The 70,317-nt window shown below is 51.2% G+C and overlaps 1 protein-coding gene across 7 annotated transcripts; it reads left to right on the forward strand.

The window, feature by feature from the left end:
* The first annotated feature begins 13,879 nt into the window (after positions 1-13,879).
* On the forward strand, positions 13,880-58,208 carry RXRG (retinoid X receptor gamma). 7 transcript variants are annotated; one of them, XM_047841531.1, is made up of 11 exons: positions 13,880-14,275; positions 31,393-31,640; positions 41,294-41,438; positions 42,987-43,166; positions 49,082-49,242; positions 49,358-49,487; positions 50,795-50,927; positions 52,343-52,434; positions 53,427-53,570; positions 54,278-54,383; positions 57,914-58,208. In XM_047841531.1, exons 1-11 carry the CDS (start codon positions 14,227-14,229, stop codon positions 58,059-58,061), a joined length of 1,536 nt encoding a protein of 511 aa, XP_047697487.1. In that variant the 5' UTR covers positions 13,880-14,226; the 3' UTR covers positions 58,062-58,208. The 7 variants fall into 7 exon arrangements, with proteins under 7 accessions (XP_047697487.1, XP_047697486.1, XP_047697489.1 ...); XM_047841530.1 differs by lacking the exon at positions 13,880-14,275 and adding an exon at positions 17,212-17,282; XM_047841533.1 differs by lacking the exons at positions 13,880-14,275; positions 57,914-58,208 and adding exons at positions 17,212-17,282; positions 53,852-53,894 and having other exon boundaries at positions 54,278-54,324.
* The last annotated feature ends 12,109 nt before the right edge of the window (positions 58,209-70,317 follow it).

Here is a 70,317-nt window from a genome sequence, read left to right on the forward strand (position 1 = left end):
AAGAACAGATGTTTTCTTTTCTTTATTTAAAAAAAAATGTTTAAATGTTTATAATTTCTTTTTGAGAGAGGGAGAGAGAGAGAGAGAGACAGAGTGTGAGCAGGGAAGGGCAGAGAGAGAGGGTGACACAGAATCTGAAGCAGGCTCCAGGCTCTAAGCTGTCAGCACAGAGCCCGACGCGGGGCTCGAACTCACAAACTGTGAGATCATGACCTGAGCCGAAGTCGGACGCTTGACCGACTGAGCCACCCAGGCGCCCCAGAGGTTCTTGTCTTTAAAAAAAAAAAAACCAGCCCAAAGATCTCACAGCTGGCCGGTGAGAAGCTGGGCCCTGAACCCGAGACGGTAGACTCCTGGGCAGAAGTTGATGTGGATAAAGCACCCAGTCTAGCGTCTGGAACGTACAAGGACTCATTAGGTGTGGATCATCCTTCCTTGCCCCATCTCATGTGCTTTCCCTCTGCCTGGCAGCCTCCTGTGCTCTACGGCGTGTCCCCGGATGGACAGACAGTATTCTAATAGAGTAATGAAGCTTGATGGTATGGAAATCAGCATCGGCCTTGACCTTCTATTCATAGTGTATGAACTCTGACTCTCCCCTTTGGTAGGACTCACCCAGAACACCATCAACCAAGAGGCCACGCCAAACTGAGTTACAAGAGAACTTCTTAAAGTCATTCTTCGGTGAGTACAAATAAAACCCATGTTTCTGATTTTTGTTTTTGTTTTTTTCTTTTGTAAATTCACAACCTGGTTTTACCCAAGTATTTGTACCCGCTCATATCTTGAAACAGCACTGGGGGCTTCCAGGTCAAGGACACAGGGGGATCCTAATCTTCACTAGCAGCAGAAAAAAACTGGAGAGGCTCCAGACACACCCCAGCTAGCAGGGCTCAGACAGGAGAGGCTGCCCCGACTGGCGGGTACCACGTATCCTGCTTGTCCATTCCCTTTGGTGCCTACTCTGTGTCTGCCCATGTTTGCCTTTCCTCCACCCCCATCCCATGTGCATCCCTACCCCCCTTCTCCCAGCTGCAGACTCCCTATTCTTATCAAAAGCTGCTCCTGTTCTCCAGATCATGTAATGCCCGTTACCATGGCACCCGGTACTTCACATTATTAAGACAATCTCTTTATTAGTAAGCCCGCTCCTCCCAGGAAGTCAGGCGCCTCGGAGCCCATTTGATGAGACTATGAACCCGAGTCTCTGGAGGTTTCGGGACTGTCAGGGGGTCAGGACAGACAGGCTCGGAGAGCTCGGGCCTCATGCCCCACTCCTGGATCGCACCTGACTGCTTAGAGAGTGACTGGGACTCTCACAGCCTCCTTCCCTTTCATTGCCTTTTCTTTTCATCATGCACTCATAATAATTATACACGTTATCACACTTCACGTTTTACAAAAGGCTTTCAAATACATCCCTACTTTCCATCTTCACAGTATCCCCGTTGACTAAGAATTTTGTGCTCATTTTAAAGGCTGAGGAAACCGGAAGCTGACATTCAGGGAATCTGACTGTTCGAGGTCATACAGACACTCAGGGGCAAAGCTAGGGCTCAAACCAGACCCTCTGCTGTCTCTACAACCCCTTTTCCTATCCTAGACAGACAGATAGGCACACAGATAGACAAAAAATTCTATGCCAATTGCGTGCTCAGTAATAATTTGTTGATTTATAGACTCAACGTGTCCGCTTTGAATCCAATGTGATGTTACTGACTCACCATTACTGACTTTGGACTGCCTTCCCAGTAGAGGAATAGCTTCAACGACTTTTTTCTTCCTTTCCTTTCCTTTCCTTTCCTTTCCTTTCCTTTCCTTTCCTTTCCTCTTTTCTTTTTTCTTTTCTGCTTTTTTTTCCTTTTGAGCATCTGCTATGAACAAGGCACCACGGGAAGTGGTGGGGTATACAAAGAATGTCCTACATCACCTGTATTCTTAGACACCTGTATTCTTTTTTTTTTTTTAATTTTTTTTTCAACGTTTATTTATTTTTTTTTGGGACAGAGAGAGACAGAGCATGAACGGGGGAGGGGCAGAGAGAGGGAGACACAGAATCGGAAACAGCCTCCAGGCTCTGAGCCATCAGCCCAGAGCCCGATGCGGGGCTCGAACTCACGGACCACGAGATGGTGACCTGGCTGAAGTCGGACGCTTAACCGACTGCGCCACCCAGGCGACCCTAGACACCTGTATTCTTAGACACACCCTATGCTCACAATGCTATAATCTAGCATGGAGTGTGGTAAATGATAGTCATCCATTCGCCAGCTACTCATTGCCTACCAGCCACGTCCCAGGATTCAATGATGGGTAGAAGAGATAAGCTCTCATGAAGCTTTCTGTCCGTGGAGGGAGGCAGGTATTAAGCAAAGAGTTATACAATTGGTTGATTATAATTAGGATATGTGCTGGCGAGGAAGAGTGGATGTGTGGCGAGAGCAAAGAAGCAGAGGTCCGACATTTGCTAGGGTGGGGGGATGGGGGTGTGGCACGGGAAACTTCCTAAGAAGAACACACTGATCCGCTGAGTGGGATGACACATCCCAATGTCCCTCTACCCCCCGCCCCAAGGAAACTGAGGTCCCTGCCTCATCACAATGAGGCCAAGCCCTCAGTAGACACTGAGGAAAGAGCGTGGATTAAAAAGGGCATGCGAGATGGGTTTTAATAACAGCAAGTTCAGTGACATTAGCCTGTGCATAGGCTTCATGTGAAGAAAACCCAAAGGTCACATGGCTGAGCTAGTGGTGGGTCACAACAGAGAGGTGTTCAAAGTTGGGCAGTGGGTGTAGAAGTGCCAAGAGCAGGGAGAGAGAAGGAGATACAGCCACGCGGAGAGGAGGGAGAGGGGGAGAGTGAGAGAGAGAAAGAGAGAGAGATACCTAACTGGGGGAACCAGGAGGAGGTGGCATTTAGGTGCCCAGAGAAGGGCCAGCTAGGATTCAGCCAATGGGGACGAACGGTGGGGAAGGCGGTGTTCCAGAAGGGATGGAGCAGCTCGAGCGAAAGCAGGGAGCAAGGGCGAAGGAGCGAGCAGGGTGGGTTTGGGGAAGAGAACACGGTGCCCTTTTCTGGAGACTAGAATGTGCTGAGTCAAGGCGAGGGCCAAAGGTTTGGAGAGATGGAAGGGGACCCAGTGCAGATACCTCTGTGGGTGGAGGGGGAGCCATTAAGAGTATTTGGCCTGAGGAATCACATCCGAGCCCTATGCATTAGGAGGATTAATCTGCCAGGAGTGCACAAGATGGATGGACGGGAGGGAGGAGGGATGGTAGCTGCTCCTTCTATGCCACTCCCGGTGTCTTCCTGGTCGACCCCTGGCAAACTGATCGATAAATGGAAGTTTTTTGGTTTAAAAAAATTTTTTTAATGTTTTATTTTATGTTTGAGAGAGAGAAAGAGAGAGAGAGAGAGAGAGAGAGAGAGAGAGAGAGAGAGAGAGAGACAGCACAAGCAGGGGAGGGACAGAGAGAGAGGGAGACACAGAATCTGAAGACAGGCTCCAGGCCCTGAGCTATAGCTGTGAGCACAGAGCCTGACGCGGGGCTCAGACCCACCAACCGTGAGATCATGACCTGAGCCGAAGTCAGATGTTTGACTGACTGAGCCACCCAGGTGCCCCTAAATGGAAGTTTGAACACAGTCCTCCGCCTACTTTCCAATGGAAAAAGGCTGATTAATTTTTGGCCCTAATCATGATTGCTTTCTTAAATTACCTGCCATGACTGATCCTTCACTGAAGTATAGAGAGGGTATATCCCTGCCCCTCAAACAGGTGATAAAATAATGGATGTTCGAGAATTACATACAGGATTAATTGAATTTCCTCTCTTCTTACTTTAGCTTTTGGGGGCCTGAAGTCCTTGGGAGCTGTTTTCATCTGCCAGGATGTTGAGGGGAAGTCCTCTCCTCTGCCCCTGCCTTCTCCACCTCTGATTATAGAGTCCTTCCAGTCTTGGCTGGCCAAGCCTTGGCATCCGTGCAGGGTCATGGTGGGGGGGGGGGGCACCATCAGCCTCAGATGCAGGCTTTGATTAGGCGTCAGAAAGGCTCCAATCCTTAAATATCTGTGTCCAGCCTGCTGATGTGTCTGAAATTCCCCCTTAAGAGTCACTGATGTTTGGGCAATTCCAGAAATAACGCTGTACCCTTAACAGCTGCCCATGGGTGACGTCACAGGCAGCCAGAACAGCCTTCCTCTTCCCACATGCCACTGCACCAGGAAACTGCTTCTAGAGCTGCTCTCCCCCGCTGTCCATCAGACTCTGTAGTGGCATCTCTAACTGGACATATTCTGAGACTGCTTTTCGCCAGGCTTTTCCTCTTCACCCAGTCCTGTGCGTGCTGAATGCTTTCAACTATTTCTTGTCTCTTGGGCCTACTTTCTCCCAACTAAATCTTCCCAAAACCCGTAGCTGCAAGCAAGCACCACTTCACCCCTACCTCACCTTCGCACTCAACCCTTTTTCCAGAATCTTCGTCCGACCAGAGTCTGGGCCACCTGCTTGTCAGGGACAGAGGTTTGGATAGTTCAGGAAGTGCATCTTGCACATTAAAAACAAAGGTGGGGGGGCCCCTGGGTGGCTTGATCGGTTAAGCATCAGAGTCCTGATTTCGGCCGGGTCATGATCTCACAGTGCATGAGATCCAGACCCGCGTCGGGCTCCATGCTGACAACTCAGAGCCTGCTTGGGATTCTCTCTCTCCCTCTGTCTCTGCCCCTCCCCAGATCGTGCTCTCTCTCTCAAAATAGACAAATACACACTTAAAAAAAGTAAATATTGTGTTCTCTCTACCACATTTTACCAGGAAGATGAACTTTTAAAAAATTTTTTAAATGTTTGTTTTATTTTTGAGAGATAGAGAGCACACACAAGCAGGGGATGGGCAGAGAGAGAGAGAGAGGGACAGAGGATCCAAAGCAGGCTCCGTGCTGACAGCAGAGGAGCCCAGCACAGGGCTCGTACCCACGAACTGTGAGATCGTGACCTGAGCTGAAGTCGGGTGCTTAACCGACTGAGCCACACAGGTGCCCGTTTTTTTTTTTTCAATGTGTATTTATTTATTTTGAGAGAGAGTGAGAGAGTGAGGTGTGTGTGTGTGTGTGTGTGTGTGTGTGTGTGTGTATGTGTGTGTATATGAGGGAGGGGCAGAGAGAGAGGGAGAGAGAATCCCCAGCAGGATTCATGCTCTCAGCACGGAGCCAAACGCGGGGCTCGACCTCATGAACTGTGGGATCATGACCTGAGCCAAAATCAAGAGTTGGACGCTTAACCAGCTGAGCCACCCAGGTGCCCCGAGAGAACACAATATTTACAGTCAAAAGAATTTTCTAAGCTTGACCCCACTACTTACAATAACCGTGGCTTTAGGAACTCAGGCTGTAAAAAGAGATTAATGTTGGCCTTACAGCGTAACCGGGAGGCGCGGATGAGTAATCTCTAACACCACAACATGGTGCGAACACCCGGTTGAGATTTGGCCTTCTTTAGGTGCCATTCTGTAGGCTGCACATTTCACTGCTTATAGGAATCACCTGCCGAGCTTGTTAGAGATGCTTATGCCCAGGGCCTCTGTAGCTCCAGAGATTCTGATCCAGAAGGTCCAGGCAGGGCCTAGAGATCTCTGGGTTTAACAAGTCCCCCCCAGACGAGTCTCACGCAGATGGTGCCTCGACCCTCTGAGCTACCCCTGCTGCAGGGGGTAGACGCCTCAGATGCCGACTTCCTCCACTGGTTCTCTTCAGTGTCCCATGGTCGATTCTGGCGAAACTGGGTCCGGTATGTCCCCGGAGACTAGGATAATACACTAAATACAGAGCTTTCTCCAACTCTGTCTGCTACTGCTAAACATTGACTTTAAGACTTCCTTGTGCCACACTTTTGCCCTAATCGACTATTTCTCTGCCTTTAGCTAATTCTATTCATTTTTGCTGTCAGGCAGGGTTACCTGAATGCTGCCGGTTAGTGCAGCTCTCACTCCGTTCCTTCGGAAACTAAATGCTTTCCGGCCTTTTGGGATTAGCTGCCTGGAAATAGCATTGGTTATACAGCGTTTGGCTTTTGGCAGTAAGAGAACTATGTCTTGGTGGGACACTAACTCAAAAGGCCTTCCCTGCTGCAGAGAAAATCATGACAGCAAGATAAATTCAACGTCCTTTCTGACTGCAGCCCCCTGTGGATTTGCTCTCCACGATACATCATACCTGCTTATAAATAAGCTATGAAAGCATGTCGTAGACTATCGGGTGTTACACATATGGGAGATTTCATTACCATTGCCTGTATAATTGCAAGACCTTCCTATGCTATAAATGCCTGAGAACAGAACGAGGTCCATTTTGCCTAAGTCCTCCTTTGTGGCATCGCCATGCTCAGTGGATCTTACGAGGGAACAAAATAGCGGTTTTGTTGCCATACAGAGCCCACAGCTGGGGGCTCATAAATGAAAACCCCGTCAAATATAACAGACACTTGCCCTTATGTAAATATAGCTCTACAAGTGGTGGGGCCTTTGGGCTGTGCGAGGGTAATGGTGAGGTTCTGGAAGTCCCTGTCTGCCCCGCCCTGCTCAGCTGCCGGCAATGATAATCTGCCTCCTGCAGTCACTGGAGGGTATATTTAGAGCCTCTTCCCCAAGAGTGAGCGGGATCTGAAAATAGATCGCTTGGCCTGTGTGTGATTGGGTTGCAGCCTCTAAATCGACACCTGAATGTATGTAGCCAGTAACCGGGTCAATCCATGTCTGTTCAACGGAATGCAAGTGCCAGGGGCCCGGTCTTGGGGGCTGGGCTCTGTTCCAGTATTTCTTCTTCCCTCACGGGACTTGAGCAGGCCTTCCTGAGGTCTAGTGCTGACATCCACCTCTTTGGCTGTGACTCCTTGGATCCGGACCCAGTCTGGATTAGAGTGTCCCACATTTGAACTGCTGACCTCTCTCTAGAAGGGACCAGATGTTTCCCTCTGGTCTCCACTCTGTGTGATCACAGTTGTTCTATATCCTGAGAGCCCCCATGTGCTTTGCAGCTGTGGCCGAGTTGTTTATGTGACAAGGGGAGGGTTTTATGACCATAGTTTGACTGGGAACCATTGAAGGGATGGAAGCATCTATGTAACCCATTCTTTCTACCTTGAGAATTTTATGACGATGTTATTTAGTTTGGAGTTAAGGGCAATTAAAAGTTACCCTCAACTTCATAGCTTATAGCTGCATGAGAGCGGGGACGGAGTCTGTCCGGGTCATAGTGGTAATCTTAGCATCTGTTCAACAAGCATTTATGAAGCACTCATTGTGTACAAAGCCAAATGCTAGATTCTTTGATATTATAAAGATGAAGGAGTTGTCCCTATCCTCAAGAAGAAGGTTCCAGTTTAATAAGTAATTATGATACAAAGGGAAATTAAACTAGTGCTGTAATAAATATTTAAGCAAGTGTTTTGGAGAATGGTCGAAGTATTACCTATTTGTACGGGCAGATTGATGGAGGAGGCAGCCGTTATTTTATATTATTTTTTAAAGTTTATTTATTTATTTTGAGAGAGAGAGAGAGAGATGGGAGGTGGGAGAGGAGAGAGAATCCCAAGCAGGCTCCATGCTCAGTGTGGAGCTGGATGCGGGGCTCGATCCCATGACCCCGGGATCACGACCTGAGCCGAAACCAAGAATCAGATGCTCAACTGAGTGAGCCACCCAGGCGCCCCAGGTAGTGCCTTTAATGAATAATATTTTGATGACAGAGGAGGTAGGGTGCGAGCACAATACCAGTAAGCCTCAAGGCAGTATATGCTAAGTCTACACAGCAGACATCCTCAGCCACCACAAATCCTGCTAAGCAAGAGCTTGTGTTCATAAGTTCCAACTGTGTGTACCAGCGAATGGGCAAAGTGGATCTTCCTGGTTTCTCAGAATTTTCCTGGGAAGGGCTTTCTCATTTTTTTTGCTGGTGGGTCCTTCTTAGCTTCCGGTTAAAGGAAAGGTCTCTTTCTTTAAGTAAGTACTTCCCAAACTCATCTAGCTGCACATCAGAATCACTTGGGCTTCTTTAAGCAGTTCGGAAAACTAGACCACAGCCCCAAGCCAATGAAGTAATCTCTGGAGGTGGATAAAAGCTTCTGTAATCTTTTTAAGCCTCCTGGGTAATTCTAATGCCAAGTTTGGGAACAACTCCCTTAGGGCAAATTTTACTCCCCTTGTCTCACTAGTGATTGGAACAATTAGCTACGATACAAACGTGACTGGTTGCAAAGCTATGTATGGATGACACCTTACAGATCCAGCATGGGCCTTTGGACACATTTTAGACCTTATGGAAATGGCTCACTTTTGGGTGATAGCTGAGACAGTTTTCAAGCTGATCAGGCCTCCTTCTGAATCAGGCACCTCATTTCTGTCCTCCGAGACTCTCAGTCACCAAGACAGATGTACGAATGCCACTATCAAGCCTGTCCACACACGGTGTATGGCTCTAGGAGAAGGAGCCCATGCAAATGAAATTTGGGTTGTAAAAACTGTTGGAGCCTAGGAACACTTACCTCCTCATGCCTAGTACCCTGGGAGAGGTCAGCCTAATCAATAAATATTTATTCATTCATCAGTAGTGCAGTTACTGGACTTCTATTATGTGTGAGACTGTGTTGTAAAGGCTGTTGGAGCTACAAAAATGACTCGTGCTCTGATGCCAGTTATAGGGTTTCCTGTCTAGTACGTGGGGTTTTCAGATGCATTCATGATAATCACACAAGAAGGAACATGCTGAGTGACCCAAGAATGGTTCTGACCAAGGGCTGTGGGACTCTAGGAGACGTGGTTCAAATGGAGGGCCACCTAAAATTGCCCGTGAGAATGGCCTTGGGGAATGGTGGTATTCAGACAGAGAACGGAAAGAGGGGAGGCTATTCTGAGCAGAGGGACAGAATGAGCACATCCACAAAGATAGATTACTGGGGTGGCACCACTGGAAAACAGCGAGTTATCTGAATTCGAACAGCATGTGAAGGAGAGACAAAGCCAGGAAGGGAGGTTTCCCGCAGTACACGGTTGGCATGGCATGTTGAACACAGAATCAGGGGCGAGACTTTGCCCCCATGGAACTCTTGGAGGCCAGATCCTCTAAAGGGGAGCCCTGAACATTGTGCTCCCTGGCTGCTTGAATACACTGAGCTCATCCCCTCCTCAAGGCTATTAGGTCTACTGGTATACCCTCCCTCTACCTTTTCCTTTTCCCCCAACTGAACCTTACTCATTCTTTAGATCTGAGTATAACTGTCATTTCCTCAAAGAAGTCTCCCTGACCTTTCAATTTAAATTAGATTTCCCTGCTATAGTCCCTCTTCTCATTCGGTTATTTTCCTTCAAAGCACTTATCATGGCTTATAATGATATATTTGTGTCTGTGACTATTTATTTGATGTCTGTATTCTCCATCAGCCTACATAAGCTCCATGAGGTCAGGGACTTGATATATTTTGTCTCGGAGTGTATCCCCGATGATTGACAGGTACAAAGCTCTCATTAAGTATTGACTAGATGATAATTGAGTGAATGAGTGACAGCGAAGAGAAAAAAACCAATATGTAAGTAAGAAACTCCCACCCCACAACACATAACACAATACAAGAAACACATTGTTATTATTTTTTAATGTTTTTATTTTATTTTTGAGAGAGAGAGAGAGAGAGGCAGAGTGTGAGTGGAGGAGGGGCAGAGAGAGAGGGAGACACAGAATTGGAAGCAGGCTACAGACTCTGAGCTGTCAGCACAGAGCCCGACACGGGGCTCAAATTCAAGAACTTTGAGGTCATGACCTGAGCCGAAGTCGCTGCTCAACTGCCTGAGCCACCCAGGCACCCCTAGAAACACCTTGTTAATAAGGGAAGGATCAAGGTCAAGTGAAAGACACGTTGGCTGGGCGTCAGAATTGGGGGCCTGGTTTTTTATACCCATTTCTGTCACTTCCTGGTTGTGAGACCACATCTGAAATCTGACTTGTGGGAGTAGCTACCTTTCCTTCTCTGACTTCACAACCTTGGACTCCAACGCCTCCTTTATGTAATAGGGTAGCACACTATGCCCTGTTTAACTCTAATATTTGGGGAAACACGTTGAAAGTTTATATGCTATTATGCAGGTGAAGTGCTACATAAATGTAAAAATATTAATCCATATCATCAGCATCGAGCTATTTGCATCTAAATTTTATATCTAATCAACGACTTTGGTTTTTTTATGTGTGTTTACTGCAAAATATTATTTTCCATTGCCATTGGTCAACAGTGTGTGCACGCATGTGGGTACACACACACACACACACACACACACACACACACAAAGAGACCAGTGGAAAAGCTATATCCTTTTATTACAAGGGTGAATATAAGATGTGCTGAGTCTATGTCAAACATACTAGTGAAAACACATGCCCTTTTCATTTACTCAAAGGCGCTAATGGCTTTAATAAACGCAGAACATATCACTTAAGAGGAATAGATAATTAGCCTTGACAAGAAGTGAGCTCAGAATTCTTATGAATGAATTAGCTAATTCCCACTATGGACATCGAGCATTTGCGTTTTCATTTGACATCCTAATGAGAATCCAGTAACAGCTGGAGGCAGTGGAGAGGCTGAAGTCAGTGGCGTTGTCTGGGAAGGGCTTAGGTTAGGCTAATGCTGTTATGTCAGTAATGGTCTCGGACAAGACACAGCGGTGCCAGCAAAAAATGCGGATTAGAAAGAAAAGCCACATTCATATTTCTTGTACTTTAGACAAAGTTTATGGCTTGTTACGGAATGTTAAATCACATGGAAGGCGTCACAAGGAAAACATGCCGGGATATTTTGGTATAAGCAGATCTCGCATTTTTTAATGCAAAAGGACATATTGAGCACCTCCTGTGTTCTAGCAGTTATGTGGGAAAACCATTGTTGTGGCAAGCGGGCGGGGGAAGGGAAGTGGGTCTGGGCAATGGGGCCGTAGTTGGGAGGAACACGCTCAGCTCCCAGGGTGAGCAAACTAGCCAGACCAGAAGGGACCCCTGGAGGAAGGCAAGAAAAAAAAAAACAAGCAAGCAAACAAAATATTACCTCCTCGTATTTGTACAGAACTCTAGAGTGTGAAACAAACACACAAACATCCCAAACCAAACCAAAGCAGAACACATGTACTCCACTTGCCACATTTGGTCACGAGACACAAACCCCAGACACCTCAGTGAGGTGAGTGGTGTGGCCGTTTCCCTGGAGAGGACATGAGCTTGCCCAAGGTCACACCGCTAGAGGCTGGTGGGGCTGGCGGGCCCTGGGCCTTGTGACCACTCTCCCAGGGCACTTTCCTCCAGGTGGAGCTTAAAAGGTAAGGCTTTCGGTCTCTGTTCTGTGAGGAAAAGTGGACAGGAACCTGGCTTAGCAAAAGGGGAAGAAAACAGAGTCTACCTCAAACTGCTGACCGATCATCTTGACGCTGACCTTGAACGAGGCTCTGAAAGCTTTTTAAAGGATGGTTTTTGAGTACTCGGAAGAGCCCTTGCCAGTGCGTCTTCACCAAAAAGCCGATTGGGGCCAGAAAAACGCATTCCTTTCTCGGGCAGGCGCACCTATTTGTAGTTTGTACTTTTGTAAGACGTTTGCTTCAGACACCTCTGCGGAGAAAATGGACCATTATGGGATGCGTGGTGGAATCGTTTGCCTTTAATTTGAAAGTTGAAGGGGATGTTGGAACTCATCTGGCCCTGTTCCATCATTTTGCAAATGATGTAAAAAGAAACAAGGGGTAAAGGGATCTGCTTAACTTGCGGGCACACGAGCGGATACATGAGCGTTAATTGTGTGCCCGGCATATTGGCATATTCTAAGTGATTAACACGTGTGGAGTCAGCAATCCTCATAACAAACCTAGGTGGTCACCGAGGTGCAGGGAGGGCCAGTAACTTGCCAGTATTGTGAGGCTGGGAACGACAGAACTGAGATTTGTACCCAGCAAGGCTGGCTTCTGACTTGCTGTTTTCTCTGCAGACACAGCCTCTTCAGGTCACACAACGAGTGTCGTATGAGCAAAGTGTCGTGGTACTAACAGACGGACTTTCTGGTGATATGCTGTAAGGCGCCCTTGCTATATCCTTTTCATTTCTTGCCCATGAGTTAGACAAAATACGGAAACAGTTCATCAGATCTTCAGAAGTCATGAAACGGGGTGGGGGTGGGGGAGGAATGACAAACACACAGGACGAAAGAAGCAGGACGCCGGAAGATCTGGGGTGATGAATCAACCCAAATGTTTTCGTTTCAGGGGAATATGTGGGATGATATTACAGGTGGGTCCCCAAACCAATCGCCCAAGAATAGGCTGGGGAATGTGTACGAGAGAGAATACAACTGGGTGGATGGGTAACTTGTGAAGTTAGTTCTACGTCGATTAACATGTAGGGCGGCCCAGAAGCTCATACGGGTATAGGCAGAGTCCTCCTGTATTCTGCACTGCCCGTGTCTATGCTGGTTCTCAACCCATGCTCTGAGTCCGGCACCCACCCGAGGGAGCCCCAGGCGCACCGGCCTTCGGTGACGGCCTTCACCTCTCTTCTTCCTTCCCCACCAACTTTTGCTCTGATCCCCATCTTGGCCCTTCTCCTCCCTCTTCTCATCTCTGGGCCTTTACTCTTAAGTTTTTGTTCTGGGTTCTCTTAGCATTTGAATCTTGATTTTTTCCTGTGGGGGCTTGAGTGGGCTCGCATCTCTATGTGCCATGTGGTGCCAGGGGCAAACCTCTCATCGCGTCTCAGCCCCTCAGAGCCCAGCCCATGCCCCTGGCGGTGTGCCGATAGCCCCTCTGCTACCTTGCCGACAGACCCCGAGAGGAGAAGATCTGGATCCTATCTGAGGTATTGTATTCAAGTCTGGCCAACCCCTTCCCCTCCATGAGGGCCTCCATAAATTGGAGTACGTTCCTAGAAAAAGAATAGGTTGTGAATAGGCTGGAATGCGTGGTGATACACGGAGGGGTTGAAAGAGGCAAGAGTGTCTAGAGAAGTCGATTATGGGCACGGGAGATTTATCTGTGAATTTGCAGAAGATGCCGCTGCGAAAGACCCCATGGGCTCCTCTGCTGTGGCTCAGGGATCACCCCTGAGCCTGTTGGCAGAAACTGCAGAGAAAAGGCAGATTTCAGCTCAATAAAAAACTTTCTTACGGTAAGAGCTGTCCAGGAATGGAATGGGATGGTAGTGAGCTCGCCGTTACCAGAGGTGTTCAAGCAGTGGCTTGTCAGGAAAGCTGCGTAACAGATCCAAACAGCAAAGGGATACTTAGGCTCTTTGATTTGTGGCCGCGTCCCTCCCAAGAGTCTCTGGTTCGGTGAGGACTCCGTGGTGCTTTTTGAACAGGTGGCTCGATGACAGTGGTATATAAGGTGATTGCGTCGCTTCAGCGAATGACCGCCACGTCCAGCCAAGGCGCCCTCCCTACTTGCACATTTTCCGTGGGAAACAACTCAGGCTCCCAACTGCACCTGTCACGCTGCCCCCGCTGCAGCCCAGACAAATGTTTCTGGCCACCCCGAAGGGATGCTTTAGCTGACTTTTCCACAGCTGGGGATGCAGTCTGGCCCTTTTCCGATCTCGTGCTTTTGGAAGGGGCTCCTGTTCTCTCTTGGCCCCCACCCCTCCGCCCCTCCCCGGATCAAATACCAAGTGCGCCAGACTGACGGGACAGAAGCCGGAGTGAGAAAAGGCATTTGAATAAAACCCCATTGATTTTTTTTTTTCTTGTGGGTGCGAGTGAAGGAGGAGGCCCCTGAAGAGTTCCCCCCGCCCCGGCCCCTGCCGCCTCCCTCCCCTGACCCCCTGGGGGCGGTCGCACATCGATCTGCTTCCCGGGGATAATAGGAGGCTCCGCGGCCCAGCCCCGTGTGAATCCAAGCAGCAACAGGAGCCCGTGCGCGGCGGGGCGCGGCGGCGGCGCGTTGTGCGTGGTTACTGACAGGCACCAGCTGCCGCGCTATGTGGCCGCTCGGAGCGACAGGCGGATTCCAGACTAATCCCGGAGGGCTGGCCCAGCCCGAGCTGCCCGGGCTGCGAGGAAGCGATGACCACTCCTGTTAGCCCAAGTTGAAGGCAGCCCGGCTGCGCTCGGGAGCCCCGGAGGCCGTGCTCTCCAGAAGAGGCGGGAGAGAGCGAGAGAGTGAGCGAGCGAGCGAGCGAGCGAGAGAGCGAGGAACATGAACTGAAGAGTAACCATGTATGGGAATTATTCTCACTTCATGAAGTTTCCCGCAGGCTTTGGCGGTGAGTACTGCGCTTGGGCTGCCCCCCGGGGCGGGCGGGGGCGGGGGGGACCTGGCCGGACAGACCCCAGGGGATCGGGCCCTGCAGACGAGCGCAGGGTCGCGCATCAGGAGGAGGGCACGTATGTTGATGTGCATTCGTGGTGTGTTTCCCCTGTGAATGTGTCTGGGCGTGCAGGAGGGAGGGAGGGAGAGGGGATGGTCGGAGGTGAGGATCTGGGCAGAGCAGTATGAGTGAGCCGAAGGGAGGGTGTGCGGATATTCTAAGCCACCTGCTTGAGAATCTGTCTGAGACGGCATAAGAGCATTGTTCGAAGCCGGTGTGTTTGTGTCAGTGTGAAAAGTGCAAGAGGCAAAGGGAATTACTATGATGGACCTATTATCCAACTTGTGAGAAAAGCGTGAGCCAAAAGGCTTCACCCATCTAGTAAGGGTCCCTGGGATACTTCGTAACAAGGGTGTGATTGAACAGCAGATCTCCCTGTAATTGGATTTTTGCAAAGAAAACGTAGCACTTTAATTTGCCGCTGTGTTTTCCTTCCTCTGTGGTCTTCCCTTTTGATTTGCTACTAGCCTCGCGCCCCCTCCATGCTGCTGCCCCCAATGCCATTTCCAGGGTCTCCGCTGTGACTTGTACTCTGAGGGTGGGATCTGGGGGTGTGTGTGGGGTGGGGGGAGCTGAAGATCCGAGTTGCCAGCCAGGCAGGGCAGCTTGGTCACACTTCACAGGGGCTGCCTTCACGGGAGTCCCGAGACTCCCTTGATTCAGTGGCAGAAACTGCCCAGCCGCCCCAGCTTTGAATAAATGGAACCACCAGCTGACCAGCTGGCCTGTCACTTGTCAGCTGGTGGCATGTAGCTTGTGTTCTCGGGAGCCGAAGAGAAGCGTTTGCCCTGCGGATGCTGGCAGACAGGACAAAGCAGAAATTCTTGTTAGGTCTTGAAAACTGAAGAGTCCCTGCTCTCCCGACCCCCTGTGTGGACAGACGGGCAAGTCATCTGAGGGCTAGGGAGTAAAGCTTGCCTACATTGCTGAGCAGAACCCTCTGTGAGGCGTGGAGGGGCATTGCAAGGTGGACGGGGTCCCTGCCCCGGCGGTGCCTGGGCCAGGGGGCTTGCTCCTTCATTCAGGGTGTCTGGGGGTAGTTTCTGTGATCCAAGCATGGTATTAGGCTCTAGGAAGACAGATGCGAAGGAGACACGGTAGGCTTATCACACAGGCACATTATAATATTTCGTGCTGTGTGCTCTTTTGGAGGCAGGAGGAAGCTGTTGCTGGGACGCACAGGGTGGGGGGCCACAGAGATGTTCCTGGAAGAGGTGATGTTTAACTTATTGGGGCCAATCTTGTGATATGACCCAGTCAGAGTGGTGGCCAAGGCTGCGGCCGGGACATCTGATCTCCGGTTTATAGTTGGGTCCTGGGTGTGAAGAGCCTTCTCAGCTCCCATCTTGGACCCCTTCACGGCTGAGAAACACTTTTTCCTTTTCCCTCTGAATTCAGTGCTTGTCTGTGAGATTCTCGGGCGCCCCGAGGTCTGTGGGGTCATGGCTTCACGACAGCCACTGAGACGGTGGGAGCGAATGACAGGGTGGAAGGTGGAAAGGTCTAGGGAGTGAGCTAAGAGAAAGGCTGCAGAAAGAAGGTCTATCCCCAACTTCAACAGGGGCTGCCCACTGGAATCTTGGAATGGTAGCCTTCCTAAGGAACCTGGAGAAAGCCTCTGAGACCTCTCATTTTACAAGGTGGAAACTGAGGTCTCCAAAAGGCAGGGAACAGTCTAAGGTTATGTGGGATTGAATGGGAGACAAAAGCCCTGACTCAGACTTACACTAATACTCCTTCAATCTGATATAGTAAAAAAAAAAAAAAAAAAGGCAAGAGAGAGAGAGAGAGCGAGAGAGAACTGAACTTGGTTCACTTACTCGCTGTGTGATATTACACAAGATATTGAACCTCTCTGAGCCTCAGTGCCTTCATCACTAGAATGGAGTTGAGCAGCCCAGCCTCCGAGTATTGTCTGAAGAATTAAATGTGCTCACGCTTGACAAAGCAGTCATAAAGTGTTGTCTATGTATTTGGTACTTAATAAAAATTATTATTTTCATCCCCTGCATTTTGCTCAAGGTAGTCACATACAAACTCACTTAAAGATCAAACATTCCTGTCGAATAATGAATTAGGAATCTGGGCAAATAAAATTAAAACCGCAAGGACCCACACACTTTGCGGGTTCAGATTCTCACCGTGGTGGGAGCTCATTGAGCGTAAGTAGGTTTCAGATAAAAGGAAACACAAGAGTGCAGCCGTGGAGGTTGATAGGATGCGGTAATGGGGGAAGAGGGCAATCGGGTTGCGGAACTGTCTCCCTCTGATGCGACTTTTCCTGGTTCCTGAGGGAGGAGAAGAGTTATTTTGTTTAGGTCTGTTGATGTTTTCCATTTTGTTTGCACGCGCCCGTGGAGAGGCTGCTGAAACGCTGAGCGGAAGCTCAGCCCCCGTTCTGGGGAGGTCTGTCTGAGAACTTGCCCGTGGTGAGGGAGACCCCCCCCACCCCCAGGAACGGGGGAAACTGAGGACTGCGGTGGCTGTCACCTGCACCCTCAACGCGGAGAGCCACCCTGTACACATGCAGTGATTTGGCACACCCCCTGCCTTTTCATGTGTGAGCAAATGGGACCACAGGGGGCTCCTGCGATTTGCGTGAGGCTCTCTGGGGACCCAAAGTCACCCTTGGGAAACAGCACGAGGGTTGACATCTGGGGCCATGCTCACCAGATGTGAGATCATCAGCCCCTCAGCGAACAAGGGACTGGTCAAGCCGGCCTAAGGGTGGCGACTACCTGGGCTGCTGTGACCTCACAGAGGTACCAGCGTCCCTGCTCCCCGCCCTGCCCCGTGATGAGGGCCAGCTGTTCAGTAAGAGATCCGTTTGCCTGGATGGGACAGTCGCTGCCTCTAAGAAGATGGCAAAGCAAAGCCTGTAATTCCCCCATCCAATTGTGCGGTAATCCTCGGGGTGACAAGGAGATGGGGGGCGGGGGGGAGGCTCGCATTTCAGTTACCAAGCACGCTGGCTGTGGCTCTTACTGAGGGCCAGCTACCCTTGTAAGCTTTTGCACTCTGCTTGTTCAGTCCTCACGACAACCTTCTGAGCAGCCCCCATGATTATCATACTCCCATTACAGACGAGGAAACTGAGGCATTGCACGGCGCAGTAAGATTGCTGAAGGTCTTGTAGCTAGAAAATAGCCCTGCCAGGGATTTAATGTTTATTTATTTTTGAGAGCTAGAGACAGCGAGTGGGGGAAGGGAGGAGGGGCTGCTGGGGAGGGAGACACAGAATCCGAAGCAGGCTCCAGGCTCCGAGCTGTCAGCACAGAGTCCGACGCGGGGCTCGAACTCGGGAACGGCGAGATCATGACCTGAGCCGGAGTCGGACGCTTCACCGACTGAGCCACGCAGGCGCCCCCCCTGCCAAGGGATTTGAACCCAGGTGGTCTGGCTCCAGAATCCTTGCTCTGCTGAGCTGCCCCTCACGGGCCACGGACTCGCTCCGGGAAGTTATGGGGCACAGCACCCCCTTGCTGGGGTGAGGAGCCCAGTCCAGCCTCGGCACTGCCCAGTGGTTGCAGACACAGGCCCTGGCCGTTGAGGAATAAGAACCCGGGATAGCTCAGCAGTCACTCAGGAGCGGGGGACCTCTGGAGTATTAACTGGTGCTTCTCCTGGAGGCCGGCTGATTTGCAAGAGTCCCGCCCCGCTGGCCCTGACCCTTTGTGTAGAACACTGGCTTCTTACCCAAGAGTAGCCATAGAGGAGGGGGGTGAGTTGGGCGGACGGGTGTGCACACGCCTATGTGTATGTTTGGGGGGGGGGGCAATAAGAGGATGTGTGTGTGTGTGTGTGTGTGTGTGTGTGTATGTGAGTGTGCGTGCACGGATGCGTGCGCCAGAACATATTTTTCCCTTCCACAAATGCGTGGGTGGTTAATTGGGACCTTACCGTGGACGTAAGTGGTTAGGGTTTATGTAGGAAGGAGTAACTGTTTATGAGATTTAGGAAGGAACATATTTAGTGTAAACTATTTTCTGAAACATTTACAGTCTTACCAGGAGATAGAGAGCTGAATAGCAACCGGGGAAAGAAATTGTGCAAAGAGTTATCTAAATTCTCCACCTCTTCCTTCCCCTCATTATGTAGCTTCTGTATCTACGGAGAACTTTGCCACCACGACTGGGTGGCTGGGTTGCCGGAGGCTTCCAGAGGAAGCTGCTCTTTTCCCTTCTTGTCTGAAAGGAGAAGACCCACAGACCCAGGGAGGGCAGTCGCTTATTTTCTAGGGCGCCTGGCTTTGGGTGGCTCTCAGGAGACTGATCCGGGTCCTGGCTCGGTGAGCTTCAGAAACGAGTGAGAGTAATAGCTCATGTTTGTTAGGCACCTACTATGTGCCGGACCCTCCTACCCCGGGCATTACAAGCACCATCTCATTTAATATTGTCAAGCATCCCTGGAGGTAGGGCACTATTATCGCCATCCCCATTTCACGGATGGGAATGTAGAGCCTCGGGGAGGTTTAGTAAACTGCTCAAGATCAGCTGGCTGATATGGGGCGGACCCAGGATCCAAATCCAGGCAGGTGCCAGGGCTGCTGGGGTCAAGCCCCGTGTTGCGCTTGCTGGGGTGGGGGAGGGGTAGAGTGGAGGGAGGGTGGGGTGGGGAGATGGGAGTCCCAGATCTGCCACCAATGGGTGAATTCTATATGAGAACAACAACTACCATATTCAGATCTTACTCTTTGCCCTTGACAACTTTCTTAGGGATCACAATGTATCTCTTGGACCGTGCATAATTGCAGCAATGAATAAATGATGGGGTGGGGGCAGGGGGACCGGGCACGTGAAGAGACGAAGAAAACAAAAATCCAAAAAATGTTCCAGGTGAGGGGCGCCTGGGTGGCTCAGTCGGTTAAGCGTCCGACTTCGGCTCAGGTCATGATCTCGCGGTTCATGGGTTCAAGCCCCGCGTCGGGCTCTGTGCTGACAGCTTGGAGCCTGGAGACTGCTTCAGATTCTGTGTCTCCCTCTCTCTCTCTCTCCTCCTCCCCTGCTTGCACTCGTGCGTGCTCTCTCTCTCTCTCAGTCTTTCAAAAATAAATAAACCTTGAAAGAAAAAAAGAAAAAAGAAAGTTCTAGGTGGACCCCACTTTATTCTAACATGTAGAACCCAGTTTTACATTCTAGGGTGCGATTCAGCAAACTTGTTCTCTGAAGAGCCAGATTCTAAACCTTTGGGTCTTTGCTGCTCCTGTGGGGGTGTGTGTGGGAGAGCAGCCATAATTAAAGTCGCATAAACGAAGGCACAGGGATGTGCTGTGTCTCAGGATGTTTGCTGACCCCTAGGGGATCCTTCTGGAGAAGTGTTATTACCATTTCTGAATGTTCTCCGGTTTGCAGTGGTTGCGATCGTCAGCTCTGAACAGCCCTTCCCCCAGCCTCCCTGCCACAGAGTGCCATCCTCAGAGCTAGACAGAGGGGCCTGTGGGTCATGAGGGCGGCCCCTTAGTCACAGGTGAGGACGCTTGGGGAAGCAGGTGTGGCTTCCCCAGGAAGCTTCTTGTGGTCTTCAGGCTGGGTTCCGCTGAGCCCCCTGGGGGCCATCTGGGTGGCAGGAAAGGGGGGGGACGGGGAAGCCACAGAGAGCCCTCCCGCCCCTTGGTAAAATAGTACTACTCACCACGTAGGGTCAGTGTTAACTGTCTGCAGTGCAAGGGTTAATAAAAGAAAGCCTGGACAAGTCGTGGACACCTGGTGTCCCCTTTTCCATTTCAGAAAATTTGGACACTGTAGTTCTAAAGTACGTTGCTTTTTCTTCGGGGAGGTGTGCCTGCTCTGAAAGCATCAGACGGCACAACCACAAGGTGCTGACAAAGCAAAGTACGTGGATGCTGTGCCTGTTACCGAAAGTTCTGTTTTAGCAAATCGTTCTAGGGCAAGCGCTCTGAGATCTGGCAGGAAGAGAGCCCTGACGGGGGACCTCCAGCCCCTCCAGTCTTCAGGAGACCCTGGCCCCAGGCCAGTGACTCTGATGAGTCATCAGACAACCTGGCCTGCCCTGCTGCCTTTATCAGACGCTGTGACTGAGAGAGGGGAAGGGAGACAGGAAGTTTCTAGGTTCGAAATCAAGCTCAAATTCTTGATGGCGTTTCAGAATTCAGCATCTGAACTTAAAAAAAAAAAAATGGAAAAGCTTGTGATCTTTAATTCAGAAAGCGTTTAGAAGAAGTCAGAGGAGTGGCCACGAAAGTGCTTAACACGTATGTCGGGATGTTTCTTCCGGGCTGGTTTGCCTGAGTTTCATTTCTGTGACTCAGCATTCCTTTGTCCCTCCTTTGCTGGTCATTAGTGTCATGGAGAAGCAGTCTCTTGGAGACTTTGGGGCTCAAGGTACCTGTGTTTGCTCAGTCCCAGCGATGAGGGGAGCAGAGCAAAGGTTAGAGATCGTCATCAGGGAGAGAATATTCTAGACTGTTCTGGGAATTCCAGTCCCTTGTTCAGTGCACACTGGCTGAGTATCTGGCTTGTGCAAGGGTTTGCCGGATGAGGAGAGCTAGAATTCATCTCCTGTCCTGAAGGAACGATAAACTAGTTACAAGCTCTGAAATCTGCATACGTTTGGAGATGAATTATTTCTCGACATGTTTCTTGGGACTGGGGTTCAGTGGATGGGTCCAAGGAATTTAGGTATTTAGTACCTGAGAACAAATGATGCTATGATAACATTGATATGAATGACCACATTGCACCAGGGATGTTATTCACTATATTTTAAGATGACTGTAGTCTTTTAAAAGAATTTTTTTAATGTTTATTTATTTTTGAGAGAGAGAGAGAGATGTTTATTTATTTTTGAGTGAGAGAGAGAGGGAGAGAGCATGAGTGGGGGAGAGGCAGAGAGAGAGGGAGACACATAATCCGAAGGAGGCTCCAGGCTCTGAGCTGTCAGCACAGAGCCTGACGTGGGGCTTAAACCCACAAACCGTGAGATCATGACCTGAGCTGAAGTCGGATCTTAACCGACTGAGCCACCCAGGTGCCCCAAGAAGACTGCAGTCTTTAGAAGTCCATCCATATTTAGAGATCAGGGAGAGCATATCTGAAAAAGAAGTCCAGAGAGACAGAAACAGGGAGTGGGTTCGAGAGCTGGAGGTGGAGTAAATTGATGTTCAAGGATTCTAGGAACAAGGGGTGAGGAGGGAGCGCCCTCAGCAAATGCCTGAACCACTCATGGCAGTGTCCTGGTGGACCAAAGTGGTGTGCTGTGAACCAGTATGTGGGACTGGTTTAAAGGGACAGGCCGTGTTCCTTGTTAGCGGAGCGCCTGCTCCAGGATCCCCAGGTCCCTCTTAGGAGTTAGAGACAGCATGATCTCCACCTGCACCATCAAGGTTCATAACTTGGTCCTGAGTGGGAAAGGTGGGATGCAAGCAAAATGCCATTAATTACATGCAGAAAAGTTGGCAGAAATTGTGCTAGACCAAACTCACATTCTAGGTCTTTAATGATTCACAACACGCGCTTGAAAAGGTCACTTTATCATTCTGAACGTGTTTTTCTAAATCTGTAGAATGGGGATGATTTCTGCCTTAGCGACTACTCTGAGTCCGTTTGAAGCTTACACGAAATAAGCAGTGGGCCCCAGGAGGGACCACTCTGTCCGTAGCGCCTCGCCTGGGGTCTGGCACATAGTAGGCACTCAATGAATATATTTTTGACTGCCCGAGCCAATAACTGACGTGGAAATAAGTAGTGCACAGTTAATGAGTGCAAGATGCTACCTGGTACAGGGAATGACCTTGAACCTGGCAGTCAGAAGACCCAGTGTTTCGGCCTTGAGCGAGTTGGGCAACCTCTCAGCGATCATTGTCTCTTCTCTCTAAAATGCGGTGGTTCTTTGAGTCCTGAAAGTCTGGTTTCTGAGCCCAAACAATATTGCCTTATTAATTTATGACCCAATTAATTTGGAAAGGTGATTAAATTGGTCCTGGTATGAACTAGTTTCTATTGGCTCATTCACCAAAAAAAAAAAATAATAATAATAATAAGTAAATAAAAAACAAAGAAGGGTTTGTGGGGCAAATAAGATGCTAGCAATGTTGCCCCATTTAAGTTACATCTGTTTTCAAGCAATTTAAAAAGGCTAAAGGAGCGTCATTAGCATATTAACGGGGTGTTAATTACAAAAGCCTTTTTAAAGCAGATTTTATAAAATCTCCACTTCATAACCATTAGCTTGTGGGACTCGAAATACAAACTCTTCCCGTGTGTTACTTGGAAGTAAGAAAATTGTAATTTAAAAGTAATCTGCCAACTTGTCACGAACTGAGACTGATTTTTTTTCTCTCAATTGATCAAAATGAGTAAGGTTTTGCTATAATTATATATAATGCTGGTAATAATGAGGCTGATGATCGGTCTTTGCCTGCTTTTCACTACCTCCATCTCTGCGGATTTTAGGGGAGGTGGGGCAGAAGGGGGGGGCGGGCACGGGAAGGGAGCGGAGGGGAGGAAGAGGGAGGAAGGGATATCACAGGGCCCTCCCCCTCCTCCAAGCACCAGAGGAAGCAACCCCTTCCCCCCCCCCCCCAAAACAGCCAGGAGCCCCCCTTCAGGGACAGCAGGAAGCGTGAGGAGCTGTCCTAGGAGGCTCTGAAAGATGGGAGGGCGGAGGGCAGGCGAGGGATCAGCCCCTGGTCTTTGGGTCCTCACATTGCGGCCAGGGCGCTGAGCCCCTTCTCACACACACTCTCCACTTCTATCACGTTCCCTTGTTCTCCCCTGTTGAGAAACCCAGAAAATGCTTCGGTAGCAGAGAAGGCTTCTCCTTGAAAGATGTGCCTTCTGCTTCTGCTCCTCATTCCCTAGGAGTTCAGTGTCCCCCACCTTGGGGTTGGCACCTGCTAAAATGTCGAGCTCTGTGCCTGTAAAACACCTTTCTGCCCAGTGTCAGGGTGGCTGTGAAGGGCTGAGGTTTACATGCCGGTGCTTTTGAACACACTGATCATGACTCAAATGTCAGAAATGTGTACCAGCTTGGTGGCACTGAGCACCCCTTCTACCGAAGAAGGGAGGGGAAAAGGTCAGGCTGAGCTGGGACCCTGCTGAAGGGAGCCCTGGCCAGCTTGGAGCCGTGAGGGGCCAGAGTCGGGATGGTGAGTATCTTAGAATGTGCCAGTGTCAGGGGGCTCCTGGCTGGCTCGATTGGTGGAGCACGTGATTCTTGATCCCGGGGTTGTGAGTTCGAGCCTCACGTTGGGTGTTGAGGTTACTTAAAAAAAATAAAATCTTTAATTAAAAAAAAAAAAGTGCCAGGATCAAAGTCAAAGTCTAGAGTGAGGCCTCAAGTCGGGGTGGGGAGGGCGGGGAGAGCTGTCTGTACAGCTGGTCGGGGGACTTGCGGAGCAGGGGACACGTGGTGGGGCTGCGGATCCCCTGCTTTCCCTTCGCCGTTCATCCGTTCAGGTGCCACTTGTCTAACTTCCTAGTCCCATTCCCTCGGGGGCTGTATTTAATCTGTCTCCTCGCTTTTGCCTTTGTCCAGTAGGAAGAAGCATCCCAACCTTAACAGGGCTTGTAGGGATGCAATGCGTCCATATACGTAACGTGTTGAGAATCATGTCTGGCTTGTGGCACGTGCTCAATGAATATGATCTGTTGTTGTTGTTTGTCTGTTAGTCATCGAAGGAGGTGGTGATTAAAGTGTCAGTTAAAGTGGCCTCGGTAGCAGGCCTCTGCCCACCTCGTTCAGCAGCCTGCCTGTGTGTTAGGAGCCAAGAGGGGAAAGGATGTGTGAGTAAGTTTCCCTTAGGCTGGGAAGAATGAGCCGGCTGTCTGACCGGTCTGCGATCCTGGGGCTCGTGCACCGTGTCTCTCCGCTAGAGACAAGGCGCCGGGCTTGGGTGTGCGTGGTCGCTTGCGACCCAGTGGGAGGGAGTTACACGGGCCTGGGCCCTGCCATGCTCCTTTGATTTCAAATGGAGAGTCCTGACTCTCAGAAATAGCACATCTTCACCTCCGTCCCCTTCCCTGTGGGTGTGTATTAACCAGTGCCAGTGGTTCATTACAACTTTTCATTCCATCCGGCAGAGGCTTGTTAGTGGGCCGGCAGCAAAGGGGTGGAAACACCAAGCCATTCGCTCCCTTGTCTGGCCAATCAGAAAGACGCATGCTTGACATTTTCCTTCCATTGGCTGAGGATGAGTTGCTAAGCAACTTCCTCACCTTGCTAAGAATTCCGTCCTTCTGGGTCCCCGGGACTTCTCTTTCTCAAAGGCCCCCCTGTTCCCCCCAACACACACGTGCAATTCCTTACTCAGAGATTTTACTTTTGGTAAACACCAGGGACGTAGATTTCTTATGCAAGTAATTTCTCTTCTTTTTTTAATTTTATGTATTTATTTTGAGAGAGAGAGAGAGAGAGAGAGAGAGAGAGTGGGAGGTGGGGAGGGTTGGAGAAGGAGGAGAGAGAGAATCCCAAGCGGGCTCTGTGCTGTCAGCGCAGAACCCTACACAGGGCTCAATCTCAGGAATCGTGAGAGCATAACCTGAACCAAAGTCAAGAGTCAGTCGCTTAGCCAGCTGAGCCATCCAGGTGCCCCTATGCAAGGAATTTCTATTGATGGACTCTATATAGTTCTACTCACTAACAAAAAATTATCCCAATGCCAATCCCATCCCGTTGTCTAGTATGTTTTGAGCGTCTGCTGTGTTCCAGGCACAGTGCTGGGCACCACAATGGCAGTCGTTAGCAGCAAGGGATAGAAATGAAAAGTGTGTAACATCCAGTAGGGCAGCAGACAGTCAGATTGGAGGTCGTGTGGAGGACCTGTTTGTGCCAGGCTCGATTACGGGGTGATCTGGGGGATGCTGGGGGAAGGGTGGAGTGGCCGGGGGGGACAGGGGTGCTCCGGGCTCAGAGCAGTGGCTATTTACTAGCCAATCCAGAAAATTCGATATTGTAAACAACTGGTATGTCCTTACCAGCGTATGGCAAGGACCATCCTTAATAGAGCATTAACTGTTGGGCTGGCTTGGGCTAAGCCCTCCACGTACATAATCTTCTATAATGGCCCTCGAGCCAGACACAGCCCTCCCTCACAGCATCTACTGGATGGTGAATTATTGCACCTGCTACCCCAGGGGCCGTACTCCCAGGTGCTGCCCGCAGTCCGATGAGGTAGGCATGTGTGCCTCCGTTTCGGGTGAGAAAACTGTGGTTCAGAGAGGTCAGCTTCCTTGCTCAAGTTTATGGGACCGGACAGAGGTGCAGCCTTCAATCCGGCCTGGGACTTTTTGGCTTCGGAGTCTTATATCGTGCACGGGCTGCATTCCGGACGCCGTCGTGCCGCGAGGCACACACCGACCTCAGCAATCATTGCAATCATCACAGCGTATGTGCCCCGAACAGCTTCGATTGCTGGTGACACTCAGCATCTCAGACCGAAGGTCTAACGCTGTCCAGTTGCCGAAAGCAGGGGCCCCTCGGAAAGTGGTCCAGACCCAGACCATGTCAGATCACTGGGACCCACCCTTCGTCTTTGAGATGCCCGTGGGCCGTCTCCTACCGCCCATGTGCGTGGAGCAGGGCTGGGAGGGGTCTTGGAGACCCCTGGGCAGAATGAGGCCCAGAAATATGAAAGATTTTTCTTAAGTGTCTGGCCAACAGAGAACGGAAATTCCTGGGAAAACGCACTAGCCCTTTCCCGTCAGATGAGTGAGGTTTTATTTCAAAAAGTCATCGCCGGAGCAAAGAGAATCAACTCTGCGGAGTAGAGGGTTTGTGCATTTCCCTGGCATCGGGCATTGGGCACAATCTGGCTATGGCTAAAGAAGATTAGGAGGGTGTAGGGTCAGGGAGCAAGCAGGGCTGTGGGGGGGCGGGGCGGGGGCCAGGGCGGACGGGGCTGAAGGGGCAAGAGGGAGACACTAGAGGAAACCGTGACTTTGGATCTGGACGAGAAACCAGGTTTCTGGAAGCCGTCTAGTACCTTTTGGCTGTGGCTCCCCTGTGGCTATGAGGAAATGGAAAGAGAGGGAGGGAAGCCGGTAAAAGTGCCATCAACAGCTGTGCTCTGGTGTCTGTCTGTGAGAACGGGTTAATTTTCCATTGGGAAACACTTCGTCATCAGAGGCTTTCTCTCTACTTCTTTTTCTTTTTCAAAAAAAAAAAAATTTAATGTTCATTTTTGAGAGGGAGAGACAGAGCATCAACAGGCGAGGGGCAGAGAGAGAAGGAGACACAGAATCCCAAGCAGGCTCCAGGCTTGGAGCTGTCACCACAGAACCCGACACGGGGCTCAAACCCGTGAACCGCGAGATCATGACCTGAGCTGAAGTCAGATGCTTAACTGACTGAGCCACCCAGGCGCCCCTCTTTCCACCTCTTCTAAAAACAAAGCTATTCATGTCTAAGAGCCACTGGGTCATGGGAGAGGCAAAGAGCCAAAATGGGATCGCGTAAGATGTATCTGTCTTTGTGAATTTTATTGAAAAAAAATTTTTTAAGTTTATTTGTTTTATTTTGAGAGAGAGAGAGAGAGAGAGAGAGAGAGAGAGAGAATCCCAAACAGGCTCTGTGCCGTCAGGCTGGCAGCCTGGGGCCCGATGCTGGGCGAATTTCTTTTTTGTTAAATGTAGCTTTAAAATAGACCACCTCTTCTGGGTCACTGACTCAGCAGAAACACGCCATATTTAAGGCCGTTGCAAACCAAGCTTTAACTCTATTTCATTCTGTCTCAGCCATGCACCATTCTTTTTTTTTTTAATTTTTTTCAATGATTATTTATTTTTGAGAGACAGAGACAGAGCATGAGTGGGGGAGGGGCAGAGAGAGAGGGAGACACAGAATCTGAAACAGGCTCCGGGCTCCGAGCTGTCGGCACAGAGCCCGACGCGGGGCTCGAACCCACAAACCATGAGATCGTGACCTGAGCCGAAGCTGGACGCTTACCCAACTGAGCCCCCCAGGCGTCCCAGCCACACACCATTCAGAGCATCATGGTATATTCCGATTGTCCTAATATTATTATTATTATTATTAACAATAAAAGCAATATACTTTAAAAAAATTTTTTTAACTTTTTATTTATTTTTGAGACAGGGAGAGACAGAGCATGAACAGGGGAGGGTCAGAGAGAGGGAGACACAGAATCTGAAACAGGCTCCAGGCTCTGAGCTGTCTGCATAGAGCCCGACGCAGGGCTTGAACTCACGGACCGCGAGATCATGACCTGAGCCAAAGTTGGCTGCTTAACCGACTGAACCACCCAGGCACCCCAAAAGCAATATACTTTTAATTTCAATCGCTCTCAGCTCATCTCCTTTTATTCCTGGAACAACTTGTGAGTTCCCCAAAGTCCACGTTTTCTGTATTTTTTGTGCAGGTCTGTGTTTCCCTTACCCGTCATTCCCTCTGCACACACTTCCCGTGATCTTTCTCCGGACCGAGTATCCTTTGTCCTAGGTCAGTTCACTCTCTTTTTGAAAACTTAAATAGCTATTTTTAGAAAGGCAATCTTGTACAAAAATAGAAGCCCAGTCACCTGCTATAAATAGAAGGAAACAGTAAAAGTAATTCTTAAACTCTTAATATTTTGACACCCACACCCACTTAAAATACCCCCGAAGGTGTCCCTCACCACTGCGTTACAGGCGGCACACCTCGGGAGCTCTTGGGTTGATGCGGGTGTGAAGCTAAGTAGTGTTCCTGTCTGTCCCACGGCTCTGGGCCTGCTGTCGGGGTGCAGAAGTGACAAGGCACAGACTCTCTGGGACCCACGCAAGCAGAGTAAAAAGGAGAGTTGCGGGGTCCTTTGGTCTGAAGCCGAAGCCGGAAGGGAACGGCCAGGGGGTCGGACGGCCGCTGTCCCAGCGGAGAGCAGGGCTCCTGGCCCGTCAAGACAGGCTGGCTTCCAACTCACCTGTCACATGTTATCTTAGTAACAGGCTCAAGATATACGTTGGCCTCTGTGAATGTCACAGCCTTCCTGGGCCTCAGAAGAGTCTAAAATTGTTCTTTCCAATCAGTGGCCATCTGGGAAGATTTTTGGTTTTTCCGGCTTGAGTTCTTGGAAGCTGCCCTTTTCTCCCTCTCCTTCAGATAAACTTGCAGCTTGAGATCACTTCGTAATTGAGTCATCTTGCACTTTGCGATATGGTGGCTCTCCCAGTCATCCTTGCTGTCCTTGCCAACACAGACCGGGGGCAGCGTGGGTTTCAAACTGACAATTCGAATCTAGGCTCTATCACTTATCCCCTGGGCAGCGCCGGGTACCACGCTAGGGGTGGGGACGCGAAAATGGACACTTCTCCCCTTCTCTCGGTTAAGTGGAAAAGCCAGGGCAATAAACAAATATGGCGACACAGTGGAATCAGTGCTAGGATAGGAGTAAACACAGGCTATTATTAGAAAACAGAAAAGGGCATCAGACGAGTCTGGGAACACCAGGGAAGTCTTCCTGGAGGAGGGGACACTTGACTTAGACCTTGAAGGAGGAATAAGAACGTCATGGAAATGGAGAGGAGAGCACATCATCCTGGAACAGAGAGCAGCTTGGGGGTGGGGGGAGGCTGAGCCCCTGAAATGGTCCCCACAGGCTTATCGTCAGGAGGAAGTGAGTTAACGCATGGAATTTGCCTAATGCTATTCAGGATAGGTGGTAAGTGTCCAACCTGTTCATTTGAACCCCTTTGCCACTCCTCTGTGGACCCCTGGAAAGTGATTCATCCTCAGCCGTGCTACTTAATTTTTTTTAATGTTTATTTATTTTTGAGAGAGAGAGAGAGACAGAGTGGGAGCAGAAGAGGGGCAGAGAGAGAGGGAGACCCAGAATCCGAAGCGGGCTCCAAGCTCTGAGCTGTCAGCACAGAGCCCGACGCGGGGCTTGAACTCACGAACGGTGAGATCATGACCTGAGTGGAAGCTGGATGCTTAACCGACTGGGCTGCCCAGGCACCCCCCGCCCCCATCAGCTGTGCTGCTTAGAACAGGGTGATTGGGATTTATCTGTTAATGAGACATTTGTCCCTGATGGAGACTCCCCGGGTAGGATGACAGGAGGGTCAGAGCTTCCTTGGACGTGGGACTGGCTGTTCTCCCCCCAGAGAGACCTTAGGCGTGTTCGCAGAAGCTCAAGAGAAACTCTAGGCTGACATTTTTTCCAGTGGAATATTTATGTTTAAGAGTCTTTGCACAGAGAAAACATGAGCTCAAGGAAGTGTATCGACCCCCGTGTTCACTGCAGCATTATTTACAATCCCCAAGATGTGGAAGTAACCTAGGTGTCATCAATGAGCGGATAAAAGTTGTGTATGTGATGGAGTATTATTCTGCCATCAGAAAGAGTGAACTCTTGTCGTCTGTGACAACACGGACGGACCTTGGGGGACTACGCCCAAGTGAGGTAAGTCGGACAGAGGAAGCCAGATCCTGTATGATCTCACTTATGTGGAATCTAATAATAATAATGAAAACACACTGAGCTCATACGCCAGAGATCAGATTGGTGGTTGCCAGAGGTAGGGATAGGGGCGGGAGAAATGGGTGAAGGGAGTGAAAAGGTACAAACTTCTAGTCACAAAATAAGTAAGTTCTTGGGATGTGATGTCCAGCACGGCGACTATAGTTAATAGTACTGTACCCTATATTTGAAAGTTGCTGGGAGTAGATCTTAAAAGTTCTCATCACAAGAAAAAAAAAAAAAAAACCAAACCATTCAGGGCGGCTCAGTCGGTTGAGTGTCTGACTTCGGCTCAGATCGTGATCTCGCGGTTCGTGGGTTCGAGCCCCGCGTCGGGGTCGGCGCAGAGCCTGGAGCCCGGAGCCTGTTTCCTTTTCTGCGTCTCCCTCTGCTCACGCTCGTCTCCGTCTCTCAAAAACAAATAAAACATTAAAAAAAAAAAAAACAACCAACAAGAAAAACCATTTCCAACTGTGTGTGGTGACGGATGTTAACTGGTCTTTTTAAGGGTGATCATTTTGCAGTATAAACAAATACCGAATCATTCGGTTTTGCCCCTGAAACGAATACAATGTTGCGTGTCAATGATATCTCCATAATAAAAAAAGAATAGTTCTCCAGGTGCACTTCTGACGTGCTTTGCTGCCCCCAGCATTCAAAGGGGGCATGTCCCCCCCCGCCCCCCCCCCCACGTATCTTGCTCCTAACACTACCCTTAGTGGCCCCTGATATCTCCCAAGACTTAGAGCACCCTGCACGTAGTAGGTACTCAAGAGACCACACAAGGAAGTAGCTCTGTGACACGGGTGGGCTGCCCTATCATTTTTCCAGTCTCTTCTTTGCTGCTCAGATCCTGAGGTGTAGAGCTCCCCTCTTAGGGAGAGCGTGTTCCGTGCTGGGCGCCTCAGATGACAGTGGGGCACCCTCCTTCTCTGTCATCTTGAGCTGGGACTGACCCTCAGGGAGCTTGGAGTCAGCTCAGCCTGGGAAAAATGGTACCAGACAACCACGTGCCCAGGGGCTGTTCCGTGGACACCTGGAACCACAGCTCCCTGGGCCTCGAGGTAGAAAGGGTCTGGGCAGGCCTGTGCGCCCTTGCCTTCCTGGGCTCCTGTGGCCATCAAGCCACGCACGGCCATCCTGCGTCTTCTTCCCTGAGGGCTGACAAAGCCCCGTGCGGTAGAGACAGGCAGGGCAAGGACTCTATAGGCACAAAGCTGCGAAAGATACGGGCAGTCGAGGGCGTGACAACAGCGTCTGCTGCCCCGTTGTCATGGCGGAACATGACCCCTGATGGCAGGGACGGGGTTCTCCCGGGCTCTGAAACCCCAGCACCTGGCATAGTACCTGTACCTCAGTCAACGTTCACCGCACATGAGTGAGTGATGTTCTGTCCTAGAGAAGGCCCTCTCCCTCTCTCTTCTTCATTTGCCTTTATTCTATGCGCTTAGTGGGGGTGTGAATGCCTGGGGTTCACGGATATGCAGTGGGGCTGGAAGGCGGGGAAGGGCACGGGAAACAAGCTGGGGGTGGTCTCTGTCCTCACAGGGGCCACTCTGTGCCCCCCAGTCTCCCACCACCTTTGCTCTTCTCTTTCCAGGCTCCCCCGGCCACTCCAGCTCCACGTCTATGAGCCCATTGACAGCCTTGTCCACAGGGAAGCCAATGGACAGCCACCCCAACTACACGGACACCCCTGTGAGTGCCCCACGGACTCTGAGCGCGGTGGGGACGCCCCTCAATGCCCTGGGCTCTCCATATAGAGTCATCGCCTCTGCCATGGGCCCACCCTCAGGAGCACTGGCTGCGCCTGCGGGAATCAATCTGGTTGCCCCGCCCAGCTCTCAGGTAGGTGCCCGTCCTCCCGTGGGTCTTTCCAGCCACCCTGTATGGTGTCACCCGTGCCGCTCCTGGAGCCGGGCCAGCACTTGGTGGGTGCCTCCTGTGTACTTTCTGGGTCGTCTCTGCAGACGTGTCTCCTGCCGGACCTTCTTTAAGGGTGTCCTCAGGCGGGGGAGCCCCCGAGAACTGATGACGCCTCGTGATGGAGGAGGCGGTGGCTCAGAGGTCACCCCTGTGGCTTAATGGTTCAGCCCTGGCACTGATCTCACCATTTCTGAGCGATGTTTGTCATCCTTGGGACGGACCCCATCTGTTCTTCTCAATCTAATGAGCACTTATCAAGTCACTGAAGTGCCTGGTGCTCTCTTACATGCCGTGGTGGACGTGAAACGCTCAGGACATGGTCTTTGCTCTCTAGGAGCTTATAGTTGAGAGACGAATAGGTGGGGATGGCACACGGATAAATCCAGAACATGGCAGACTGTGTTATCTACCTGTTGTCTCTGAGATAGAGGAGAAGACTGGAAACTCAGGAAGGAAGGAAGCCTCACCCAATTCCTAGTGCTTCTGCTACAACAGAGGAGAGGGGGTGTGTGCATAGTAGACGCTGCTGTCGCATGGCCAGTCGCCTCTCCTTCCTTCTAGTAGTGTCGCAGTGAGGTCGGCAACCTTCCCTTCTTGTAGTGGTCAGCTGTTGCTGCAGTGATGCTGTGTAACAAACAGTCCTCAAGTTGTCATGGTGCACAAATGCACACATTTTGTGTGTGTGTGTGTGTGTGTGTGTGTGTGTGTGTGTGTGTGTGTTCCTCACTCACAAATTTATGTTGGCTGGGATGGCTCTGTTTCAGGTGGTAGGCGAGCTGGGTTGGGCTGCAGGCTGGGTGCAAGTCTGCTCCTCATGTCCCAGGCTGAAGGAGCTACTTGGGGCATGCTTTTCTCGTGGTGTCTCATGGGAGCACAAAGCCAAAACCAAACCAGAAAGGTACAGTGGAGTCTCTGCTCGCATCATGCCCTCTGGTATCCCCTCGGCCTGAGAAAACTACATGGCTGACTCCAACATTGTGGGGCAGGGAAATAGGCTGTGACTATTTTAGCAGGAGGTACACAGTGCAAAGGATGTGAAGAATTAGGAGCAATAATCCCATCCACCATGTGCTCCACTTATGGGTATCTCAGTTTGGGGCTGGTGCCATCTTGCCCCAAATGCCAGCACATCTAGAGGCAGAATTAGTAGGTCCTGAAGCTTCCTTGGGATAAATAGTTTGGGAGAAGAGGCAGGACTCCCATTGTGTCAGTCTTTCTACCGCAGGGAGAACTTCAGAGACTATCCCCAGACCATCCCTTTCAAGAGGCTTCGTGTGCTCAGGGTCTGAAAGCAAAGCCGTGTGGAGTCACAGAACTCTAGAGCCAGTAACGGCTCCAGAAGGCTCTCGATTCAGGGATTTGAGAATCTGTAGAATACCTTGGGGGTCTTTGAGTGCGGGAGCCAGGGCCAGGTGCACATAGATCAGCGGGGCTGGTGGGGTCTGCAGGGAGCTGCCCCCTTCCCTTGAAGCCGTTGCAATTCAAAGACGTGAAGCTTGCATAGGCCAAGCAAAGTACTCCTGTGGGTCACATCTGGCTGGCCCTTTTCACCCCGACTTGTCATCTGATGGTTTCACCTATAGGATCTTCTTCAGAGTGTACATTTCTCCCCTATCCCAGATCTTGGCCCTTGTAGAGCTGGTAAAAGCCCAGCTGAGAACCACGAATTCTGTCTAAGCCCTCATCCCACAAATGAAGTAACAGGACTCAGTGAGCTCAAGCGACACATCCAGCATCTCCCAGCCAGTCAGCAGCAGAGCATGGGTTCAAGCCCAGGTGTCCTGACCCCCGCTGTGTGTTCATGACGCTGCATTCACCTGCTGCTGTGGTCTGTGCTGACTCAATCCGTGACCCCAAGATCTTCCGTTGGCCACCAAGGATTAAAAGATGAGTAATCCGGGCACCTGGGTGGCCCAGTTGGTCAAGTGTCCGACTCTTGATTTCAGCTCAGGTCACCATCTCGCGGTTCTTTTTTTTTTTTTCTTTTTAAATTTTTAAAAACGTTTTATTTATTTTTGAGACAGAGAGTGACAGAGCATGAGCAGGGGAGGGTCAGAGAGAGAGGCAGACACAGAATCCGCAGCAGGCTCCAGGCTCTGAGCTGTCAGCACAGAGCTTGACGCGGGGCTCGAACTCACGAACCGCGAGAGTGTGACCCGAGCCGAGCCGAGGTCGGACGCTTCACCGACTGAGCCACCCAGGCACCCCAACCGTCTCGCGGTTCTTGAGCGCGAGCCCCACATGGGGGCTGCCCCTCCTCTGCTCACTCACTCACTCTCTGTCTCAAAATAAATAAATCAAACTTGAAAAAAATGAAAGATGACTAATCAGTGCTCCTAAGGTGTCTCTTGCGGACGTGGCACGTCATGTGGGCAAATTGCAAGGCAGTGTCTTGTGGGCTATGGTGGGCTAAGAGCAGAACCGAAGGAGCAGAAGCCAAGGACTCCGGATCTTTCCAGGCGTGTGTTCCACGAGAGGAGCGGGGTCCAGACGGCCGGGGGATGGGCAGGTATTTATGCCAGCAGCGCTGGTGACACGTAGCCTTCAGAAGGTGAGACCCTGATGAGGTAGGTTTATTCATGCTCTTCCTTGTGAATGGACCCCAGGAAGGCAGGTCATAGCCAGCAGGCAAGAGACAGAAGGACACGTTGAGGCTCCGGGCTGCAAGGAAACTCTTGCTGGGGCGTTCGTGGTCCTTCACGTAACTACTCACGGGGACCGACTTTGCGTCTGGCAGTACCTGATGCTCTCGTCGGTTTGGGGAAAAGCGCGGAGCAAGGTGGCTAATGTCTTCACGTTCACGGCAGTTAGACCGCAGCAGGTGAGACGGAGACGAAACAAGCGAGCGAGGTGGTTTCACATAGCAATCGTTCTATCTGCGAAGAAGTGAGGCAGGGTGAGGTGACAGACAGTGACAGGGCCTGTGGGTGGGGAGTGGGCAAGGCCCCATCCTTCAAGGCTGCTTTTAGCAACCAGGCTCCGGTCTGATGGAGCCAAACCTAGCCGACACGTTCGGCTTCACAGCCGTGTGAGTGGCAGGGACGCTCGCTATTCCTGGACCGTATGTCTGTACAGAGGGATTGGGGTTGAAAGGTCAGCTGAAAGCTTCGGTCCTGGCCAACTGGGCTGTGTGCAGAGGCCGAGGCCAAGTTTCACTCCGGGAGCTATATTAAGCTTGCCAAGCTCTGGGGGAGCTCAGCGGCCCCGGGACACTGAACGGCGTCGTGGCCTCGGGCTCCAGACACGTTTCGCCTAATTAACCAGATGACACAGGACATCTAGGACCCTCGGTGTTAGCTGCGGTGAGTTGGACTCTGAACCACCTGGATAGACTGTCTATGCATCCTGCCTTCCTCGCCCAGGATGGGTCTGAGCGGGACCCGCACGGGAAGCGTGCTCCTCCTGTGACCTGGGTCTAGGGTAAGTGCAGTTTGCGGGGGGAGGGGAGGGGTGCTCTGGTGTGGGAGCAGCAGGGCCGTGTCTCCTGTTCCCTGCCCTGTCGTTCCGGTGCTTGACCAAGTCTTTCTGCTCTTGTGGGACTTTCATTCGTGAGGAGTAAAGAGAACTGAGCAGATACTCCGGACACGGGGACCGTGTAACCTTTTGCAAACCACTTAAGCTTATGTCTGTCCTCAGTTTCCTTTTCTCTTTCAGGGTAACATGCTTTATGAACATTAAAGGAGCTATGATTTATAAAGTCACTTCTTACGTGCTCTCTGGTGGCAGTAAGGTGGCATTATTATTATTATTATTATTATCATTATCATTATTATTATTATACCTAGGTGATACGCACCTCAGTGATTTACATTCTACCCCTATGGGATCTTTGCTCCCAGGGTATTCTCTTGCTGAGAGGTTCTAGAAAAGTTCATTTCAATAAGCATTCATTGAACCAGGCCCTGGAAGTGAAAAAAAAAAAATTATAAGGATCCGTCTCTGCTGTGGGGCGCCTGGCTGGCTCAGTCAGCAGAACGTGTGACTCTTGATCTCTGGGTTGTGAGTTTGAGCCCCACGTGGAGTGTAAAGATTACTTAAATAAATAAAACTTAACAAAAGAAAAAGAAAAAGAAAAAGAGTCAGTCTCTGCTCTGGGGAGTATTTAAGTTGAGGGAGCAATTTCCAGAAACACCAAATATGTGGTTGGGAAGATACTTATGCAGCTTTCAGACAAAATGATCAAGGCCACATTTTCCTGACTCTGTGTGTGTATGTGTGTGTGTGTGTGTGTGTGTGTGTGTGTGTGTGAGAGAGAGAGAGAGAGAGAGAGAGAGAGAGAAAGAGATCTGTTGCCTGCACTTGGAAACAAGCCCTGAAAGTTCTTGGAAGGCCCCTACCTCTTTCTCCCCTCCTGAACCCTGCTGCTGGACCTGGGTTCTGTCCCTGATAATTCCTGCTCGGGTAGTACTTTCCTTTCAGATTTTTATAGAGAATACTCAAATAATAAAAATTACGAATGTTGGAGTTGAAACAGACCTTAAAGGCCGTCTTGTTTAATGATTAAAAAAAATTAAGCCATGAAGTCTTGTCTCCAAGAGAAAGCATGTTTGGAAGGTTAATGTGTACGTTTTCTTTCTTTTTAAAAAAAAATTTTTTTTAAGTTTATTTATTTATTTTGAGAGAGAGAAAGCATGAATGGGGGAGGGGCAGAGAGAGGAGAGAGAAAGAGAGAGAGAATCCCAAGCAGGCTCCGCACTGTCAGTGCAAAGCCTGATGCGGGCTCAAACTCACAAACTGTGAGATCATGACCTGAGCCGATCATTACTGAACCGACTGAGCCCCCCAGGTGCCCCCTAATGTGCATGTTACAAACAGGTGTGGGTAAACTAGGAGCAGATCTGAAGCCTTCTTGTTCACCTTCCCCGCTGCCCTGCCGCGCACACTCTGAGTTGGAAAACCCACCGATCTAATCTGTAGATGAGGCAAAGGGTCTCTGACGCAGTGACCTGGTCAAGATCACACAGTGAGGAGGAGGCTGGTCCCCACCAAACCCAGGGCTCCTCTCCCCCCTGTAGAAGGCGCAGGCTCCTTACTCCTCATGACAAGGCCCTCTTCTAGATTAAAGCAGCGCCCCGTATACAGTCCGCTCCCTGGAAAAAGAGTGCCTGCCTGTGGCCTGGCAGGCCGGCCACGTCTCTGCGTTTAGTGGGATAATTTTGGCTGAAAGCAGCTCAGAAATGTGGGAGCTGATGTTCCGTGATGGCTCCGGGGCATCCAGGAAGCATTTGGTCCCTGGCCGAGTCTGCAAATGGAAGCCAGGCCAGTCAAGTGTGTTTCCACCCTGTTCTCGGGGAGCAGCCAGCCGCCTGGTGAACCCCCGCTCTGAAAAGTGCTCACTTCCACGGGGCTGCTTCTAATGGAACCAGACAGCCAGGCGGGGGACTCGGGGGGCCAGGCAGCTAATGGGTTTGCGCTCTGGCGGGTTCCTCCTAGCCCGTCTGCCCTCGCTCGGAGCCCACACAAACCCTGAGCCAGCGAAGAGGCCAGTGGGTATCAGCCCTTCTGTCCCAACCCCTCCTTTCTGCCACCTGCCCACCCCCCTGCCCCCATGACCCAGGAAGAGAAGGGTGGAGGGGGGGGGCGGCCGGCTCCCAGCTGGGAGAGAGAGGGCTCCCCACTGAGGAGGTGGGCCAGGAGGCTCAGAGACTCGGAGTCTCCTGCCATAGCAAGACAGAGCTTGTGGTAAAGGACTGGTCTGGGAGCCCAGCGCTGGAGCTCTGGCCTGTTAGCCTGGGGAGGCTCCGCGTCTCCCCGGGCGGCTCTGACAGCCCCCGTGTCTCTCTCCTCCAGGCTTTCCTCGAGCTGCCCCCCCATTTATCTCCCCGAGTCGGAGTTTCGAGAGCGGGATTCCTCAGCCCAGAACCTCCAGTGGCTGCTCTTAATTGCTTCTCAAGATTAGATCCACTCTCCTTAGCTGGGCGGTCAGGCCTCAGGCCTCTGTCACAGCCCAGCCCCCGGCCTTGCCTCCCACCCCTGCAGCCCACAGGAACCCCTGGGCTTCCCCCGGGGCCTTTGCTCTCAGAGCCTTTAGCCCGTGAGGGGCCCGTCCAAACCTGACCCACTTTTAAAGGCGGCCAAGGACTAGCTCCAATGCCACCACCTTCAGGAAGCCTTCCCAAATCTCCGTTGTTTGGGGTCTTTCCTTCCTAAACCATCCCAACTGACTTTTAATCTTGTCAATGGCCTTGAGGCGGTACTACATCCTCCTTTCGGTATCCCCACGGTATTTCTGAACAAACACATGAATAAACCGCTCTAAGGCCTACTTCCCTCATCTGGAAAATAGAACGACCTCATAGGGCTGTTGCAAGGATTAGGAGAGCAGGGAGCAGCGTGGGGAGCTTTCTATGGTGGGTGGGGCTAGCGGTGGGCGGGGCTAACAGCAGCAATAACGGTACCTACTGCTGTGTGACCGCTTTGGGCTGGAGACAGTGAGGCTGGTTCCACCGGTCCTGGCTGTGGAAGGAGGAGGCGAGTGAGCGTCTCTTGAGCCTCAGGGGATGGCGGCCTCCTCCTCATTCCTCCGTCTGAGGATTTGGGGACAGAGCCTCCTCAGTCAGCTAGCGGGTTCTTTCTCTGGGGTCGTCTGACCTGAAATGCTTCCATTTCATGGGTGGATCTAAGTGGTTAGTATCTGTGTCACTGAGGCACTCAAGGAAAGTTGTTGCCTAGAATTTACATCGACAGAAACCCCCCTCACCTGATTTCTGAAAAATAGACACGTCTAAATATGTCCCTTATCTGAAGTGATGATAATGTATTATGACAACGTTAAATAATTTTCTGACCACCCCCTGCTCACCCAAGAAATGGAATCATTTAACCCCTTTGGTGAATGTGGCCTCATTTACTACAGGATTCCCAGCACCTAATAGACTGTTGGCTTATAATAAACACTAGAATTCTTGTCTTGATCAACCAGATTTTATGGGAATGATAAAGGTCACAATTTATGGGACCCCTAATGTGTGCCAGGCACTGTGATGGGGATTTTACATCATTATCTCATTGAATCCTCCCAGTGACTACGTAAACTAGGTCTTACTAGGCTCATTTTCCAGATAAAGAAACTGAGGGTCGAACAAGATTAGTAACTTCTTTGAAGTCACGCAGCCAATAAGGGCAGCCTGGGAGTTGGTCCCAGTTCCCTGGGACTCCCAAGCCATGTTTTTTCCACCATACCGGTGATTCCGAGCCCTGATGCACATAGCATTACCCAGGAAACCTGAAGAAAGGTCAGTACCAATGGCCATCTGACCCATTGACTCAAAATTTCTGGGTGTGGATCCCTGGCATCAGTTTTTGTTCCAAGCTCCCAGGTATACATCCAGGGTTGAGAACCACAGTATGAGACCAAAACAAAGCCAAATACTGGCTACAAGTTCTAGATGTCCTGTCTTAGCCTTGTAAAGAGAGGTGGGAGGGGAGAGGAAGAGAGAGAGAATTCTCCCATCCCATGTGTGTTTTCACCCTTCACACAAATTAATTTTTAAAAATTCCCAGTGACTTTGACTTTGAAGCAAGGAGCTGAAGGCTGTCTTGTGTTTTCCGCATCCCATAGAGCACTTGACCCAAGCCTCTGCCCATCTCCTGTGCTCAATAAATATTTGCTTAGTGAATTGAAAAGCTGGTAAATTTAAAAGGAACCTAACTCAGGCTGTGTTGTGTTTTATGTTTTATTGATCACTCCTTCTGTCCCAAAGGCCTTGAATAGAGAAACAAATCCTACCTTTGGTTTAGTTTAGGAATTACAGTCACTTTGGTGAGGCAGTACGATTCGAAATTCACACGGACCATACAGAAGTCTGTAGTCTGTGGAATCTCTCTGAAACTCCCAGATCCTTACCAGGTGCCTCTGCTGGACATTTAAACATACTCCCTAACCACCTTTGTTTGCGTTTACTTAACTAAGCGTTTTTCCTTTTGGCACATGTTGTGACTCTTCAGTGCAAGTGTGCAGTTTTGAGGAAGGAGAGATCTTCTAGGTTAAAAAAATTTTTTTAAATGTTTATTTATATTTGAGAGTGAGAAACAGAGCATGAACGGGGGAGGGGCAGAGAGAGAGACACACACACAGAAACCAAAGCAGGCTCCAGGCTCTGAGCTGTCAGCACAGAGTCCGACGTGGGGCTCGAACCCACGAACCGTGAGATCATGACCTGAGCTGAAGTCGGACGCTTCACCGACTGAGCCACCCAGATGCCCCGAGATCTTCTAGGTTTTATATCTCCTTTCACAGTGCTTAGAATGTTGAGCTGTGCACATGGGCACTCAGAATTTCTGCTAATCGGATGACCTAGTCATGATCACTTAAGATTTCTTTGATGAATATGGAACACTTAGCGGCTTCTCGGTGATCTCCCCAGACACTGGGAGACTTGGAGGTGGTGGTGGTGAGGAGCTAATGTGAACGTGTGGTAAAAGACGAGGGATAGGAGGCACATAAAATTCATTTCTTCAGCCATCCAAACACACTGACTCCCCACCCTGGGTGCTGGGACCACGTCAGACACAGGGAGGACAAAGCACCCAGTCTCTGGCTGTACGGATTTTCCAGTTTCACAGGAAGATGGTCTGTTTCTTACATTCAAGTTCAAAACCACGAGCTGGGGCTTTCTGCCCAACTTTTTGGGTGCTACTGGAATAATTTGGGCATTTGGTTTGGCATCCTCTGTGGGTTCATTAAGGTGACGACTACACGTATCTTCTCTTCCATTTTACTGTGAACTCTTTAAGAATGTGCATTTTTATTTTTTAAAAATTTTTCATTTTTTTAAAAGTGTGCGTTTTTAGGGGCGCCTGGGTGGCGCAGTCGGTTAAGCGTCCGACTTCAGCCAGGTCACGATCTCGCGGTCCGTGAGTTCGAGCCCCGCGTCGGGCTCTGGGCTGATGGCTCGGAGCCTGGAGCCTGTTTCCGATTCTGTGTCTCCCTCTCTCTCTGCCCCTCCCCCGTTCATGCTCTGTCTCTCTCTGTCCCAAAAATAAATAAACATTGAAAAAAAATTTTTAAAAAAAAGTGTGCGTTTTTAGACCTTCCCTTTGTACCCCAGCGCCTCGCACGGTGTCTCCATGGCGAGTGCTCAGTGAGTGTCTATAGACTGACTGAATGGATTTGCATTTTTTGCTTGGTTTTCTTGGAGTCTAAATCTTTTGCCTAAGAGCCGTAGCTCCTCTTGGAGCACTGCTGAATAGACACACAGTAGTTTTACAGAATCTAAAAACACACAGCTGGCTTGTCCTAAGTGTGTCTGAAGCGTGTCCCGGGTGGATTTCTAGCTCTGACGAAACAGACGAGTGAAATGAGTGAAGGCAGAGCACTCCGATGATGTGTTGTGATTTTCGATTTAGGTTTTGGTGTCTAGGAATGATTTGGTTCCTCTATGTCCCCCTTTCTCCCTCCCTCCCTTAAATTCATATCCCCCACGGACAGTTTTGGATACTCTGTACTTGGAAACCTCTTCTTGAAATAGAACTTGTTTTTTTTTTTTCTCCCCGCAAGGATACCCCTGTTGCTTTTGGTCTCAGGCGTTGGGTCTGCCCTGGCTCTGTGTTTTATTGTGTGTTTTCTCTCGCAGCTAAATGTGGTCAACAGTGTCAGCATTTCAGAGGACATCAAGCCCTTACCAGGGCTTCCTGGGATTGGAAACATGAACTACCCATCAACCAGCCCCGGATCCCTGGTTAAACACATCTGTGCCATCTGCGGGGACAGATCCTCAGGTACATGTAGAAGCAGATGTCACTCTGGGGTGTCCCACACAGTGAGGGTCTCAGAGATGGCACCTGGTCCACTAACCACTTGGCTACATTGTACCCAGTGGAAGGAAAAGGGCCTTTTTGGATGGTCCAGCTTGGGGCCCAGGCTGTAAGTTTCTGCCGCTGTGCTCGTAGCCGGAAATCCGGATGAATTTAAAGTATGGTTTCGGTTTTAAGGATTGGCTTTGCAGGAAGCCCCTCCGTGGAGTTACTGTGTTGCATGTGTATCTGGAAGAGAGAAGCTGTTCTGATCAGTAGGTGTCTCTTTAATTGTTTTTATTTTATTTTATTTTTTATTTTTGTAATGTTTATGTTTATTGTTGAGAGAGAGAGAACAATAGAGCATGAGCAGGGGAGGGGCAGAGAGAGAGAGGGAGACACAGCATCCGAAGCAGGCTCCAGGCTCCGAGCTGTCAGCACAGAGCCCGACGCGGAGCTTGAACTCATGAACTGTGAGATCCCGACCTCGGCTGAAGTCGGACACTTAACTGACTGAGCCACCCAGGCGCCCCTCTTTAATTGTTTTTAAATGTTTATTTATTTATTTTTAGAGAAAGGAGGGGTAGGGGCAGAGAGAGATGAGAGAGAAAATCCTCAGCAGTCTCCTCCCTATCAACACAGAGCCAGACTTGGGGCTCGAACTCACGAACCATGAAATATGACCTGAGCCAACATCAAGAGTCAGACACTTAACCACCTGAGCCACCCAGTCACCCCCCAAGATCTTTATGTCATAAGCCTGCATGTCATATTATGCTGTAGAGATCATACACTAATTTATTCCTCCAACAAGCAGTAGCATCTAGAAAATCCATAACTCAGGTTCCTCGTCTGCTTTTCGGTGGGGCCCCCATGTCCTTGGGCCTCAATTATGGGGAAATATTAGGAAGGCTGAGGTTTTTTTCCCCCATTAGATAATACATCACAAGCATAAATATTTTTATTTATTATGTATACTAATGTCTTGAATGGAGACAGAACATTTAGCTTAACTAAACACAGGAGTTGCCTTAATAAAATAAATGTAAACAAAGCCTCGGGTCAAGACTTTTCTTTTTTTTCTTTTTTCTTTTTTTTTAATATGAAATTTATTGTCAGATTGGTTTCCATACAACACCCAGTGCTCATCCCAACAGGTGCCCTCCTCAATGCCCATCACTCACTTTCCCCTCCCTCCCACCCCCCCATCAACCCTCAGTTTATTCTCAGTTTTTAAGAGTCTCTTAAGACTTTTCTAATAATGCTCTCCGGAATTAGCCATTCCAGAGAGTGCCTTCCAGAGGGAAGACACAAGGAAGGGCACATTCATCCTGCTTAGTCTCCTTCCTGGGATCAAGCCTGCCTTCTCTGCCGGTTACCCTTTGCGGTCCCCTCCCCGGGTCCAGGTGACGTGCCAGTGTCCCTGGGGGGAGAGCCCGGGGGCTCTTTTGAATGAAAGATCCAGACAAACACAAGGACGGTCTCCGCAGCGTTCATTTTCTTTTCTTTTCTCTTGCCTTTTCCTGGGAGCAGGAAAGCACTATGGTGTGTATAGCTGTGAAGGCTGCAAAGGCTTCTTCAAGAGAACCATACGCAAGGACCTCATGTACACGTGCCGGGATAACAAGGACTGCCTCATTGACAAGCGTCAGCGGAATCGCTGTCAGTACTGCCGCTACCAGAAGTGCCTGGTGATGGGCATGAAGAGAGAAGGTGAGGCCCCCGTCCCCTCGGGGGAGACCGCTTTGCGATTTCTCCGGGACCGCAGCCGGGCGCCCCCTGCCCAGGCAGCGAGCGCCCCAGAGCACAGAGAGCAGTGTCGCCTTCCTCCTCCCCCACTCACGCATCCTTGCCCTGGAGCTCGGGGGACGGTCCCCCGGTCCCCGACCGGACCCTGTCCCTGGCTCTTCCGAGCCCTGGGAAGCCAGTCCTCGAGTCGGTTTCAGGGTCCCGGAGCGCAGCCCCACAAACGGAGCCTCTCTGGGAGGAGGTGGCCTCCCGCCTCTAATCCTCACCGGGGAAGCCCGCTGGGTTGAGTCGTCTCTCTGGGCTTTTATAACCCGGGGCTGCCACAGGTCCTCTGAGACTGGTGTATTCCGTGGTGTTGCGGGCAATCAGACTCGGCCTCCTCATTCAGAGAGACCCGCATGTGTAACTTCCACGTCTTTCCAGTTTACAGTGTGGCTTAGCTGGGCTGTATGGAATGAAAAAAAAAAAATCTGAAAGTGCTTTCTGTTCACTTAGAAAATCGAAAAGGCTTTCTGTTAAGTAACACAACTAAATCGAATTGGGCAGTTAATTAACGCACGAACTCAGGCAAGTACAAGTGTACATGGTGAGCCTTCCTAGATTCAGAGTGAGGAAGTCTTGTCTCTGTCTGGGAACTAGGAACAAGGCATTTAGTCAGTCCCGGGAGACTCCTCATGCTTGAAGAACTTCTTTTCTCTGAGGAGAGGGGAGGCTGACTGGAAGGATCCACAAAGAGAAGGTCGTTGAGCCCCTTCTAGGAGAGAATGCTACCGAGAAGGAAAGAAATGGCAGGCCTAGCATGTCTGAGGTAGACGGAGGGGGCCCTTTAGAGTAATTAATAGCCCTCATCATTCTACAGCGGACGAAACCAGTATGGACCGAGGAGGTGAGTTTTCCAAGGTCCCAGAGGCAGGTGACGAGCCCAGAGTGGGTCTTTGTGCTCCCAGATCAGAGCCCATCTGGAGTCTCCCCTCCTCCCGGGGTGCAGAGGGGTTCTGGTACAAAGATGGCCCTCACTCTGTTGTCTGACGCAATCTCAAGGGGGCAGACCCAAACCCGGGCTCCTGATAATCTGCCCTCTTAGCCTGTTTGTTGCACAGTCCTCTCCATTTTAGGAAATAGCCGGTTTTTCAGTTGCTCACATGAAAAACCGTTGGACTCCTCTTCCATGTGGGTGAAGAAACCTTGTCTCTCCCCCAAAATATGTCCAGAACCTCACCACATCTCACGACTTTAACGTAGCCAGCATAACCCAAGCCATTGTTACCTTCTGTATTAATCCACCCGGACTCCTAAGAACTCCCCCCTGTGTCCCTCTTTGTCTTCTACACTCTTCAGAGCAACCAGTGAGGCTTTGAACAAGTGGGTCAGGTCAAGCCCTTTCTGCACTAGAACCCTCCAATGCCTTCCCTTCTTACTCAGAAAAAAAAAAAAAAAGCAAAACCTTGGTTATGACTTCAAGGTTGTACATGATCTGACTGCCCCATGTCTCTCTGGTCCAGCCTTGCTGGTCTCTGCTGGGCCACCAGGGAAGCTCCTTCTCAAGGAGTGTGGCACTTGCAGTCTCTCTGCTTAGAGTGCCCTCTTCCCAGGTACCTGCATGGCTCCCTTCTTCTCCACCTTCAGACCTTTACTCCACTGTCAACTGTCTAGAATTGCATCAGCCACCCAGGACACTTCCTAGTCTGTTTCCTGCAGTGGTATCACTGTCTAACATGCTTACTTATTTAGTCTACTATCTGTTTCCACCAAGGCAAGATTTTTTTTTCTGTTCCCCCCCATCACTGCTATATCACCAGTGATTAGCACAAAGGAGGCACTTCATAAATAATTACTGAATGAGTGGATGAGTAGTTTAAACTGAATATTGGAACCAAAAGCTTTAGTAATGCAGGAGCTTCTAAAAGGACTCATCCCTCCCTCCCTCCCTCCCTTCCTCCCTCCCTCCTTCTCTCCATCCCTCCCTCCCTCCAGCCATCCATCCCTCCCTCCCTCCACCCATCCATCCCTCCTTCCCTCCCTCCCTCCATCCACCCATCCATCCATCCATCCATCCATCCATCCCTCCCTCCCTCCACCCATCCATCCCTCCATCCATCCCTCCATCCACCCATCCATCCCTCTATCCATCTATCCATCCATCCATCCATCCATCCATCCATTGACCCATCCCGCATATCCATCCATCCCTCCATCCACCCATCCATCCCTCCATTCATCTATCCATCATTCCATCCATCCACCCATCCATGCCTCCCTCCCTCCCTCCCTCCCTCCCTCCCTCCACTCATCCCTCCATCCTTCCATCCCTCCCTCCATCTATCCCTCCACCCATCCATCCCTCCATCCATGCCAACATCCACCCATCCATCCCTCCATCCATCTATCCATCCTACCATCCATCCAGTATTAACCGAATGCCTGCCTCATGCTCATGTCATCCTTGCCTTCAAGGAATCAATGATTTATAGAGCAGAACACATGAGGAAAAAAATCAGCTGGTGGAGGCTGTCTTCTCTTCACCAAGATAGACTTGATACTCCTTAAGCTTCTGCCACCATGATGGTCAAACATAAGATTAATGACCCCCAAAGAAAGTCTCACATCAGCAAGAGCTTGTTTGCTGCCAGGGTCACATTTGCCTCCCAGGACAGATAAGTTTCAGGTTGACTTGGAAAAATAATGGTTTTCCTGATGCAGATGAGATTGAGTTAAAGGAAGGTGAAAGCCTTCAGTCAGAGAAGTGGCCATTTCTATTGCTTCACCATCTGTCTCTCAAAACTCAGCCTCAGCGGCCCTCAGCTCCATTACAGTCAGAGTGGTTGGTGCACAGGTCACATGGTGGGAAGTGTGGCTCTTTCGTTAAAGTAAGGCAGACAGGGACTTGTGAATTCTAAGGGCCTGGGAAGTCCTTCCTGTAAACTTGGCACTGTTCTGATTCTTTCATGGACAGGTGTCTAGTTTTGGCTTCTGCATTTTTGAGAAGAATGTGGAGAAATGAGGAGTAATGAAGAGCTGAGTAGTGAAATGTAGGAGGGGAAAGAGGCTCCTAGAGAAATTTCTAAAGGAATTGGTACTATTTACCCTGATGAAGAGAAGACAAAGGAGCGAATCAATTCCTCATCTGGCTGCATGAAGGGCCATTTCCAGAAGGCTGCCTGACAGCCTTTACTTCACCCCTATCGTTTCTGACCTCAATGTACAGAACTGGGGGCTCAGGTTGGACACTGCCTTGAAGACAAGAATAACAAAATTCTGGAACAGTTAGCTGAGAGAAACTATCAAAAACAGGTAGAAAAAGATGGAAGTGGAATGGGCTCGGAATGTGTCTGCCAGGAGCCAGGGGCCAGGACCCATTGCCTTTTTAGGGTACCTAATGGGGAAGCGGGAGTGGCCATTGATATTCTCGGATGTGACACCTTTGTTTCCTGAAAGAAGAAACATAGATTCTAAGAGTCTGGGGAACTGTCTAAGATTCCATGGTGAGCTAGTAGCAGAACTGATACAGGACTGGGGCCCTCTGACTTCCAGGCGACCACACAGTCCTCAGGGGTCTTAGGGGAAGTCCGTTTCCATGATATCTGGTCATTTAATACAGTTTGGGTAGATAATGGACTACTTTTGTGGCAATTAGTGGGTAGTATTCGATATCCCCATGAGCCCTGTGTGGTCTTTATTAGTACCACTAGCCCAGAGCCTCAGAGGTGGTACAGGGGGGTGAGAGGTGGGCTCAGAAGGCCATCAGCCTGGGTCTACATGTTGGCGCCATTTTTTCTTAGCTCTGTGACCTCTGGCAGGTTACATAACTACTCTGTGGCTCATAGTCCTTGAGAGGGTGATTATGGGGATTAAATGAAATATCATCTGTATAAAGTGTTGAGCATAATTCCTGACAGAGAAAAGAATTCAATAAATTTTGGTTATTATAGAGCATGTCCAATAAATACATGTTGGGCTAATGGATAAAGTTCTGTCCCAAGGCAGGAATTTGGTACCATGTTAGATCACCCAGTGTCCCCTGGATATATCCTGAAGTATGTTGTAGGGCAGGCTCAGAATGTCGGCCACATCGAAGGTTTCTTCCAGCAACAGATATATGACTCCTCTTCTGTGACAGTAAGATTTACGGCACAGAGTGGAGAGGGGAAGAGCAAAGGATCCCTCACTTAATGGCAAGATTGGAATTAGAATCTAATTCCCAGAAGCCAAGGTTATTTCCTTTGAAGCTTGAAGGTTATTCTCCTTCCGTGTTACAAATCCACAGAAGAAATCAGTTGAGGACCGCGGAAGGAACTTCACTGAGTTTGCTTTTTCCCCATCTTTTAAAATCGAGGCAAATAGAAGCCTATTAAAGAAATTAATCTTAAAGAAATTAATACCAGAGGCGTTCAACTTTAACCAGCAAATCCAGCTGATAATATAAATACATATGTGTCTGTATGCTGTCCGAGAATGAAGACTGACAGAGTGGAGAGGAAGGAAGGATAAGGGAGAAAGAGAAACTAGGAGTTGGAGGAGACATCTAAAGCCTCCTTGGACTCCAAGGTGCATGACTTTTGCTCTCTTCTTTCCTAATTTCTCTTCATTCTCTCTCTCTTCTGTTTCTTCTTTTTGTCACTGCCCTCCTTTATTCTCTCTTCTATTTCTCCCTCCACTCCTTCCTTCCTGCCCTCCCTCCCTCCCTCCGTCCCAACCACTGAATATCATTCTCATCTTGAGGCATTTTGATGTGTCTCTACTGGAGACTTTGGAGTGTGAGTTGTGTTTTTGTAGGCATAGCCTTCTCTGACCTACCTTGGAAGGTCACTGATATCACTTGCATGACAAACTGGATGTCCAACGTCTGATTCCGGCTCATTCTACAGCCTTTGTGCCATCGGGGGTGGGCCCCAGGGGAGGAAAGGACAGAAGCTGAAGGGTAGAAGTTGCTAGTGAAGTAGCTATCACTGAATTCCAGATTAGCCACCGGCTTCGAATATAATTTTATTGATTCTTGGGATTAAAAAAAAAAGCGTACCAATATTGAATTTTGCTCCTTAATGCTGGGGAAAGGAAGATGGAAACCACAGCTTTGTAGATTATGGAAACTAACCCAACAGAAAGTGTTTGTCAGTGAAGAGGACAGAATTGGCAAGGGGGTCTACCTGGCATCCTAATGCATGGACGCTTAGGGTTCTGGGGGTTAGAACGAACTTCGATAAAAAAAAACCCTAAGTTTGGGGAGGCTGAGATGATTCCAGTCCGCACCTCTGCCTGCCTACCCTTCCCCACCCCCCAAACCAGCCGCTGATTCTGAAATGTCATATAGGTGACATTCCTCCACCTCCTCACTTACTAAATACCCTCATGGCTCCCTGAAGATCTTCCCTGACAAGTCGGATCAGGTGATGTTGTGTTCAGGCTGGTGCATTAGGGGAAGACCTAATGGGACGTGAATGCCAAGGCTGATGCATAGGACCTGACAGAGGGATTTTCCAAGTAATGTCCTTGCCACTTAACTATCGCATGCCCGCAGCTTATTAGAGGTAGCAGCTAGAGGTAAAGTCCAGGAGACTGAAGAGAGATCATGGAGAACGTGGCTCATTAAAAGAGAGGGCAGAATCAGAGGTTATTAAAATTTTAAATGCAGACTTTTTAGACTGGTCACCATAACGAACGGGAAAGGATGCGAACTAAAAAACCCACAGTTCTGCCCACGCATAAGCCAATCGCTTTCCTTTCTTTGTTTTGTCTGTCAACATCGCAACCCCTCTGGTCAGGGACCACAAGGATACCCACATGACAGATGAGGAAACTGAGGCTCGGCTCCGGTAGGTAACTCGCTTTCCCACAGTTGTCCTGGGCACGTGGTAACATCTACCTGTCCTCTCGTGTGCCAGCTGTGCAAGAAGAAAGGCAGAGGAGCCGGGAGCGGGCCGAGAGTGAGGCCGAATGTGCCAGTAGTGGCCATGAAGATATGCCTGTGGAGAGGATTCTAGAAGCCGAGCTTGCTGTTGAACCAAAGACAGAATCCTATGGTGACATGAATATGGAGAACTCGGTCAGTGGTCTTAGACCTCCACCCGCCTCCCACTTCTTTCTTGGGCTGGAGATGGGCGAGGGGTGGACAAGAGTCCTGGAATCTGCCCCTCACAGGGCTTTGGGTTTTTTCTTAGACGAACGACCCTGTCACGAACATATGCCATGCTGCTGATAAGCAGCTTTTCACTCTTGTCGAATGGGCCAAGCGCATCCCCCACTTCTCTGACCTCACCTTGGAGGACCAGGTCATCCTGCTCCGGGCAGGTAAAGGACATCGGGGCTTGGGTTTCCTTGGGCCAATCGCTTGGGCTGCCATTTTGAAATTACCCTTGGGATCCTAAAGCAAGTCACCCAATGAGGCTGTAACCGATCCAAGCCGTGTGCCGTGTTGAGGACAGGATAACCCCATCCAGGGTTAGTCTTTATATATTAATTATAGGCTCTTAAGTTTGGGTGGCCCTCCCCCAAACCCTTTATTCCCAAATGAAACATTGTTAATGGAGGGTGAGACTCTTCTTCCGTGTAAATTTTACCGTGGTTTTGTAATTGGCATTTAATTTTCAAATACAGTTAAGTCAGTTTTATTGATGACAGTCCAAAGCAGTGTTGTAAAATTGGAAAATAGAGGTTTTCCCATTTCACAGGTGGGATGAGAGAAGCCAAGGATTTTTTTTTTCTCAAGCTTATTTATCCAGGGTTCCTTCCTTTTTTTTTTTTTTAAGTTTATTTATTTATTTTGAGAGAGAGAGACAGAGTGTGAGCAGGGGAGGGGCAGAGAGAGTGAGAGGGAGACACAGAATCCAAAGCAGGCTCCAGGCTCTGAGCTTTCAGCACAGAGCCCTACTCAAGGCTCGAACTTCCGAACCGTGAGATCCTGACCTGAGCCGAGGTGGGACGCTTAACTGAGCCACCCAGGCGCCCCCAGGGTCCCTTCCTATTTTCAGATTCTGTGTGCTATATTCTCTCTCGGCTTCCATTTCTGGAACATTGTGCAGCTGACATGTGCCACCGCTCTCCTCTGTCACCGCGCCAGCAGGGAAATTTCATAAAGATTGGCTAAGCATTGGAAGCCAGTCCCCTCACTTCATCCCTGTTAGATAATGAAGAGTCTCTGAGTGTTGACTGAAAGCTACACGCTGTGCTGAGTCCTGCCAGACAGCGAACACCAAAGAAATAAAACTGAGTTGTCAGGTGCTGGGGGCAGAGGTATCCTCACTTTATCCACCGTGGCAGCTAACATGTTGACGATTACCTGTGAAATGTTCAACCCGTATTTGTCGATTGACTGGGATGGGGGAGGAGCAGTGTGCTGATCCTCAAGCTGCCATTCTGAGCTGTCCTGGGGGAGACTGGGGGGGAGAGGGGGGAAGTGCAGAGCCATGAGTCAGGGGACCCCCGTCTTATCCTGTTTCTTCACTCATGAGCTGTATCGTCTGGAGCTGGTTTTTAACCTCCTTGGATTTCTGTTTCTGCTTTTGTTATACGGGGGCGACAATTCGTGCCTCGGATGATGATTGGTGAAGCGAGAATGCGGTCAGTTTTCCCTCAAGGCCTCCTCCTTCTCCTTGCAGGGTGGAACGAACTGCTAATTGCCTCCTTCTCCCACCGCTCCGTCTCCGTGCAGGACGGCATCCTTCTGGCCACCGGCTTACATGTCCACCGCAGCAGCGCCCACAGCGCTGGGGTCGGCTCCATCTTTGACAGGTGGCTCTCGTCTGCTTCCAGTGCGTGCGTGTGCGCGAGCGTGCCTGTGTGTGCGCGTGCCTGTGCGTGCGTGTGCCTGTGCGTGCGTGTGCGCATGCGCGCCTGTGCGTGTGTGCCTGTGCGCGCGCCTGTGCGTGTGCGCGCGCGTGCCTGTGCGTGCGTGCCTGTGCGTGTGCACGTGCGTCAGGTGCCGTGGGCGTGTGGGTGTGTGGACCTGTGGGCAGCGCTTGGACGTAGGATGGTCCACCCACACATCTGCACGGGGCAAGAAGCGGAGACCATGGAACACATCGGAACATAGACCAAGGAAGGAATGACAGGTGGCTCTCGTTTGCTTCCAGGGCGTGTGTGTGTGTGTGTGTGTGTGTGTGTGTGTGCGCGCGTGTGTGGATTACAAGAAAGGTTGAAATGACGAGATGGAGGTGGAGCCAGGCAGGGGCCAGCACGGTTGCTGGAGCAGGAGGGTGAACCTGTTACCTCTGCGGGTTTCCAAAGGAGAGACTGGATCGTTGACATGACCCGGGGGCGGGGTGGGGAGGTTGAACTGCCAGGGGGCCGGGATGGAGGTAAGCAGCCAGGACCTGACTTCGGGAGTCGGGGAAGATGAGCTGAGGTTTTTGCTGGACTCGGTCGCAGGGTCTCTGGGGAAGGGCTGCAGCAGGAGCGGACCCACTTGGGTCAGGCAGCAGGAGCCCCAGCCTGGCATTCTGCGCCTTAAGTGGTGCTGACGGAAATTTAAGGCATGTGATTCAGAGAGATGAACGGAATGAGTAGGGATGAATGATGTGGGGCAGGGGGACGGGCAGCTGGTAACGACGAGGATAGGGTTGAAAATAGCCTCAGGGCCGGGGCCCTGTGGCCCCTTCCCACCCTCCGTTGTAAATGGATTTCCAGGCCACGTGAATGTCCACCCAAGGCGTCTCTACTCCCTCCCTGCCCTTTCCCACAACACGCAGAGGCCATGCAGGGACCAACACGGTCTTTGATGGACTCCGCCGTCGTCATGGAGATTTCCACCCTCTCCCTGGAGGCTGACCTCTGCTGTGTCCCTCTAGACGGGCCACCCCTCACCCTGCTTAGCCTGTTACCTTTCTACTGATTTCCAGTCCTCCAGGCTGCCTTTCCAGCACCGCCCTCCCCTGCAACCCCCAGAGTTCACTGCTTCCCCCTCGGTGCTCCCTTGGACTTTGCTCACGGCTTCGTGTTGCTGCGCGTTGTTTCCCTGTTTCCTCAGTGAGACTGGGAGCTCCTGGAGCTCGGGGACGGCACCCTCTTCATCTCTGCGCCCCTAGCACCTGCCGCATCATCTGGGACACGGGATGGGGACATAAGGAGCGTGGGGTGCGTGCGTCTCATCCGCCCCTGGCCTGGTGTTCACGGTTTTCTCATCGCCTGTCATTGTGTCCTGTGAACAGAGTCCTGACTGAGCTGGTCTCCAAAATGAAAGACATGCAGATGGACAAGGCGGAGCTGGGGTGCCTGCGGGCCATCGTGCTGTTTAACCCAGGTGACTGGGCAGTGGTTCGCCCTCCTCCGAGCTCGGCCGCGGCGCTCCCGCGTTCTGACGTCCCCCAGCTCAGCTGAGGCGGAGCAGGCAGGGCCGGGAGTCGATCCTTCGTGGTTCCGACTCCTAGAGCCTGTCTTGCGGGCGTCTTGAAGGAGCACGGAGTGTGCATATTTGGGGACGAGTGGGGAAGGCGACAGTGGCCCGGGGTCACGGTGAAGGAGGTGGTCGGAAGGATCAGATTTGGCGGACAGTTTTAGGCAAAGCCGGTGGGGTTTGCGGAGGGATTAGAGATAGAGTGTGAAAAAGAGAGGTGTTAAATATAATTCTCAGGGGTTTTGGGTTCATTTTCCCGAGTTATCGTGAAAATGGAGTTTTATTTGCTGACGTGGGGGATCCTAAGGGTAGGGGGGGTAGGAATTAGGACCTTGTATCTGGACATGAAAACCTCAGGTGGACATGTAACAATGTGGATGGAAGGAGAGTGTATTGTGCTGAGCAAAATGAGTCAGTTAGAGAAAGACAGATACCGTATGATTTCACTCATATGTGGAACTTGAGAAACAAAACAGACGAACACAGAGGAAGGGAAGCAAAAATAAGTAAACACAGAGAGGGACGTGAACCAGAAGAGACTCATAAACACAGAGACCAAACTGAGGGTTGCTGGAGGGGTGGTGGGTGGGGGGGATGGGCTAAATGGGTGATGGGCATTAAGGAGGGCACTTGTTGGGATGAGCACTGGGTGTTTTTAAATTAAAAAGTCAATCTCTGGGGCGCCTGGGTGGCTCCGTCGGTTAAGCTTCCGACTTCGACTCAGGTCATGATCTCACGGTTCGTGGGTTCCAGCCTCGTGTCAGGCTCTGTGCGGACAGCTGGGAGCCTGAAGCCTGCTTCAGATTCCATTTCCCTCTCTCTCTGCCCCTCCCATGCTGGTTCTCTCTGTCTCAAAAATAAATAAACATTGAAAAAAAAAACCCATTACTTAAAAAAAGTTTTTCAGATGGATAGTAGACATCCAAGGGTAGCTGTCCAGGAAGCTAGTGTTCGTGAGTCTGGGACTCAGAGGAGAAGTCAGGACCGGAGATGTGCCTTTGAGAGCTGTCAGCCTCTACCGGGCACACGAGACTCTGAGACAGGTGTGAGCTCACGTAGGGGGTCAGTGCAGTGGGGCAGAGAAGGGGGCTGGGCAGAGGTGGGCCCAGGGGTGCACCCTCACGTAGGGGCTGGGGAGAAAAGGAAGAACCAGCCAAGGAGCCCGAGACAGGCCAGTGAGGGGCAGGGAGAGAAGTGGAGGAGTGATGTCCTGGTGGCCCAGGAAAAGAAGCAATTCAAGGAGGAGGAAGGGATGGGCTTCCTCACATGCCGCTGGGGGTCAGGAAGGATGACCGTTCAGAATTTCATGGTGACTTCTGCACAGGCTTCAGCCCAGGAATCAGGCGGTTCGTTAGCTGATACGGCACGTGAGTGGATCTGGCTTTTGTACCATCTCGTCATTCAGTCCGGGCTTAGCACATGGGAGGCACTCGGTAAATGTGGGGATGCAATCGTTCTAGAATGAGCGGATAGAGTAAAACTCTCCTCCTTGGAGTCAGTAGTGGCTGCCTTTGGCCATCAACAGCGTTTTCAGCCTTTGCTCCAGGAGTCTATTGGGTGGACTGGACACAGAGAGGGAGAGCTGGGGGGCCCAGGGGACCAGCTTGGTGTCTTTCACTGTTGTTCCCCACCCAGGGCATCTCTATCTAGTAACTCTTGGGGCAGAGGCCAGAGTGAACGGGGACAGCCTCTCTGGAAGGGCGTCCACCTGAGATGTGTCCCCACAGGCTAAGTCAGTTGTTTTTTTCAGATGCCAAGGGTCTGTCCAACCCCTCGGAGGTAGAGACTCTGCGAGAGAAGGTTTATGCCACCCTCGAGGCCTACACGAAGCAGAAGTATCCGGAACAACCTGGCAGGTGAGAGAGAGAGTGTGGGAAGAATCTAATGGCCAAGGTGAGGCCTCTTCCTGCCCTGCATACCTGGTAACGTGCAGCAGGTGCCGTCTAGGGTTTTCAAGTGTTCTTTAATCTTTCTAACGAGCTGAAAGCTGCCGAAACATTGGCTCCGTGACACCAGAGATCCTGTCCTGTTCGCCGTTCCCCGCTCTAATGTTAGAGCCTAAAGCAGTGCCGGGCACATAGTATAGGGCTGTAAATGTTGCCCAGACGAGCAAATGCAGAAATGAAGGAGGGTCTCAGTGTCTCCAGTTTCTAGCGAGGCACCAGGGCCCGGAAAGGGTAAGGCACTTGCACCGGCATCGTGGAGCTGGTGTGCAGTGGGGCTGGGAGGTGAACTCAGGTCTGTCTGGCTTCAGAGAGCTTGTGCTTTCCAGGGCCGCTGCCTGGCTTTCTGCTCTGCCCCCGCGGGACAAGACGAATCCTACATTTTGGGGGTATATATTTTTCCAGTATTTTTGTGTGTCAGTGCATGTGTGCACAGAAACGTGCATTTACAGACATGAAATCGTACGGTTTGGTGTATTATTTTCCTTCTCTTAGCCGTTTTTAGCTACTTTATCAGATGCCGAAAGGTACAAAATTATCATTTTCAGTGATTCTGTAACGTTTCATGGGGTGGACGGATCTTAATGTATTTAGCCATTGGCCCGTGGAACATTTAGGTTGTTTCCGCTGAATGTTACTTTCAAAACTTTGGAATTTACCCGTTTTCCTAGGAACGGGCCTGCCAGGGGGTCCCGGCTGCCTCCTTGTTGGCCGGACTGGGGTGGGACCTGGAAGAGCAGGGAAGGGGGTGTAGAGGTGGGGCCCCCTCGTGTCCCCGGGGTGTGTCCGGCACAGCCTGGACAGAGGGGGACCACCCTGAGGATGAGCAGGTGCATCGGGGATGTCACTTGGTTCAGGCAGGTAGGTAAGCGTGCCGAAGGCTGGTCATCTCGGCTGGGCAGGAACAGGTGGAAGGAGGGCTGGGCACGGCCGGGTGCTCTCCGTGGTACTGGGCTGCCACTCCCTGGAAACACTTCGGAAGTGCGCTTTGCTCCAGCGAAGCAGAGATCAGAACTCAGGAGGACGCAGGCACATTGTCTCTCTCTCGTGGCAGGCACCTCAAAGGCTGTGGCTGCCGAGCACGTGAGGGAGGCACGCGGCGTCTGTCCCCAGGACTGTGGCCCTTCACGGGTGTGCTGGTTTCCAGTCCCGATCTCAGCCCCTAAGTCAGGGCCAGTCAGCTGAGACAGCAGTCCCCTAGTGTATTTAGCATTTTGTGGATTGTAAAACGCGGGCATCTTTAGAGCGAACGATACATTTTCAGAGTTCTGTCTCAGCCTCTCTTTGTACTTTGCAGAGAAGCCATTCCCTTCATCTAATTCCATAAAAGTCTTTCGTGGTAGAGTCAGGACCAGGAGCTCAGCCTTTACCTAAATGGCTCTTCCTGCTTGGGGACGCCCTGCAGAACTTTCTGAAGGGTTGTGTGGCCTTGGGTTAGACTGATTTTTCTTAAAAGAATTTTTTTAACATTTATTTTTGAAAGAGAGAGACAGAGCGTGAGCAGGGGAAGGGCAGAGAGAGAGAGAGAGAGAGGGAGACACAGAACCCGAAGCAGGCTCCAGGCTCTGAGCTGTCAGCACAGAGCCCGACTTGGGTCTCGAACCCACAAACTGCGAGATCATGACCTGAGCCAAAGTCAGATGCTTAACTGATTAAGACCTTTAATGTTTCTAGGTAAAGAAGTAATCCCGATTTTTTGTAGATGGTGCCATTTTATTTTTCTTATATTGCCCCATTTCTTTGAAACTTCATGTGGCCTGAATATAGAAACATACACGTTTTCCAGGAGCATTAAAATTCCAACTTGAAACTCCCCCCGTGAACTCATGTTGTGACGCTCCGTGAAGAGCCAGCCTGACCAGAGTCTCTGATTTCAGGCCGGGGTGACCGATAGGATTTCGGTCCTTGTCCTTTCATTGGAAGTTATGAGTGACTGGATTGCCAGTTATTATTAATAACATTAAAAATCAGCTTTATTGGCAAAAAAAGGATTTTGAGAGATGGAGAAAGGCCACCGAGGCAGGTTGGAAAACACAGCAAATCGAGGGGACCCAGGAGGATGTGCAGATGTGAGGCTAGTTCACACGCAGGCCTCTCTCCCTGCGGTGAACCTCACAGCCAAGGTCCTTGGTTGTACAGGAATGTGCAGCACACGCACGTGAGTGCATGCGTGTGAGAGAGCGTGCACGTGTGTGGGCACGTGAGTGTAGGAGAATGTGTGTGCGTAGGTGGGCGTGTGCACAAGCTCATGTCTGTGAGGGTGGGTAAGAGGGTGAGTGTGTGTGCACACACGTGTATGTGTGTGACACGTGTGAGGCAGGTGTGGGTGAGTGTGTATAAGGGTGCGTGAGACTGTGTGAGTGGGTCTACCTAACGTGTGTCAGGCGCGAGGGTGTGGGTGTGCACGTGTGTGTGCATGCGTGCCAGTGGTGGGGTTTTGTGGTGTGAGAATGAGAATGTGTGTGTTTGCACCCGTGTGTGTCGTGTCCCTACACTGCCCTCGGGGGCGAGACTAGTATATTCCACCCCACTCTCCTCCTGCTTAAAGGAAGCACCTCCTTCGCGTTGGTAACAACTGCTTGCGAGCTGGTAACAAACCTTGGTGACTCCCCGCCCCCCCGCCCCCTCCCCCTTCCCCCCGCCCCCTCCCCCCTGCCCCGCCCCCTCCCCCTCCCCCCCCCATGGTCTGTTGTGGGAGGGGTGGTGAGAGGAAAGGCGGACTCAGCCGGGGTGGTAAGGGCCGCTGGCCCCGCCCTCGCTCACCTCGTGTTCCAGAACCTCCGGGAGGCCTGGCAGTGCCCCAGCAGGTGCCCCCACATGCACGTGAGTGGCGACGGCCACCGCAGGTCAGCACAGCCGTGTCTCCTGCTCCGTTCCCGGCATCCCCGCAGACCTTCGCAGGCAGCCCCGGGTGGGGTGGGGACATAGGGAGCCCCAGCTGGTTGGTGGGAGATGAGCCAGAGCCTGGCTCTTGCTCCTGCCCGGGATCCCGGGACGTGGGCGCAGGTTTCAGAACACTCTCAAGAGGCCACAGGGTTCGGCTTCCCCTTTAAAAACTCCATTGCGGGGGCGCCTGGGTGGCTCAGTCGGGTAAGCCTCCTACCTGGGCTCTAGGTCGTGATACCACAGTTGGTGAGTTCAGGCCCCGCGTCAGGCTCTGTGCTGACAGCTCGGAGCCTGGAGCCTGCTTCGGATTCCGCGTCCCCCCCTCTCTCTGACCCTCCCCTGCTCACACTCTGTCTCTCCCTCTCTCTCTCTCTCTCTCTCAAACATAAATAAACATTAAAAATTAAAAGTCCATTGCTGAAGCTTCCTAGGAGTAGAGCTTGTCTAGCCACCCCAGTGTCCCCTTCCAGACTCTCTCTCCCACGGGGAGACCAGACGAACTGGAGCGGCCACCGGGCTCCTGACGCCCTTTCGTCCCCCACCCTCCGCCCCTGCAGGTTTGCCAAGCTGCTGCTGCGCCTCCCGGCCCTGCGCTCCATTGGCCTGAAGTGCCTGGAGCACCTGTTTTTCTTCAAGCTCATCGGGGACACGCCCATTGACACCTTCCTCATGGAGATGTTGGAGACCCCGCTGCAAATCACCTGAACGCCCCCAGCCGCAGCCCCCCCAGCCTGGGACTACCCCTGGGCGGGTGTGTGTGGACCCCCCACCCTGCACACGTCCCGCCGCCTCCCGCCCTGACCCTTTCCCGTTCCAATAATGTGATGCTTACAATAAAGAAACCTTTCTACACGTGCGACTTTTATAGGTGGTTTTGTACAGATGTTAAAGGAAACCCTTCTTTGCAATCTGAGGGGCTGGGGATCTTTCTGGAAGTTCTTGGAAAAACTCACCAAGCCTCTGTACATATAATTGGTTTAAATTATTTTTTCACTTGCCATGGAAAGCAAACGAGCGAATAATAAAATAATATATATGATGTTGACATTGCCTTGAGCACGGGGTGTGTTATTGTTATGGGGGGAAGTTTTCTCAGCTGTGGGAAGAAAGTTGTTGGGGGCTGGGGAATGGGGGTGTGGCCCTGAAACGGTAAATCAGTCCCACCGTTCGGCAGCCTGAGTCTAAACTGTCCCCAGCTAGCTTAGCCCCTGGCGAGAGTGGTAAGACACATTGTCTTTCAGAATGAGCTTGCTTTGTTTTTTCTTTCCTCCTTCCTCCTAAGAATAACGAGTACAAACAGCCTTGTCCTGTTTGAGAGCAGTTGAGCATAAGGCCACGAGAAGATGCTATCTGGATGGAGGAAGATTCTGGGATCAGGACAGTTGATAGGGGGTAGTAACAAAGGAAAGGAATTTTCTGTTGTTAACTGGCAACATTAGCAAAACGACCAGAGAACATCTAATTTGTTTTCCATCATTATCTGGCCCTACATAGCCTATTCTTAAAAGGGAAAGAGGAAACCTCTCCCAGCATTTAGCCTCTGAGTGATTTCCTTGTGGTCCTAGAGTCCTACTGTCTGCTGGACAGTGAGCTCCTTGAGGGCCATGTCTGATACCACAGCTAGACTACACACACACACACACACACACACACACACACACACACGTATATATATATCCCATCTTCCTTGAGTCACCTTCCTGCCATCTACAGGAACAGGACTTAATGGATACACAAATCTGTGCTGTGCTTTACATGACACCTGCTAGGGCTGTGCAGTGTACAACATGAACAACTGCACATGTCAGGCCGACTTACCTTCTCTGTACACCAGAACCTGACCCAGGGTCTTGCACACAGCAGACACATAGCAAATGTGTGTTGTTGAATTGGGGTCCATGTAACTGGAAAGAATTTCCTAAAGGGCATTGTGGATGACAATTGCTTTATTCCCCATCAACACCTTGTCCTCTCAGAACACCCTAGGGCTAACTCTCCAGTCCAAACACATCCGTCAGTGGGCACACAATTTTGAGAAATTAAAATTGTTTTATTCCTGGGGAAAGTGTAGGGATCCTTTATCCTGGGACATTAAGCAATGGAATTAAAATCTTAATTATGCTGTCTCTCTTTTTTTTCCTTTTCTTTTTTATCTACATTTTCTGTGAACCGTGATGAAAGCGACTGGGGTTGTGGGGTGACTAAGATTTAATTGCAGATTTAATTGACCTCCCCCTTCGGCCAGCATAGCTCACTGGAAACGTTCAGCTGCACGTGGCTTCCAGGGGAACCCAACATGGCCAGCCATTCATGGTAACATTTGTGGTAAGCCGAGTCCCGTCCTCACCTTTGATCCCTCCCGCAAAGAACCGTGGCTGTTGCCTGGAGCAGAGTTCAGCCTGATGGGGGCCCAGAGGGGGGGTGTCTGTGCACCTGCCAGGTGGTGTCCCCTGAGCTGCCACCACAGACACGGAGCTTGGCCAGAGACGGGCAGGTGTCTCTTCCCGGGCTGGCTCCGTGACATCCGGGGCCCCAAAGGCCACCTCCTTCCTGACCCTTTCCCCCTCACACTCCAAGACGAGCGACTGAGTGGATGTTCGATCTTCTTTAAGGCTCAACTCCGCAGCAGCCATGAGAAGCCTCCCCAGAGAGAAACCCCTCCTCCTTCCACTCGCCTGGTCACCGGAGGAGTCGGCCGTGGAGACAGCACGTTGTCCCATCGGTGCCGACTAGTGTTTCCTGAGCGCCACAACCCAGGCTGCTGACACAGGTAACAAAATCGAGGGACTCAGCCTTGTGTTGCTTGGGGTTTTCGTAGAGACAGGGCCAAGGTGGGCAGAGGTTGGATGCTGGACGCAGCCAGCTAGAGTCTGCTCCTGGAACTACGGGCTGGTCCTCCTGTGTTTGCGGGCAAGTTGCTCAACCTCTCTGGCACCTGTTGCCTTTATTTGTAAACGTCAGTAATAATACGCACCTTATAAGGGTAAAAAGATAAAAGGATGCACAGAGTCCAGCGTGAGGGCACGTGATTTGGCACAAGACACGGTCGGGGTCTGTGCCTTTCGTGATGGACTTAAATCTCACTAAGCCTCAATGAGCTGATCCGTAAAATGGGGCAATTCTATTTGCTCTGGGGTTTTTGTGAGGATCGTGTGTAAGATAACGCGTGCGAAGCTTTTATCACATTACCTGGCATAGAAGGGTAAAGCAAAGCTTTCAATTAATTTCCTTCTGGAGGGTGAGACCGTAGTCAAAACTGGCATCCCGGGTTTCGGGGATGACTAGAACGTCCTCTTCCACAACCTGGTCAGGATCGCCCAACGTGTTTGTACACAAGGAACCAGAAAGTTCTGGTTTCTAGTCTGGGTTAACACTTTTCTTCTCGTTTGTACCTTCCTGAGTGCAATGGCAGTAAGTCCCCCTCCCCGCCCCCGTCCCCCAGCACGGCTGACAGTGTAGACTGCAGGGCGAGCCTTGTGGGAGCCGGGAGGACCGGGTTCCAAGGAAGCTGCCGGGGCTCCCCGCGAGGGCTCCCCGCGAGGGTGTGGGTGTCCTGCCAGCCGCCATCAGAATTTCACCTCTGGTCTCAGCGACTCGGGCAAGTGGCTTAACCTTAGTTTCTGACTTTGGGAACTGAGACAGATAATGGCACCAGGCTCATGGAGAGAATCAAACGGGGTGATGTGGTGAGCTCTCAATTAGCTTCACTTACACGATTATTGATCCAAATATTTCTACGAGATTCCTGCTCTGAAAAGAAGGTCCTAGACTCCAGGGACAAGCCTCCCCCTCACGCCTGACCCCTCTCCCCCACGCCTCCACGCCTCAGCCCGATAGCCACTCCCCATGGCAGCCCCCCCCCAACCCTGCATCCGTGGCACCGTCGCCCCCTGCCCCCGCCTTCCTCGGATGGTCCGTGTCACATCAGCGACAGCATCTCGTGACATTCCTGCATACACGCACAGGGAGGACTGAAAAGCTGTCTTCTGCACAGCTAACGCTTCTTGGCCTTGACCACGCCTGTTCATATCATTCAGCGAAACCAGCCAAATGGCATGTGATTATTGGTTTATGTTACTTCTTTGCACAAAAACTTGCAGTGACTTCTTGTCTATTAGGCAGCGGTGGTCACCAGGGGGCAGTTCTGCCCCCGAGGAAGGTTTAGCGATGTCTGAAGAGATTGTCACAACTCGGGAGACCTCGTGGGTCTCCGGCCGGGCCCCTGCAACAAAGAGGCGTCTGGCCCCAAAGGTCAACAGGGCTGAGACTAAGAAACTGCTCTAAGGCATCACTAACGGAACAGGAAGTCAAATGGCTCTTTCCTGGGTTTCAGAATTTTGGCTAAAGCCCCAAGGTGAGGCCAGGAGGCGCCCACATGTTCTAGAGGAATTACTAGATGCACCCACATGAACTTATTAAGCTAGAAGAACTGATTCTGTAACTTTTACCTTAGATTTCTTCTTGAGCCTGTATTCAGAGAAGATTGAAATTTAAGAAGGAAGATCCTAAGAAGGAGGGGTGCTTGGGGGGCAGTGCTGTGGCTTTGCCCCACTCCTCCAGGCGGAGGGAGCCACCCCCCCCCATACCCAAGCCGAACGAGGAGCACAAAAGACCCCTCCCTGGGACTGGACCTATAAGAAGGGGGTACTGATAGGAAGGGAGGCTGTCCCCTCCTCCTGGCTGGCTGCTTGCTCAGCGGCAGAAACCCCGCGTTGCCCTGATGGGAGTGAGGGACTCGGGGATCCTCGTGAACACAGAGACCGAAGCCTTCCTCTTGACTAGAGAGCTCTGAAGACAGGAATCCATCTCGAGGGTGACGCAGGACAAGGGAGAGGGCGGCGGTGCGCGTTCCCCCGTCCTCTGTGCTCAGTCTGGTCAGGATGTGGCATTTTCTATGAGCCAAGTTAATACTCCGCAAGGTAGCTGCGCTTAGAATATCCGGAAGGTACCAAGCTCAAGAGAACGCCTGTCAAGCAAGGCTGGGGGGTGGGGAGCAGTAAGAGGTTGAGCTATCGGGGGCAGTGACTTAGGGGTCAAACGGGGGAAGCTATCGCATCAGACGGGAGTCAGCAGAGCAAGTGCTGCCCATACCTGGTTACTGGGCAGGGTAGCGTCCCCCACGGGCCTCCTGAGGAACTCCCGTGTGGCCCTGGAGAGCGCCCTCTGCTGGGTGCTTGCCACGTGGAGGCCCCTGACAACACTCCATCCTTAAGAGCTTCCCCTCTTGCCATCCTTCCTCCCAGGCCCAGTTCCCCGGTTACAGAGGGGAGGACCCCAGGGAGGGGGAGGGAGGGGAAGGAGCCGTCAGAGAATTGCCCTCCTCTCCCCCCCCCCCCCCCCCCCCCCCCATGCAGGTCCCCAGGCAGCGGTCAGGCCCGACAGGACGAGGCTTTGGATGTGATGTGCGGTTGGTATCTGGAAAGGTCTCTGCACACAGGCAAGCAGTGGAGGCCTCACCGAGCAGGCATGGAGGCCGTGGCTGGAAGGAAAGACAGGCTTTCCCTGCACGCATCCCAGCGACTTCCGTTGCTTCCCAGTACCGGCTGGGCTGCGTTACCCAGAAGTGGCGCTGGGGGGCAGGCACCACCTTGGCTTTGCCTTCCTGGGTCACTCTGCCCTCAGCCTTGGCTGTCCCCTCGGACGGAGCCCAGGAGTCGGAGCTCCGCGGCCCAGTGCATCAGCCACAAAGTTTTCATTTCACCTCTGAGACCGGCCGAGGCTCCTTAGCAGGGCCGTCAAGGCTCTCCAGGGCGAGGCCCCAAAGAAAACCTGCCAGCCTTCCCTTTCTCGCACATCCCACGGTGCACCCAGCTCCGGCCGGTTCAGCTCTTCCTCCGGCCCCTGCTGACTGTCTTCGCTGAGCCCGTCCCCCTCCTGCACCACGGATGCACCTGCCCTTCCTGCTCGAGTCCAGTGCAGGTGCTACATGCCTCTGGCCAGTTTCCCGATCTCTCCATCCTTCTAATTACATCATTATTTGTGCCCGGATTCTGCACACGTCTACACCGTGTTTTACATTCTTGACTGGCGGTATAAACAATCAATTTTACTTGTAAACGCCTCGAGAACAGAGATCATGCCGGATTCAACTGCGTATCCACGACAGCTCTGAGCAGAGCGCCCAGCCGGGGCTTGGCACTCAATAAATGTTCAGTGGAAGCCTGTTGCGTGTAGCACGGTCCAGCAACGAGCCCAGGAGCCTCCCCGCTGGAGCCGTCAGCCGGGAAACCAGCTTCCGGTGGATTGTTACCGGCAGGCGTAAGGTCTCCACTGTCTGTCAAGTTACTCTTCACGGGCACAGTGGGCGGGGCCCAAGACGTTGAGGCCTGTTCTTGGCCTTCGGGGCACTTACGGCCGAGAAATGTACAAGGCACAAGGATCAAGGGCTACAATGATACGTTATGTAGCACTTTAGAGTTTACACAGCACAAAAAGATCTGTGACTGTAATTTGGCCTGGGAGAAGTGGGCAAGAGAACTTTTGTTATCTTCATTTGTTTTAAAAGTTTATTTTGTGTGACAGAGAGGGAGAGTGGAGCAGAGGGTGGGGGGTGGGGTGGGGGGCAAGAATCAGAAGCGGGCTCTGCACTGACAGCAGAGAGCCCGATATGGGGCTTGAATTCATGAGCCACGAGATCATGACCTGAGCCGAAGACCAACCGAGCCACCCAGGCGCCCCTGTTATCTTCATTTTAAGGAGGAAGAAAGCAAGGCACTAGAAATTCAGAGACCTGAGCCAGGAAACACATGGTGGGCAGTCCGTGGAACTCGGCCCCTGTCACTGCCCATACGTATCAAGCACAACCCCGCCTCCAACATCTTTGCACCTGTCTCCTCGGCTAACTGTATATTCCGTGCCCAAGAAATATCTGTACATCGGGGGACTGGCATAAACAATGAACAAACAGAAAAATAATACGAAGGGTGTTTTTAAATAAATACGGAACCTGGGCAAAGGAATCGCATTTAGCTTTGAAACCTTCTTTAAGACTTTTGCTACAATGATATGTGTATATATATATATATATATTTTTTTTTTTGAAAGTCCTCTTTTACATTTATCTCCAGAGCTGCTTTAGAGGCCCCCTAAGAACAATGATCTCATGGTTCTACCTTAAAAGCTCCTCCAATAACAAGGACAAGAACTCCCGCGTGACCCAGATAAACCCCACCCTACATCAGGCCCCGGGCTCAGAACTTTCATACCCACCTCATCTATTTAATTGGTCAGGCTCTGAATGAGTCTTGGCTGTTTCCAAACATCAAATCTACGCTCCCAGAGTGAGAATTTGCCACCACTGATGTAATCCAAAACACTGGGGTTCGGGCTCTGAAGGATCCTTCCCCCCAATGATCTCAAGGCTTCAGGCCATAAAGCAGTAACGTCTTTCCCTCTAGGAGGGTGACTGGGGGCCCCCGATGTGGGATGAGTTTACCGGGAGGGACTGAGTGGGCGGTGCCCTGGAAAGCTCGCCCCCCACCCTTGCCGCTGAGGCCGGCCTGCGCCGTGGGTCTCCCTGGCTTGAAGCAGACGACTGGGGAAGCAAACTCCTTCCCAGCCAGGGAAGAGCAGCCCTCACCCCGTTCCATGGAAGACTCCACGGAAATGTCTCCCGTGACAGCGTTGGCGCCCACAGCCATAACTGGCCCGGGGCCAGCCCCCCCCCCCCACCCCAGGGGCAGCCCCTCGAGGTCCCTGCGGCTGCAGGCAAACGTGCGACCCGCCCAGCCCCGGCGGGATGCTTGGTGCCAAGATTGTGGGGCACGGGCGCCCTCTGCTGCCAGCTCGGGGCATCACGCTCACCTTCCTGGGAACGCGGCGGCCAGGGAGTCTGGGAGGGCTGGAATTTCCAAAATGGGAAAAGAAGAAAAAAAAAAGGAAGAAGAGTTCGAAGAATGAGACTCAAATATGCGCCCCCCCCCCCCCCCCCCGCCAGCCGGATACTCAGTGGCGTCTTCGTTTCTGGAGACACGGGCTCACAAGAGGAATCTCAACGAGGAAACAGGGGAGAGTCTCCAGGGGGGATGCTGAGCGCAGGAGCAGGTCTAAGCTGGGAAGGACCACCTCCCTCGGAGCTGCTAAACACTAGCGACACACAGAGCTGCGACTGCCACGTCACTGACATCACACAGGAGGCTGGAGGGTCACGCCGCAGCAGGGCTGGCTCCAAGCGGTCCCCGCTAGCTGTGACAGCAGATTCTCCCTTGGTGATGCTTCCCGTTAGACTCGTTTCTCAGGCCGGGTGGCAACGTGGCGACCCGGTGGAAAGAGCAGAGGGCGAGGAGTCAGGGGCCTGGGGTCCTCTGCTGGTTACGCAGAGGCTCCTCCTCTGACCCTGGGCAGGTCACTGGACCCCGCAGGGCTCCGCATCCCTGTCAGCAAAGTCAAAGGCGCTGACTGCGTGATCTCTGAGTTCCCCTCCACCTCCCTGAGTCAGTCGTGTCTCTTAGAAATTGACCGATACCCCATTCCGTGACTTTCCAGGCACAGGAGCACCCTGACCTCGCAGTGCCGATTCCAGAGAAAACCCGGAAAGATCCTAGTCCTCAGGAAGCTCAGAATCTGAAGGATGAAACAGGTTAAACATTGTCGGAGTTTCAAGGGAGCCCTTGCTTTGGGTTTAGCGTTCTGTTAAACGACAGAGGCGAGAGGGTGCTTTCCAGTGCGGGGGAGACCCCGTTAGCTTCTCTTGTGAAGCCGACCCCCCAAGGTGCCTCTTTGGCTTATTTTTTCCCCTTTATCTTCTCTCTCAGGTCAAAATCTCCCCCAGAGTACCCACTTCTCAGGTATTTCTAGTAGGTCCTTGAGAATCCACCTTCCGTTTGTTGATTCCCACAGATGACAGCTGTGAGAATTACATGGTACTCTTCTCTGTGTTTTAAAAACGTACGTAATTTTTTTTCGCCATCAGTGTCCCCTTGACTCACTCTTCTTTGGTTTACTCTGTGCTCTGCTTTGAGGTCCATCGGTGATGCTCTCGGTGACTCTAGCTAACTCCTCCTGACTGCCGCCTAGCATTTCTGCACCCTCCTCGGCGGCCTCCGGTTCTTTACCAGGATAGGCACTCGTGCCTGAGTCTCCTTGCTTACACGTGCAGGAGTTTTCCTGGGGCATCTCCAGGGTAGAGGGTTTGCCTAGACTGTAGTCACATGCCCATGTCACTAACGTGTCCTCGCTGCTCCATGAGAGGTTTGCAGTGATATGTCCCAGCCATATGCTCGAGGGGCCCACTTCTACCTGCCCTTCCCGGCATTCGGTATATTCAAGTGATTAACTCTGTGTGCTGCACATGCAGTGAGACCTTTCTCTGATCGGGAGAAACACTGGGCTCCTCCCACTGTCCTTAGTAACCTTCCAGATTTCCTATTCTGTGAGTTACCTATTTATAGCTTTTTAAGGGACTCGGCCAAATTCCTCAGTGACCCCAAGTCCCCCAACGTTCCCCAAATTGATTTTTTTTTCTTTTTTTATAGGAAACCAATGGGCTCAGCACATTGTTCGTGTTCTCTCTTCACTCAAATAAATCACGACACTATTTGTATGCAACTTCCTCAGAAAGATACATTTCACATCTTGGCAACCATTGGAATACGGAATGAGTCATGCGTGCAGAGGTCGTATGAGTCGTTTTGGGTCAAAACTTGGACTGGCTTGCCGTTTAGCACAGCTGCCGGAAAACACAGCGGAGTCTGCTGGGTTGACGAGCCTCCAATGACCGGTAGGATTCTGACTGTTGTCACTCTCAGTCACATCTACGCCAAGAGGGGTGTTGGAATAACCATCTCTCACATTCTGAAGCAGACGCACAGACACAGGCAAAGCCCCCTGAAGACCGGGGACAAGGTCCAGTTTTGCTTGGATATAGGAAAACAGAAATCTCAAGAAGACAACACTGAAACGCACGTAGATCTGAATGTTGTGCGTTCGTGTGTTGAGTAGAGAATAACAATGTACTCCAGGGCACCGGATTATTTGAGAGAGAGGGAGAGAGAGAGCACAAATAGGGGAGGGCCAGAGAGAGAGAGGGAGACACAGAATCCGAAGCAGGCTCCAAGCTCTGAGCTGTCAGTGCAGAGCCTGATGCAGGGCTTGAACCCACGAACCGCGAGATCACGACCTGAGCGGAAGTCGGCCTCTTAACCTACTGAGCCACCCAGGTGCCCTGGTCTGTGGCCCTTTTTTTAGGCAAATGCCTAATACATATGTCCTTTTTTGTCTTTCTTTCTATTGGATCGCTTGGCTTCCTGTTTCCTTTTGGCAGGAGTTTCTTACGTATTCTATATAGTACACCTTTGAAAGCTAGAGATGTTACAAGTAGCTTCTCCCAAGCTAAAACTGTTTATTCACCTGAACAGAATTTTACTTTTGAAGAAGTCGTCAAACCCCTACACTAAGGTTTGCAATTCTGGAGGCTTGTTGGAGAAACCCCCTTCATCCCAGGGTTTCAGAGACACTTTCTCGTTCTCAAGCATGCACAGAATCAACCTAACAAGAGACTCGAGGCGCAAAGTACCTGCTCTGTAAGGGATAGATCTGGACTGGAGAAGGCGGCCGGCCTCTCTTCCCAAATGAAAGGTGTCCAGAGCCACTATGCAGGGGGAGAAGCTGGAGAATGAGCACCTTCTACGACCAGAGTGGCCTTGCTCACGGGTCCGTCCTGTGGGTCCCCGGAGAACATGGCTCCCTGTACTTGAACTCACTCAGGCCCAGGCAGCCATTCAGGACTTCACCGATCCACCTTTTGGACTCCCCCCTCCTCTCGAGGGGGAAACGTGGCTCAGTGTCTCTTCTCCCCATTCTCCCCAGTCAGGCCAATCACTTCCTTTCCAGGAGGAGCCAGCGGCAAGGGAAGCCGAGTGGTCTCTTCCAGTATGGATGTTTCTGGCAAAGTAGCAGAAGTCTTTCATCTTTGGATTGAGCTGGAAATGTGAGATTAGGCAGAGAGTGAAAATTCCGTTCACGAGGCAATCTGAACAGCTTCATAGTATAGTTGACGAGAACGAGGCTCAGAAAGGTTGAGTGACTCACCCACGGTCACCCAGCAAGCACTGCGGCCAGAATTCAAAACCACTCCCTCGAGTCTGCCTGACTCTAGAGATAAGCTCTTAGTTTCTCCTCTTTTACCCCAAACTGCAGGATGGACTCTGACCTCTTTCGTGCTCTGTCTCCCTCAAATCGTAGATGCCCAGGGTATCGGAACTCCAGCGGCCGCCTGTCAGAGTGACCTGGTCGTATTGCTGAGAACCCCGCGAGCAAAAGGGCTTGTCCAGAGCTGCCAGTGAAATTGGGGCAGAACGTGGGCGTCTTCCAAGCACCTCGTGAAGACAACTGTCTCATTCCTGGATGCTTTTAGCCCTGAGCTCCTGCTCCAAAGAGGATCGATGCACGTAGCAGAGATCCAACACAACGAACTTAAGCACAGAGGGGAATGTATTGTCTCACAAAATGGAGAAATCTGAAGGCAGGACCCAGGCACCCGGACAGTGCCCTCTGGATTCCCCAGGGCGTCTCTGGGGCCTGCTTTTCTCCTCGTTGGAACATTCCTGGCCAGCTTGACCGAAGATGACTACGGGGGCGGGGGCGGGGGCAGGGGGGCTCTCCATTGGGCATCCTCGCCCGCCAGTGCCCGCAGCTGAAAGAGAAGAGTTTCTCTCCCCGCTGTGTCCCAGCAGAAACCCTGGTGTTCACGGGCTCTAATCTGTTGGAACCGAGTTCCCGATACATCTGTGGGGACGATGGCAGGGACAGCAACACCGGAATCACACGGGCTGAGCATGTGAGGTGACGATCTCCTAGAACGAAATGAAAAACGAGGCGTGGTTCCCCCGAAGAGGTGGAGATGTATGCGGGGGCAAAACAAGCCAAGTGTCCACACAACTAGCAGATTCAACATGCAGCCGCTCGTGTGCACTTGTCCGTCACTAGCTGCCTCCACTCTGCTCCCCCCCGCCCCGGGGGGGACCAGTCCTGCACACAAGTGGGGTGCCAGACACGGGGCCAAGTATACCTCACCTCCCTTCGTTCCCAGGGCGCTTTTGTGGCAGGATCCCAGTTTTAATGATGGGGATATCAGAGCTCGGGGAAGTTCTGTAGCTAATTCAAGGTCACACCGATAGTAAGGGACAGAACCCAAAGGCAAACTCAGGAACGGCTTGACTTAATTGACGTGAAATTCACCACTGCATTTCCTGCAAATCCCACAGCTCTTCCCAGGGAAAAAGGACTTCCTGCAGTCTGCAGATAATAGAACATAAATCTCCCGTCCTCCCCGCTTCCCCACCTCCTCTCCCCCCCGGTTGTAGAACAGAAGGCACAAACCCATATTTCCACAGCCTATGATTTCGTTACAGAAACTCTGGATTTCCGCTCCCCTCGGAGACACTTCCGGGCTTGGCAAAAGCTGACCACCCACACGAGAGGGCTGGTGCTGTACGGGGACAGCTGTTTCGGGACTGTCCACAGCCAGAGAGATACTTGACTTGTTTCCAGCCGAAGGAGGATCTATGCTCCCCCAAGTCGCCCGGTTCCAAACCGACTAAACCACTTGTGTTCAAACTTCCCCTGAACAATTTCATCCCTGGGGTGGCAACGAGCGTGGACTGATTTGGAGCAAAAGGACAATTTTTGGACAATTACGAGTGAGTGAAAACAGGAGGTTGTAATGGATGTTGTCTCTCACCCCTGAACGCCGGCATTTGTAACCGGGAATTCTGTCGCTCCGATTTTGGTGGTAGAAACGTAATGCCGAGCGGTTGTCTGAAACTACTTCTCGATGTTCAGTAATTAGAAACAGTGACGCTGACTCGGGAGCCTATCAGTCGGGGGGGGGGGGGGGTGGGCGAGCACCAGTGCACACGAGAAAAAGAGGCGCTTTGCTGGAAACGTGTAAAGATAAAAATCGAACAAAAATGAGCAAATATTTCATATAATTTTAAGTGTGACTTGTATTTCTCCCTCCAAA

This window comes from Prionailurus viverrinus, chromosome F1 (genome assembly GCF_022837055.1).
Source record: "Prionailurus viverrinus isolate Anna chromosome F1, UM_Priviv_1.0, whole genome shotgun sequence".
NCBI classification, from domain to species: domain Eukaryota; kingdom Metazoa; phylum Chordata; class Mammalia; order Carnivora; family Felidae; genus Prionailurus; species Prionailurus viverrinus.

What these genes read in the sequence shown, in the direction of transcription:
- RXRG (XM_047841530.1), top strand. Translation starts at nt 17,216, where the DNA reads ATGGGACAGTCGCTGCCTCTAAGAAGATGGCAAAGCAAAGCCTGTAAT. An exon ending in ACATGAATATGGAGAACTCG is followed by an intron (nt 49,243 to 49,357) that starts GTCAGTGGTCTT and finishes GTTTTTTCTTAG; the next exon opens with ACGAACGACCCTGTCACGAA. An exon ending in CACACGAGACTCTGAGACAG is followed by an intron (nt 53,571 to 54,277) that starts GTGTGAGCTCAC and finishes TGTTTTTTTCAG; the next exon opens with ATGCCAAGGGTCTGTCCAAC.